The 72,089-nt window shown below is 31.4% G+C and overlaps 1 protein-coding gene and 1 pseudogene across 1 annotated transcript; one reads left to right on the top strand and one right to left on the bottom strand.

Annotated features, from left to right (window-relative positions):
• The first annotated feature begins 27,222 nt into the window (after positions 1 to 27,222).
• LOC124918918 (E3 ubiquitin-protein ligase At1g12760-like) lies at positions 27,223 to 32,528 on the top strand. The gene is made up of 5 exons (XM_047458992.1): positions 27,223 to 28,011; positions 30,451 to 30,570; positions 30,655 to 30,787; positions 30,944 to 31,108; positions 32,076 to 32,528. The coding sequence occupies exons 1-5, from the start codon at positions 27,449 to 27,451 to the stop codon at positions 32,250 to 32,252; spliced, it is 1,158 nt and encodes a 385-aa protein (XP_047314948.1). The 5' UTR covers positions 27,223 to 27,448; the 3' UTR covers positions 32,253 to 32,528.
• Positions 32,529 to 38,222: 5,694 nt separating this feature from the next.
• LOC124932620 lies at positions 38,223 to 45,178 on the bottom strand (annotated as a pseudogene).
• Positions 45,179 to 72,089: the final 26,911 nt, after the last annotated feature.

Here is a 72,089-nt window from a genome sequence, read left to right as displayed (position 1 = left end):
CTAATAAATATTAAATCGAGTCGAGCTCGAGCTCAAACAAGTTCGAGCTCGATTCAGCTCATTTGTAGCCCTAGATTACATCCATTATGTTGAACATATCAATGTATATGATTTTGAGTAAATGATTTCCATTCTCATTCTTGCATTTCTCAAGATCGTTGTGTGGATTGAGAAATGTCTTTGTCTAGATGACATTATCGTCCTTATCTTGAAGCAAAGAAAAATCAAAATGTCATGGATGTATCTTTTGGAGTAATGACAGTTTAATGCACACATGCAATGCAAATGTTGTGTATGTAAAGCTTAATCATCTATGTGGCTTTTGCAATGATTTCAATTAGTGGACCTCATATTAGTTTCTTGTGAAGAACCTATGAATCTTAGAAAGATGGTTAAGAAGCACATCAATCGTATGACGACCTATTTCATAATTTATGCATATATGTGTTCCTAAAGGGAAACATGAGCACATTTTCTAACGTGTTGTTTTTATTTAAAATATAAGTATTGTGGGGATTAGTCAAAATCGTATGATTCGTTAGAAACTCACACCCCTCGTCCTCTCCTTATAAATGCGCATGAAGTTTTAGAAAAAAAATAACACAGTTTTATGTTCAATAGATAGAAAGGAACAATTAATAGGGAAATGAAATCTTATTTAAGCTCCTTCCTTCCTCTCTTTTGGTCTTTCACCGTTTTAGTTTTCCTTGGTGTTCCTATTGTAGCGCTTTTCTTGTCGAGACCACCATCGTCTTTGTGTCACCACATTAAGACATATAACTTGTGGTCGGTCATGACCTTTATGCCTAAAATATTTCCTTAAAATGTGTTATCCCGCGTTAGCTTGGACATGCCGTGGTTCAGCTCACAATTCTTGCGTTGGGAGGTCCGAATGATTATCGTCGTGGCCTCGAGCCTATACTTACCTACAAAATGAACACAATAGACAAACAATGTTTTTTTAAAGTCTAGAATGTACTCATGAGCGCCTATTTTAGTTATAATGCATACACGTGTTTACCTGAGTATAGTAGACACGTAAAGGCTTTCAACGTGGCTTTACCATTCGATAACAATGAAAGGTTAGGTCATCGTAATCGTAAATAGGATCTCGTTAATACAAGAAGTCATAAGAGATAGTCCATTCACTCCGTTAGAGAGCATAAAAAATCACTAACAAAGATAAAGTGTCATCTCGAAAGGGACCTCATCGTTGGGGAGAAGGATCATTCCCGTGTACCTAGGTTCATCCTCTCACATTATTGCTCAAATTTGGAACATATCGTCATTCCTCATTGGCTAATCTTTACACATAATACTATAGGTGTACATATGAGATCACACAACGCACATCGTATACTACCTCAACACAATAGGATGATGAGACCAAATTAGAACCAATGTACATATAAAGGTGAAGTTGGGTGATGTAACTTTTTTCGCCTTTATTTATATTATTTATATTTTTTTCTTAATTTTTATATTTGTTTGGTTGAATGTGTAAAATATTATTTTTAAGAATGATCAAAAGTGTAGTTCAAGCTAAGCATCCATTGTCCCAAGAAGAGTTGCCAGAAAAGTTGTAACGCCAAAAATCGACCCTTTTCGAGAAGGGTTTTCGTTACTCGATAGTCATGCAATATAACTCACCTTCCTCTCGAGTCTCGAGTGAGATGAGGAACCAAAATGATAGGCTTGACTAGAGTGCATTTAAAAATGTCGATTTAGACTAGCATTGACTTTTTAGAGTCGTCACCTAATTTTCTACAAGAGAAATTATGAAAGAAAAATATTTTACGTGTTCAAATGCATTTTAGAGATTTTATTCTTGGTTCGGTGTTTCGTTAAACGTGAGAAAGAGCTCCATTGCTATGTCTCACGTGTCAGTCACATGACAGTCTCTACTTTAAATTTTTGGTCATTTAAAAGAATATTATTCTACAACTTATTTATTCATCCAATTCTTGGAAATCCGTCTAAAGGTAAATCCAAACCAAAAAATGTGTCTAGTTTTGTATAATTATGTTTCTAGAACATGCGTCTATGTCATGCGTCTTAAATCTAAAATAAAAAATTTTAGTACTTGTAGACAAGTAGTCAATATCGAAAAATGAAGATACAAGATTCTATTTTTGAAAAAGCCCTTTGAAATCGAAGTCTCCCTTATCTTAGTCTAAGTAGAAAGTTTTTAAAAAATCTAGCCTAATCCCAAAAGTTGATCTCTAAAAACCAAGCCTCCCCTTCTGTTTATCTCCTCTCTCCCCTTTTGTTTCCATGTCGGGTTAAAAGATTGTACTCACTAGGAGGTTATGCCCTTTAAGGCCTCGTGATCCTCGGCTTAAGGGCCATCTGGCTTCGTCTGAGGCAATTTGATCATGAAAAACAAAGCTTGTTTTCATTCTAAAAGAGGATTTATGTAAGTCATGATAGGAGGCTAAAGGGAGAGAGATACACAAATGCCTATGAAGAAGAAGAAAATGGGGTATGTTTGATTTGCTCCTTTTAGGGTCATGCGTATGAACCCTATTTGACCAAGATAATTCTTTTTCTTCAACCTACGAATAAGAACAAAAACAAATTAATAAAAATAGATATATTGATATTTAGTCCATTTAATTTGTTCAATTTATTTGTAAGATTTTTATTTTATCTAAATAAGTCAACAAATTAATTATAATCTTAAAGTGAAAATATAGGTTTCTACACTCACTAGAAAAACTTGAAGGTTTACCGACGGATTTTCTCGACATACCCCACATAAAAATCTCCCCCCAACACAGCTTACAACTTTCATCGTGCTGTGCTCTCCAAAGAGCAACTCTTCTCAAAATCTCACTCAAAGGAGTTGGAATCCCATTCTAACTAAGGATCCTTGTGGTTCCGGAGGATCCAGCTATAGGAGAACCATGAACGGAGAGCTTTCTTCCCTTTTCCGCCCGACTCTTTGGTCTTAAGAATGCTGGTTTTAAGAATGAGTGATTGCCCTTCTCCGACCCTTACTGCCCAACCCGAGAGCGAACAGCTAATGCGTTCCACTTATTGAACAGGGTTCTATGGTCGGTCCGCGACCCTTGGATGTCGAAGGCAATAAATCCGTCGGTATGAATCCCAACAAGAAGAAATCTATCGCAAATAAGAACATTTACCGACATGTGCATAAAATATGTCAGTATTGGCTTGACATGCCGACTATTTAGGCTAAATCTGTCGGTTTTGGCCCCTTCCAAGAAATACATAAAATTTTCTAAGTATTTAGGCTTTTTATAGAGGGGATATGTCGATATATTTTGACTAAATCTGTCGGTTTTGACCCCTTCCAAAAAACACATAAAATTTTCTGAGTGTGGACTTTTTTGGAGGGAAAATGCTGAAAGATTTGGACTAAATCGGTTGGTTTTGGCACCTTTACAAAAATACATAAAAAAATTTAAGTGTTAGGCTTTTTCTGGAGGGGATATGTCGATATATTTTGACTAAATCCGTCGGTTTTGGCCCCTTCCAAAAAACACATAAAACATTTGAATTATTGGGCTTTTTTTAGGGAAATTGTCGAAAGATTTGGACTATTATTTTAGTATTGATTAATATATTTTTGGTAACTCTTAAAATAAGCAATTTTTTATTATTTAAAATTTAATATAATAAGATTTTACAAATTATAAATAATTTGAATTTTATAAATTTATATGAAAAATTGAATTAATATAGATAAAAAAATATTCAAATAAATGAATTAATTTTAATAATTATGTAAATATAATTTTTTTAGAGTGTTATTTATTTATTTATTTATTTATTATTAATTAATTTTATAATTTTAAAAAATAATGCCAATAGATTTGAATTAATTATTTTGGTATTTCACCTCATTGACGAAAGAATTTCCGGCATTGACTACTTCCCATCACTTATAAATTCCGACATAATTGGCCAATTGTTTCAGTATTTAAGGGTATTGTCGAAAGATTTGGACTATTTTTTTGGTATTGGCTACTTCCCTCGATTGATTGGTCTAAGGCTGTCGGTTTGGGAAGCAAGTGGATCGGAATAAGTCTAATAACCATTGATGGCATTTTGGCTATTCTTCGGCCAATGACCGATATAGGCAGTAATGATGCGCATAAGTATAGGGAAATGATCACCAGAGTAGGATGATCATTCAAATTTTGAACAAAATCAAAAGGTGGAGTAACGACGAAGTTCGATCTTTGAAAAATCAAAGATGGCTGATGTTCTTATCTTTTCGTCATCGTGAGGAAGACGATGTCACATGATAAAACAATGTCATTTTAGGCGTAAATTCGAACGCGAAACGTTTAGTTGGCGTTGTGTCTGAGTTTTGTCCACGTTCGGGCGTTCCATCACGTTTCGGCTAACGCCGTTGAGGGCCTGTCTTCTGATCTGCTGCTTCGCGAATGCGCGTCTCCCCTGTTGCAATGGGCGACGTAGATGGTTCTTATGCGTTGGATGAGTTTCCAATGCTTATCTAAAGGCTGTCGTTCCTAATGCAACGATTCTTCCAAATTTTGTCCACACATGATCACAAGCGAGTTTCAATCTAAGAGTTTGTTTGAAATTAATTTTTTTACCCTTTTAGCTTTGTTTTCAATCTTAAAAATATACAAATATTTTTAATAAATATGACACATATTTTGCCAATTATTTGTTTATTTATTTTTGTATATTTTTTAGTTTAATAAATAATTATTTGGGATAAAATGGATACAACATTTATCCTAAATTATTTATTTTATTTCCTTTTAATTTTTCAAAATTTAATTTGAGATAAAATGAGTACAACATTTATCCCTAAATTATTTTATTTTTTCTTGGCCATTATCCTTAATTAATTAGGATTTAATTATTATACTAATTAATTCAATTAATTACTTAATCATGTTTTGGCATTGGTTTTAATTATTTTAATTTAATATATTCAAAATAATTATTTTTAAAATTTTAAATTGGGTATGTAAAATTTTAGTTCTTATAGAATGCCCCTCTCGAATCGAGTTTGATGACAACAAACTAGTTTTGGAAAATATGGATTCGAGTATGCAATTTAATACTAAGTTGTTCTCATCCAATTTATTGAAGGTGATGAAAACATGGTACCTGGAGTGAGCAGATGTTCGAGTGACCTTGCTGCTGTTGTGTGTAGTATTCGTCGAGGCTTTATAAGCATTGATCAGGGATAATGTATCTTTCCTTTGTGATTATCATAATAAGGATGCTTTCTTGGATCCTGTTTACAGAACTTAACAAAGTATCCATAAAGTTGATAGGATAATGATATAGAGATAACTATGCATATTTGTTGAAACGTTCATGTCAAATGCAATTTTAACTATCAGTAGATAGTACTTGATTAATGCATGTCAGAATGATGATAAATGATTAGAGTTAGTGTCTAGGTGTGATATAAAGGGGACATGAAAGTTTAATAAAATTTTCATATGGGTTACTAATGAGTAACATCTTCAAGCAATCAAATGCGTATGATCGTAGAATTATCCTTAATGGATAGGTCTAGGTGAGAGTTTTATAAACTTGCTCATAAGGGTTACTAACAAGCAAAACTTAATCCGATCATGTGCAAATGATCGTTGGATTATCAACATATAGATTTTTGTGATAGTTTATAAACTTGCTTATAGGGGTTACTAATAAGTAATGTCTTGAGTGATCATATATGAATGATTATGAGTACCTATTAGTCAATAGGGTTTACTATGTGATTATTGATAAAAGTCTTTTCGTGGTAGTTGATAAACTTGTTACGGAAGTTACTATAACATGTTAGAATGGTCATATATAAATGACCATGATACTATCAAAAAATGGTTTGTCTTTATTGTGGATTGAGTGAAATACCTATTGAGAGATAGTTTTTTTGGTACCTATCGAGGGATAGGGTTTGATACTTATAGAGGGATAAGGTTTGGATACCTCTCAAGGGATAGGGTTTGGATACCTATCGATGGATAGATTTTGAATACCTATAGAGACATAGAGTTTAGATACCTATCGAGAGATAGGGTTTAAATACTATCGAGAGATAATGTTTGGATACCTATTGGGGATAGGGGTTTCATACATATCGAGGGATAGGGTTTTCGTACCTATTGAGAGATAGGGTTTTTATGGATCATGTACGTATGATATCTAATACCTATCAAGAGATATGGTTTGGGTACTATCGAGAGATAGGGTTGGGATATCTATCGAGGGATAAAGTTGTGATACCTATCGATGAATAGAGTTTTGATACTTATCGAGGGATAGGGTTTTCGTACATATCAAGAGATAGGGTTTTGGAGGATCATGTACGAATGATCGCGGTACTTATCGATAGATAATGTTTTTGGACATATCGACAAATAGGGTTTTGGCAGACCATGTACAAATAATCACGGTAATTATTGATATATAAGGATTTTAGACCTATCGATAAAATGAGTTTTGGCAGATCATATACGAATGATTGCATTACTTATCGACAGATAAGGTTTTGGACATATTGATAAATAGGTTTTTGATGGATCATGTACGAATGATTGCGGTACTTATAAACAAATAAAGTTTTTGAACCTATCGATAGATAGAGTTTGGGAGGATCATGTACAAATGATCTTTAAACTTATCAATAAATAAGGTTTTTGAACCTATCGACATATGGGGTTTTGGGGGATCATGTACGAATGATCTCGGTATCAACATATAAGGTTTTTGGACATATCAACATATAGGGTTTGGTCGGATCATGTACGAATGATCGCGGTACTTATCGACGTATAAGGTTTTGAGACCTATTTATAAATAGGGTTTTGATGGATCATATACGAATGATCGCGGTACTTATCGATAGATAATGATTTAGACCTATCAACATATAGTGTTTTGACGGATCATGTACGAATAATTGTGGTACTTATCGACATATAAGGTTTTAGACCTATCGATAGATAGGGTTTTGGCGGATCATGTATGAATGTTCGATACTTATTGGCATATAAGGTTTTAGACCTATTGACAAATTGGGTTATAAAGGATCATGTACGAATGATCGTTGGAATTATCAACATATAAGCTTTTAGACCTATCAACATATAAGATTTTGGCGGATGATGTACGAATGATCGCGATACTTATTGACAGATAATGTTTTAGACCTATCAATAAATAGGGTTTTGGCGGATCATGTACGAATAATCGCGGTACTTATCGACATATAAGGTTTAATACCTATCGATAAATAGGATTTTGATGGATCATGAACAAATGATCACTAAACTTATTAAGAAATAAGATTTTGAAACATATCGGTATATAGGGTTTGGGAGGATCATGTACGAATGATTTCTGAACTTATCAACAAATAAGGTTTTGGACCTATCGACACTAGGGTTTTGAGAGGATCATTAATGAATGATCTTGGTACTTATCGACATATAAGATTTTTGAACATATCACCATATAGGATTTGGGAGGATCATGTACAAGTGATCTCTGGACTTAATCAACAAATAAGGTTTGTGGACCTAGCAACAAATAGGGTTTGGTCGACTCGATTGCTTATTTAGCTTTTGCAATATCGGTCTTGGCCTCTTTTATTTTAAGGGAATATTTCAAAAGAATCATTTTCCCTTTCTTTTTCCCAAAATAACCTATACAACTTGTTGAAATCTGTTAGTCAGTAGTTTCAAACTTTATTTATAAACATGTAACTCACGTTTTTTGGATAAAGAGATATTTTTTATTTCCCAGATCCTATCCTTATCTTTTTTCGAGATTGGAATAAACATCGATCTTTTTAACGAATCATGATGTTTTGGATTTAAAACGTGTTCGGGGATGGACTTTGAACATCTTTTCCTGTCCTTTGTGATTCTTGTAAAAGAATTAGATTCTATTTTCCCTGATTTTCGAAATATCGACAATAAATTTGATCTTGTGTATAAACAATTATCAAAAAGATGGTCAAAACTCTAGTATTTTGATATAGGTGTAACTGTTTTTGTTTGCTTGACCATGAACCATATTTCTTTGAATGTTTCCTCATCTTAAAACTATTTTGTTGACTCTGGATATATCTGGTAGAAACTATACATCCTTGACCTTCCCGTAACAATCAAGACTAGAGTTTGAGTGAGCAACGAATGGTGATTTCAATACCTCAACCTCTTTGAACCGATTTTTGGTTTCATGGATATATATGGTAGAATCGATACATCTACTTTTGTTGTAGCAATCAAGATTAGAGTCTGAGTGATCACTAATAGCGATTTCAATACCTCAATTTGTAGACACTCAATTTTGTTCCCCAAATTTATATTTTAAATAAATCCGGAGCCTATTAAATAGTTTTTGTTTGAAAATATAAAATTACTTTTTCAGTAATTATATGTATCTTGCAAATAAAATAAATAATAGTTTTATAAATAGATTGAATTTTAAATGATTTAATTTATTATTACAAATATTATTTTATTTTATATGCTAAAATAAATAAGCAAATAAATAGGCTAATATATATATATATATATATATATATATATATATATATTAATATTAGTTTATTTGTGCAAATAAATAGGATAAATAAAATAAGTAAATATTAATCTTGATTTATTTGTATTTTTGTAGGGATTAAGGAAAATGATGAGTGAAAAGGGAGATTATATACCGCCACAAAAATCCTAAATGACCGGGCGTGGTGTGGTGCAAAATTCTTTCCGCAAATTACATTGTGAAGGGGGAAAGAGATCACTATAAATATCAAACACCGGAGCAGCGCAGAAGAAGAAAAAAAGAAGAAGGCTGAAATAATATTCTTAATTTTTAATTTTTGAGCTTTTGTCTAATTTTTTCATTTTTATGTGTGTGAGGTTGTTTGAGTGTTAATTAACTATTTAAGAAGTTTCTAACATTTAGGAAGCATTTAAAACTCATTGTAAAGCTCTCATTTTGTCTTAATTCAATTTATTAATTTCAATTTGATACATTTGAGTTTGATATATTTGATTTATAATTTATTTTTTAAAATTTAAATTATTGATTGAGAATCACTACTAACCTAATTTAAAAACTTTATTTTTTTTTGTTGAATTAAATTTATTTTATTAACTTTATATGGTAAATATCGAACTTTAAATTATGAAATTGAAAAAAGGGGTTTGTTGTTTTTGAACTCTTTGCTCAAGAAAGACAACCCCAAAGATTTCACAGGAAACTACATGATTTTCCAACAACTTACCAACACTAGGAAGGTAGAAAATGAAGTTCACTGACCAACCCACAACTTACAGTTTATTTCTTTTTAATTTTATTTTTCTTATTTATTTCATTTAAATGACTTTGGACCATTTTATAAAAACTCAAAAAAATAAACATAATACTTTTTATGAAAATAAATTGGATTTATTTGTTTTAATTTTTGTGTCCCAATTGTAAATATAAAACTCCAAAAATCGTGGGGCTAATTTATTTATAATCATAAAATTAATTTTTGAATATAATAAATTTTAATTTCCTTTATTTTCTCAGTTTATTTATTTATTTGTGAATAATAATTATTATTATTTATTATTATATTTAATAAGTATTACCTTTAAATTTAATATTAATATTGTAGGCCATATAGGAAATGACAAATAAACAGATAAAATAAGTGTAAAATATATTTTAAAAATGGCAAAAATAATAAAAGTAGAGACATTTTTTAAGCATGTGAGACATAACTCCAAATCTCTTTTACGTGTAACCAAACATCTAACCCTTAAAGAATATATTTTCAAAGGCGTTGTTGTTTTACATGCCAATAATTTATTTTTCCTAATTTTATAAGAAAATTTAGGTGGCGACTCCCCGATTTAAACAAACTGGCTTTTAAACAATTCCTCGTTTGAAGTAATTTTATTTCAAAATTTTCAAAGAGATATTTATATTTAATATTTATTTCTTAAAATTCGAAAAAATCATTTTTTCTGGGCGGACGTTTTTAAACGCTTACATAACCAACACAAAACATTTTTCTCTCTTTTTTTAGAGATTTTTGGCATTTATTTCGTTTTCTCTTTTTGGAATTTTTTTGGGTTTTTCTTTCCAAAGTGTCGAGTTTTAAACCTCTCTTTTCTCTAACAAAGAAGTGATGAATGTTCTTCCTCATTTGTGGCTCTCAGCCTTTCTTTTGTATGGGTTTATTCTGGTTTTTTTTCTTTTTTTTTCTTTCTCAAAACCTTCTTTGGAGGGTTACTCTTTAAAAAATTGTTTATGACGAAAAACTGCTTATAACCGATATCCTTTAAATTGGGGTCAATATGAAATCCTCGGTTTTATTTTTGAGAATATCACTTGGTCGGAACTGATGCTCTTTTCTTTGTCCCTACTTGTATTCCTCAAATCCACTACATCTACTTTTTTTAGACTTAGATCAATGTTTTCTTTCTTAAATATTTTCTCTTTTTCTTTTGAGGAAGGGATCCGAGTTTTTTTTATTAATTTATTTAAGACAGGGCCTACAAAAATGTAGGTTGCCTATGTATCTTGTCTCTCACTTTTATTTTTCTATTGAGAAGAATCGGGTCTATCATAGTTCGAACATGATTACTTAGTCCATGGTGCATATTTTACAAAACTTGGGATTGGATTCTGTTGAAATAAGCTTCTTTCAAGGTTGAGCTCAAAATCATTTTGTGCGTAGTTTGATATTATACAAAATATATTTAAGCACGTCGAGATTTCTTGGGGAAATGGATTCTCCGTCTTCTTCAGTAGATAGGAGGACAACTCCTCCAGAGAGTATTTCCTTAATTAAGAAGGGTCCTTTCCATTGGGGACGAAATTTGCCCTTAGGGTCTAGGAGTTTCTGAGTCCGTTGAGAACCAAATCACCTTCTATGAGGTTTATGAGTTTCACCTTTCTATTGAAGGTGTCTGAAATTCATTTTTTGTAGACTTGAGTTTTAAATAAAGATTTTAACCTCTTGTCCTCCATTAATGTCAGTTGATCATATCAAGATTTTTAAGCCAGTCTTCTTCAATAACATGGCTTTCTAAGAGTATTCTTATAGTTGGAATTTCGATTGGTTACACAACGTCCATACCGTAAACTAGTTAGTAGGGAGTTTCATTCGTCGAGACTTCAGTGGTTATATGATTTTCCCATAAGGCGCAAGACAATTTCTCGTGTCATTCCTTATACGTGTTGGTCATTTTCTTAATGATCCTAATCACATTTTTGTTCACTTCTTCGACTGCACCATTGGTTTGGGGTTTGTAAGGCGATGACTTATGGTGCTCGATTTTGAACCCGTCAAGCAATTGTAACACTTTTCCTTGAAAGTGTCGGCCATTTTCTAAAATCAGGGCATGAAGGACTCCATTTCTATAAATGATGCTAGTGTGGATGAATTTTGCCACTTGAGATGATTTCAGACCTTTGTAGATGGCTGCTTCAACCAATTTGGTGAAGTAGTCTATGGCTACGAGTATGAACTCATGTCCATTTGAAGTGTGGGGATATATTTTTCCAATCATATAGATGTCCCATATAAAAAAGGGCCAAGAGGATGTCATATTATAAAGGAGCGAGACCGGAGTATGCTTTGTGTGAGCATAGATTTGGCGTTGGTAACAACTCCTTACATAACTCACACATTCTTTCTCTAGGTTTTGTCAATAATATCCTAAGTGAAGTATTTTCTTGGCCAAAGTCATTCCATTCACGTGTGGGCACATGTACTTATTCCATGATCTTTTTGGATTCCATATTATCTATGCAGAGCATGTTTTGTCTGTCGAAATATCATCGGTAAAGTTTGTTAGAAATCCAATCGTAATTGGTGGAATACTAGAGCAATTCCCGTCGTTCCTTTGCTCGGAAGTGAAATGGATATTCTCCATACTCTATGTAATTTTAGAGAGTATTGTACTAAGGTTTAACAGAACTCTCACAGGATGTTACAGTCCTTTTTCAAAAGAAGATCTTCGCTTTTGTCAAACTTTAAGGGGTTTGACTATAATTCCATCAGGAATTTGAGTCATGGATGCTAAAGCAACTAGGGAATCCATAGAGCAGTTTTGTCTCCTTGGAGCATGAAAAATTGATACTTGATCAAATTTGTTCATAAGCTTGGTCAAATGAACATGATATGGTTTCAAATTTTCCCCTTTACTTGCTACGTGCCATTGGCTTAGAATATTACCAAATTAGAGTCACTAATTACTTCTAATTTGATTGTACCTTTTTCATAAGCCAATTTGAGACTCGATAGACATGCCTCATATTCGACCTCATTATTGGTAACGAGACATTCAAGTTTTATGGATATCGGGTTGTATATCCCTTTCGAGTCAATTAATATAATCTCAATTCCGTAACCCTACTTTCCAACAGCTCCATCAAGCATCAATTACTATGAGTCTGATGTGATACTCATAATTCTGTCATTGAGTAATTCGAGTTCATCTTCTAACTCAACAATGATGGGTTGGTCAGCTAGGAAGTCTACAACAACTCTTCATTTGATAGATTTTTATATCGTATAAGCTATGTCGTATTTGGATATCATCATCATCTACTTGGATAACCTAGGAGATAGAAGAGTTCGTTGAAAAAGGAAATAGATTGGATCCAACCTTGATATCAACTTGATTGGATAAATATACAGGTAATCAACCTTTTAGTGACCCATGATAATTCTTAACATATTTTCTTAATTGTAGTATAATTGAGTTCACATCCAGTTATCTTTTTACTGAAGTAATAAACAGTTGTTTTGAGTTTATCCTCATTTTTTTAAGCCAACAGGAAATATGCTTGAGATGTTCATTTAGACTATATATGCATACACATAATACATATATAGTAGTCAGATAAGGGTTATAATGACAATGTTTAGTTATTTGAGCACGTCAATCAATTGGTTTGGAGAGAGTATCTAGGTTTTTTGTGCTAAGAGGAATCATAATAAAATATCATTCACCGATAGTGGAGGGGGTAAACCATTTCTATAAATCAGGGAATATCAACTCAATCAAGAGTTTTCCCCCACCTCCACAATGCCTATGTCCTAATACACGTTTCATCGCCAAGGGGGGGAGGGGAGGGGATGATCCAATGCATTCTAGTTTTTCCTTTCGCAACATCGTTTAATTTGTAACAAGTTCTCGTTCCTCATCCATAATCTTTGCACATAATTTGTAGAAGTACCAACTCCAATCATGTACTTCTGGAAGTAATGTTAGAGCTATGTGCCCTTTTATAGGCTCAATCATTTATTAGAATAAAGACTATGCATCTATTAAGTATTGTACCTTCAAGATGTACCTATTAAGTTGAAAACATAATACAAACGTTTTTCAAAAATCTAAGTTTATGTTTTGAAGTTAAAAATTTAATCCCTAATAGATTCTCCATAAAGTTTTAACCCCTAGAAAACCTTTGTTCTGGAAAAGCTCGAAGTTCGAGAAATTTTAACATCGGTTGACGTGTTAAAAATCTTTTTAAATAAAAGAGTATTTAAAAGATTTTATGAGAATATCCTGACCTTTTGAAATTAATTATGAGCATAATTAACTTATGATCAAATTTCAAATAATCATTTATATTTGAAATAATAAAATTAAAATTTGATTTTTTTAAATCTTGTATTTAAATTAATTTAAAATAATTAAGTTAAAAGATTATTAATTTGATAAAGAGTCGCTGATTGATTTTCAATTTAAAATCAATAAAAAGTATACGTATACAAACGTATTTTTGCATTCTAATTTTTCTTCTCGCAATATCACTTAATTTTTAACAAGTTGTCGTTCCTCATTGATAATCTTTGCACATAATTTGTAGAAGTACCAACTCCAATCATGTACTTCTGAAAGTAATGTTAGAGTTATATGCCCTTTTATAGACCCGTGCATTTTTTAGAATAAAGCTTGTGCATCTGTTAGGTGTTGTACCTTTGAGATGTACCTATTAAGTTGAAAACGTAATACAAACATTTTTCAAAAATAATGTTTATGTTTTCAAGTTAAAAATGTAATCCCAATAGAGTTGTGAGAAAGCTATAACTCCTAGAAAACCATTGTCCCGAAAAAGTTCGATATTCGAGAAATTTCAACATCGGTTTGCGTGTTAAGAATCTTTTTAAATAAAAATTTATTTAAAAATTTTTATGAGAATATCATGTCCATTTGAAATTAATTATGAAGATAATTAACTTATGATCAAATTTCAAATAATCTTTTATCTTTGAAATAATCAAATTAAAATTTGATTTTTTGAAATCTTACATTTAAATGAATTAAAAACAATTAATTTAAAAGATTATTCATTTGATAAAGAGTCTTTAATTAATTTTCAGTTTAAAATCAATAACAAGTATACGTATATAAACGTATTTTTAACCAGAGTTTCTTTTGGTTCATAGTTTGGTGATAAAAGGGCTTTCACGCTATAACCTCTGTATCGATTAAAAACGGTCTATACTTTATAAAATCTTGACTTTTGGAAAATTAGTCGTATAAACCAGTCTTAGACATGCACATGTTTTTATGTATTTAAAAATTCTAACAAAAATATTTAAATGCTGGTACCTATAGCCGATGACGATTGGGTCGGAATATACTAAGAGTTGGAAAACACTCCTTAACTCTTAAGGAAATTTTCTGAATGTTTGGATTAGAGCTTTAAGGCATTTTACAAAAATTCCAAAATTCCAGAAAAAATTTGAAGCTTTAATGGTGTATTTTTTAAAGCTTTGATTTAGGGATTGAGAGTGGATCTCTTGCCTTCGGTTTGCTCAAGGGAGACTATTTATAGCCTCATGAAGTTGGTTGTGAAGCAAGTGATCGGGATAAGTCAAATAGTCATTGATAGCATTTTGGCTGTTCTTTAGCCAGTTGTCAGTATAGGTAGTAATGATGCGCCTGAGTATACAAGAAATAATCACTGGAGTAGGGTGATCATTTCACCTTTTGAACGAAGTCAAAAGGTGGAGAAACGACAAAATTCCATATTTGAAAAATAAAAGATGGTTGTTGTTCTTATATGTTCTTCATCGCGAGGAAGACAAAGATGCAGGGTGAAACAACATCATTTCGGGCATAAATCAAACGTGGGATGCTCTATTGACATTATATCTGAGTTTCATATGCGTTCAAGCATTTCGTCATGTTTTGGCTAACGGAACTGAGGCATCAATCTACTGATCCGCTGCTTCGCGAATGTGCATCTCCTCCGTTGCAGCGGCGATACGAATGGTTCTTATGCATTGGATGAATTTCTAATGCTTATCTAAAAATTGTGGTTCCTACAAAAGCGATTCTTCCGAATTTTAGCCACACAGGATCACAAGCGATTTTCATCCTATAAGTTTGTTTGAAATTATTTTTTCTTTTACCCTTTTAGCTTTATTTTTAATCTTAAAATATACAAAATATTTTTAATAAATATGACACATATTTTCCAATTTATTTTTGTATATTTTTGGGTTTAATAAATAATTTATTTGGGATAAAATGGATACAACATTTATCCTAAATTATATATTTTAATTCCCTTTGATTTTTTAAAAATTAATTTAAGGTAAAATGAGTACAACATTTATCCATAAATTATTTCAATTTTTCTTGGCCATTATTCTTAATTAATTAGAAGTTAATTATTAAAATAATTTATCTAATTAATTACTTAATCATGTTTTGATCTTGTTTTTAATTATTTTAATTTTATTTATTCAAAATAATTGTTTTCAATTTATAAAATGGGTATGTAAAATTATAATGCTTACAACCACGGTCTTGGAACCTATAGTCATAGCTTATGATCAATATATTATGTCATAATTGTGTTCTTAGGTTTTTTTTAGACGCTTTATCGTCTTCCATGATTTACCTTGAATTTTTGGCTCACTAACCCAAGTAGACGTTGAGATTCTTCTTCTACAAGAATCGTTCTGGTGTCTGAGTCTTAGTTAAGGTCTTGGGGCATGGAGTCATTGTTTATGATCAAGAGATCATGTCCTAATTTGAAGACCAAATAATGAGAACAAGTATTTTTGACTTCACATCCTTATTTAGCCTTGTCACATGCTCAAGTCTCTCTAAGATGTCGTATAAATAGTTCGTTAGGGCATCTTCAAACAATAATATGCCTCACATTGATGGAGTGCATCATCTCTCGATTTTTATATAGAGTTAGCATTTCTCGCATGTTTGTTATCTACAATGCATTGCTCCATTTACATGGCTGTTTTAGCTACCCTTTTATTTCAATTAAATAAAAAATTCTTCAAAAGGATATACCTAAGCCACTTCAAGTTTGTTGATTGTACTAGTGTTTAAGACATTGAGGAGTGATGTCCATTCTCGTCTTTGTACTTAATCTTCAGTCAAGCTGTAGGGATCCAAATGCATTTTAGAGATTTTACGTGTTCAAATGCATTTTAGAGATTTTATTCTTGGTTCGGTGTTTCGTTAAACGTGAGAAAGAGCTCCATTGCTATGTCTCACGTGTCAGTCACATGACAGTCTCTACTTTAAATTTTTGGTCATTTAAAAGAATATTATTCTACAACTTATTTATTCATCCAATTCTTGGAAATCCGTCTAAAGGTAAATCCAAACCAAAAAATGTGTCTAGTTTTGTATAATTATGTTTCTAGAACATGCGTCTATGTCATGCGTCTTAAATCTAAAATAAAAAATTTTAGTACTTGTAGACAAGTAGTCAATATCGAAAAATGAAGATACAAGATTCTATTTTTGAAAAAGCCCTTTGAAATCGAAGTCTCCCTTATCTTAGTCTAAGTAGAAAGTTTTTAAAAAATCTAGCCTAATCCCAAAAGTTGATCTCTAAAAACCAAGCCTCCCCTTCTGTTTATCTCCTCTCTCCCCTTTTGTTTCCATGTCGGGTTAAAAGATTGTACTCACTAGGAGGTTATGCCCTTTAAGGCCTCGTGATCCTCGGCTTAAGGGCCATCTGGCTTCGTCTGAGGCAATTTGATCATGCAAAACAAAGCTTGTTTTCATTCTAAAAGAGGATTTATGTAAGTCATGATAGGAGGCTAAAGGGAGAGAGATAAACAAATGCCTATGAAGAAGAAGAAAATGGGGTATGTTTGATTTGCTCCTTTTAGGGTCATGCGTATGAACCCTATTTGACCAAGATAATTCTTTTTCTTCAACCTACGAATAAGAACAAAAACAAATTAATAAAAATAGATATATTGATATTTAGTCCATTTAATTTGTTCAATTTATTTGGAAGATTTTTATTTTATCTAAATAAGTCAACAAATTAATTATAATCTTAAAGTGAAAATATAGGTTTCTACACTCACTAGAAAAACTTGAAGGTTTACCGACGGATTTTCTCGACATACCCCACATAAAAATCTCCCCCCAACACAGCTTACAACTTTCATCGTACTGTGCTCTCCAAAGAGCAACTCTTCTCAAAATCTCACTCAAAGGAGTTGGAATCCCATTCTAACTAAGGATCCTTGTGGTTCCGGAGGATCCAGCTATAGGAGAACCATGAACGGAGAGCTTTCTTCCCTTTTCCGCCCGACTCTTTGGTCTTAAGAATGCTGGTTTTAAGAATGAGTGATTGCCCTTCTCCGACCCTTACTGCCCAACCCGAGAGCGAACAGCTAATGCGTTCCACTTATTGAACAGGGTTCTATGGTCGGTCCGCGACCCTTGGATGTCGAAGGCAATAAATCCGTCGGTATGAATCCCAACAAGAAGAAATCTATCGCAAATAAGAACATTTATCGACATGTGCATAAAATATGTCAGTATTGGCTTGACATGCCGACTATTTAGGCTAAATCTGTCGGTTTTGGCCCCTTCCAAGAAATACATAAAATTTTCTAAGTATTTAGGCTTTTTATAGAGGGGATATGTCGATATATTTTGACTAAATCTGTCGGTTTTGACCCCTTCCAAAAAACACATAAAATTTTCTGAGTGTGGACTTTTTTGGAGGGAAAATGCTGAAAGATTTGGACTAAATCGGTTGGTTTTGGCACCTTTACAAAAATACATAAAAAAATTTAAGTGTTAGGCTTTTTCTGGAGGGGATATGTCGATATATTTTGACTAAATCCGTCGGTTTTGGCCCCTTCCAAAAAACACATAAAACATTTGAATTATTGGGCTTTTTTAGGGAAATTGTCGAAAGATTTGGACTATTATTTTAGTATTGATTAATATATTTTTGGTAACTCTTAAAATAAGCAATTTTTTATTATTTAAAATTTAATATAATAAGATTTTACAAATTATAAATAATTTGAATTTTATAAATTTATATGAAAAATTGAATTAATATAGATAAAAAAATATTCAAATAAATGAATTAATTTTAATAATTATGTAAATATAATTTTTTTAGAGTGTTATTTATTTATTTATTTATTTATTATTAATTAATTATATAATTTTAAAAAATAATGCCAATAGATTTGAATTAATTATTTTGGTATTTCACCTCATTGACGAAAGAATTTCCGGCATTGACTACTTCCCATCACTTATAAATTCCGACATAATTGGCCAATTGTTTCAGTATTTAAGGGTATTGTCGAAAGATTTGGACTATTTTTTTGGTATTGGCTACTTCCCTCGATTGATTGGTCTAAGGTTGTCGACAAAAAAGATTTGTCTAAGTCACTTCGTTTCGGTTTGTCCAAGTCACTTCTTTTTTTGTCCAAGTTGCTTTTCTTTTTGTCTAACTCACTTCCTTTTTCTTTGTGAGTTTCGGGAATATCCCCATTTATAGGTCCGAGATCTACATCTATGAATTGAAAGGTCCGAATGATCAGCTCTGCAATCAGTTGTTAGAATCAATAGGTCTTCAAATCCTTCATTTGAAAAAATGGAAACCCTTTTTATTGGATGATCATGATACCTCCCAAAAATCGAAATTCTTGATCAATGGAGGAACAATATCACCAGTTTTGTTCAATAAGATAACAAAGTGGATGATTGACTCATTTCATACTAGAAATAATCGCAGGAAGTCCTTTGATAACACGCATTCCTATTTCTCAATGATATTCCATGATCAAGACAATTGGCTGAATCCCGTGAAACCATTTCATAGAAGTTCACTGATATCTTCTTTTTACAAAGCAAATCGACTTCGATTCTTGAATAATCCACATCACTTCTCCTTCTATTGTAATAAAAGATTCCCTTTTTATGTGGAAAGGGCCCGTACTTAGAAAATTTTCCATGTATTTAAGGAAAACGACCACATAAATAGGTAAATCTGTCGTTTTAGCATCAAATACTGACAGTTTTTCTCCAATTCTGTCGGTGTTCGCCTTCTTCACTATTTTTTTTTCTTTTCTAAGTAGTGTTTTATTTTCTAAGTATAGGGATCTTGTTTATTTTCTAAGCATATGAATTGTGTATCAATTTTCAAGTATATATGAATTGTGATTGAATTTATAAGTATAAGTTTGTGTTTGATTATATAAGAATATATAAAGGTTTTTGTTTGATTATAATTATAATGTGTGTATGAATTGTGTTTGGATGTGATGATGTGTAGGTATTGTGTTTAATTTATAAGTATATGATTGTGTTTAATTCCTTAAGGATAGGGATTGTGCTTAATGTTGGGTTTTAATCTAAATTAATTATGAAAGGATCAATACCTACAGATTTGGCTAGAATCTTTCGGTATTATACCTCATTTCCAAAAGAATTGGCCTCTTTCCCAAATGTTAAGGGATTAAAGCTGACAAAATTGGCCAATTCTTTTGGTATTTAAGAGTAATGCCGAAAGATTTGGACTATTCTTTTTGGGTAAGCTTTTAAAATAAGAAAATTTTTATTATTTAAAATTTAATATAATAAGATTTTACAAATTGTAAAAAATTTGAATTTTACAATTTTATATGATTTTATAGGAAAAAATTGAATTAATATTTATAGATTAAAAAGATATATTCAAATAAATGAATTAATGTTACTAATTATGCAAATATAATTTTTTACAATGTTATTTATTTATTATTAAATAATTACATAATTAAAATAAAAAACAATTAATGCCGATAGATTTAAATCTGATAGGATTAGGCAAATCTGTCGGCCATTAATTAAACATTAATACCGATTGTTTAGTCAAATCTTTCGGTATTAACCCTTTAAATCGGATTTTTGGTTGAAACCCTCCCCTGCTCTTGCCTCTCTCCTTCTTCTCTCTGACGAAACACATCTTCTTCTCCGTGAAGCCGCTAGATCTCGTCGTCCGTTCGCCATCCGTTCGTTCTCCACCTTATTCAGTGCTCGCCTTCCGTTCGCCGCCTCCTCCAACATTCGCCGCCTACTTTTGAACTGGTAAGTTATCCTTATGGTTTAGGGCTAGATTTGTGATTTAGGGATATATTTGTGAATCTCTAATCTCTTTGCATTGCTCTTTTAAAAGTCTTATTGCTTTCATATCTACATATATCCTACAACAATTATCCAATACGGTCTCAATATTTATTTGTGACCAGTCCACTCCTACGATAAGATTTTTACAAATTTTTATTGCTTATATTAATTTTGATCTAATAATGAAAAATGATTGGGAGGGAATAACGTGGCGCAATCTAATTGGGCCGAAAAAATAATAAAATTTCTCTCTCTTCTCTCCTCACTCTTCATTCTTTTTCAATAGAGACACATCATTCCCTCCCCATCCCCTCTCCCAAATTCTCTCCCCTATCACTCCTCCCTAATAATATTACATTTGCTATTTTTGTAGGTTCTTCTTCCATGAGGAGACGATGTCCCACCAAGAATATCAAGCTGGCGAGAAGGCCCCATGGATCGAGGGTGCCATTAAGTTTCGGAGATGTGGATGGGAGGCCATATGGTGATGTTAGGCGTATGTGGTCTAGGTATGTGGGGTCGATGGTGCGGGACCCCACACTCATCTCGCATCACCAGCTAAAGTGGAGAGCTTTGATTACCAAACAATTGGATTCACTATGGCGTGCTATGATAGTGAGAAATTGAACCTGCATTTAATTAACATTCCAATGGAGTTTTATAACATTTGCTGGTTTTATTTTTCAGGATCCATTCGAGAGTACAAATATCTCTATGGATACATACAAAGAGACCAGGATGACACACGCTAAGCATATATGGGATAGGTGGCGCTCCGATGTATATTTTAGATTAGTTTATCGTGTTTATAGACAATTGTAATACATTTTAATTAGATTTTTTGAAATATAATGAAATATTTGTATTGCATTTCTTTTGGTTTTGTTGATAACAGGGTAATGTTATGTAAAAATGAATAGGCTATTAATTTTTTTATTTAGGGGAAATATCGACAGATTCCATAAAATTTGTCGGCAAAGGTCCTAGGGGAAATGCTAACCGATGTTATCAAATTTGTAGGCAAAGGTCCTAGAGCCTATACCGGCATATTTCAATAAATCTTTCAGCATTCCCCTAGCTGCACTATGCCAACACATATCAATAAATTTGTTGGTATTTCTCCTAAATAAAGATTAAATAGCCTATTCGAATTTTATATATCCAACATGTTATTAGTCAAATTAGAAGAAATACGATCTATGCCAAATTATCATTAAATAGTTTATGCCGACAAATCTGATCAAATCTGTCGGAATATGTTATGTCGACAGATACCCTTAAAACTGTCGATAAAACCTTTACCAAAAAATTTATGTATTTGTCGCCTTAAACTTGAATACATTTATTGACAAGATATATACCGACAAAGTGAAATTGTTGATAAAATGGTTTTCTTGATATATTTAGGGGTATTACCAACATAAGTTATAAAACTTCCATTTTTACTAGTGACGTATATATTAATTTTTCTTCTCTTTAAAGAAATTAAAATAATTAGTAGAATTTTTCTTTTATTTCTTAATTTGGTCTCTTTCTCTTTTTCATTATTATCTTTATTTAACTTTTTTGAGACAATGATGAATTAATAAATCCTTCTTCTTATTATTATTATATTATGATAAATATAAATAACTAAAAATAGTAATAATGGGTCATATCATGAGAAAGAAAGTTGTAGGGAGTTTAATTCTTATAGGGATTGGGCCAGAACAAACTATGGCACCTATACTTAAATACTTGTTACAAAATATTAATTTTATATTTTGTTGAGGATATCCATTAGAATTTGAGTCGACCCATATTTTTAATTTCTCTCTTTACATGAAGTCTCAAGTAATACAATTGATGATTCACAAGAAAAGACAACAAACATCTCTTGAAATGAATGCCAAGAGGAGAGCATTTGAGAATTTTTTTTATCCATGGATGAAGAATACAGTGAAAACATAATCATCAAGACAAAAACGTGACTGTGACTGCACAAACTTAGGTCAACATCGGAAAAAAAAAAAAAAATAACATATGCAATCATGAAACCTCAAATACATAAACAATTCATCAAAGATTTCCGAACCATTCATTCACAAAATCCACACAAAACAAACTCACACTATCCTCCAACCACAAACAAAAAAAAATATGAAAATCAATTTCACTCAATCTTGGACATTCCATAAGCACATTCATGACGAACTTCTTATACAAATTCAATGTATAAGACATCTTTTTTCAAAGCATTAGCTAACTTAAATTTAGATTTATTTCAATCCATTGTTTTATGAGTCATTAGATGTTTTGCAAAGTTTGAGGAGAATTTTGGACTCATATTACCTACCCATCATTTACCATTTGATTAAGACTTGGATGTACACTCATTATACTATAAGTTGGAGTATCAATCACACTGACTCAATAAATAGTTTCAAAAACACATAAAAAAATGTTTGAATCATAGAAATTAGAATTTGGGAAGCCAAAAAAAATCTTGGTTAAACATCTGCCAACAAAATCTTTCGAACAATTAAAATGTAATACGTGTTGTCGTCCATATAGAAATGTTATATTCCATATGCAATATGTGTTGTCCATTCGACTGTCATGTTCAATACGAAAACAACTCAATTAGACGTTTTTTTTTTATCAATATGTAAATGTATCATATTTTATTTCTTAAAAATATTATTTATGTTTAGCTAAAGTTAGGTGAAAATAATACATTTTCGACCTAGGGATCTGAGTTTTTTTGGGGTATTGTAGATGAAGTCTTATAGTGATTCTATTAGGTGGACCTCATCCTTCTCCTTCATTTGCAAGCTCCCCCTTTTCTTGATTAGATCAAAATGGAAGTCAATTTTCTTTTTTTTTCATAGTACACTGTTTGGAAACTAGTAATAATTTCATATGGCTGCAACATTTAAACAATGTGGGTGCTCTTAAATGGTTTATCATTATGCTTCATTTGACCCAAAAAAATTGATGGTCAATTTTATTGTTTTTATTATTGAATGTCTCACCAATTGCCTTTTTTTATAACCAAACTAATGTATTACTTAGCTTTGATAAATACACCTCTAGTGCCTTTTTAGAAGCAATAGTTTACATAAAGAAACAAACACAGATGTTAATCATATCATGATAATTTTTATTTTATATTTTTGTTATATGGCTTTGTTGGATAATTATCATTTTAAAGATCTGTTAATTGTTTTAGCTGTGATGAATGATTCATTATGAGATATTAATTAGTTTATTTTACATCAACCAAACACTCAATAATTAATATTTTTTTTTGTCATAATGGTAAGTTAATATTTTATTTGTATTGGGTTAGCTCAAGTTGAAAAAATATCATATATATCAAATGTTTTACGTTTGATCCAGTTAAGATCGACTTAAGTTGAAACAGTGGATTATTGTCCGTAAATATGATAAATCGTGCTAGCTTTCTCTCGATAATAAACTTTAAATTTTTTTTTTATTTTGGGTAAAAGGTCAAATCATGTTTAAGGGTAAATACAATCTATTTTATTGTGAAAATTGTAGTTGAAGTATTATTGTACTAATTACATTAAATTTGTCTTCTTCCTTTTACTTCATTTGCAAGCTCCTTTTCCTGATTAGATGAAAATGAAAGTCCACTTTTACTTTTTCTTATGCCTTGTTTGGTATTCACTTATATCCACATCCTAATAAATTATCTCCCTTGTATTTATTTTCTATATTAATATTTGGTCATCCATAATCCATGATTTAACACGTGATAAGTTATTTCATTGTCTAAATCAAGCCTTTGAAAAAGTGATACAATCATTGCATTTTATTTTCTTTCCAACCTTCTACAAGTATAATAGTTACTATTACTTTAATTAAATCCTAATGATTTACAATATCTAATTTAAATTGAAATTTATTATAGATGACAATAAGATGTTATACCTCATTCCTATCTAAATTATATTAAACTTAATTTGAGGTTGAGTATTCCACAAATCCGATGACAATAAGAACTCCAAGATTTGTATAAAGTTTTCTCTTCATTTATCATTTATAAAATAATTATTAAACATCAAAGTAATATAAATTTAATTTTCATTTAGATGATCTTACACATTAAATTATAAACCAATTTGTAAACGTGACAGTATTATGTTACATGTTTCCATCCTTATAATATAGGGCCAACATGGGTAAGTGTATTTGGTCGAGAAACCCGATACTTACTTTTAAAAAAAAAACTATATACTGTTTAATTATCTTATACGAATATTGATCAAAATGAAATTACATTTAAAAATAAAAATTAGTTAGACATATAATAAAAAATGAATGGTTTAAATGGATTAATGTGAACACATCCAAAATGTTTAGTAACAAAAATAATATCATATAAAAAAAATTTAGGAATGACACTGAGTCAAATGTTTAAGACCGAACTTAAGTTCCCTTGTGCATTTTCTCGTATCACAATATCCCCTTAAACCGTGCCATGAATTGACCCCTTTATCATATGATATGACCCGGATATACAATCCAACCCATTTTAAAACACGAGTATGTGACATGAATCAAGTTCCACCTGGGTTGACCCGACCCATTTAAACATTACCCAATTCAATTAGAACATACATAATTCTCCATATTACAAACAATTCAAACCATTAAACCACATTGAATTGATACACATCATTTGCTAAATTACTCTACTCATTCACTTAAAAAAAAGGTAAATATTCATAAAATAAAAATTCAATTAGATGATTTTTAATGGTCAATTTAATAGTTGTAAGGAGGAATATATACAAGTAAAAACCACCCTATAATAATACTAACAACAACAATAATAATAATAATAATAATAATAATAATAATAATAAAGAAACATGATGTAAGAAATTATATATGTATGTTAATAAAGATTTTGATTGTTTGGCAATAATGAAAATGGTGACAACTAACAAGATGGAGAAATACCCCCAATATAGGATCCAAAGAGGAAAGAGCTGGATTTATATTGTTTTCATGATGTCACCTTTAGTCACTTAGTTATTTCACATCTTAAATAGTTAACTTTATTATTATTGTGGTTTCTTTTGGATGGATTCATAAAATTAACATATTTTAACATTAGTATGTTTTTAATGATAGCACCTCACTTAAGCTTCTATTAATGGTTTCATTTAATTTTTCTTTTTTATATTTAAGTGTAAACCTATATAAAAAATTAAATTTTTCTTAATTTAGTGTGAGTAAGATAAATATATACATTTTTATCTCGTATAAAATATAAATTGTTAATTCACTATAATAGTTTAAGTGAAAAAATATTATCTAAAAATATAAAATATGTCACACTCAATTCTCTTTTAAGAATTTTTTAAATTGAAATGAGATATAAACTAGACTTTATCTTTCTTTAAAAAAAAAAAAATTAATCTAATAAAAGAAAAAGAAAAAGAGAAAGTGTAAGTTGTTATGAATGATACAATAAACTAATTATAAAAAAACTTAGATTCTTTTAGGATGGTGAAAGGACATGGGGAAATTTATAATTATTTGTTATGTGGAATTGTGGATATAGATCAAGACTATAATATATAATATAATTGTAATATATTTCATATATTTTATTTTTAGAGGTGCTTCAATATTAAAAACAATTTGAGAAATAATAGTGTTCTAAAATGAGTCTAATTAATATCTTGAAATTTTATACTATAACCTAGAAATGTAAAAAAAAACTTAAGAAATTAAGAATTGATTCCTAATAGAAGGGAATTTTGTCTAGATTTTAAACAAATATCATAATAAACAATTTAAATTCCATTTGAAAATTGCTATTTTCTTACTATAGAATCAAATTCTATTGAAAAACAGTTAAAGTAAAATTTAAAATAATTATTTAATATTTTTTAATAAGATTGTTAAAATTTATTAATTATAATGTTTTTTTTACTTATTAATTTAGTATAATATTATTTGTGTAGATAAAATCATAGATAATAATGTGGTTTATTTATTTATTTCTTAACAAAAACATTTTTTAAAATTAGAATGTTGGATATATATAATTATATGATTATTAAAAGCATAAGAAATGTTGGTTGAATTATTGAATCTAATTGAGAATTCTTATTGGGACAATTTTTTTTTAGAATTTTTTTTTTTTGTGACAGACATCACAATTGACAAACTCCTTAACGTTAAAATATTAATGTCACTAATTTAACTATCGAATTTCTGGGAAGTGAGGGTTTTGACTATTAATTCTTTAAAAACCTTCAATTCAGTAGTGAAAATTAGTTACGATATTTTATTTATTTATTAATACCACGTAGACAATAATTTAACGATTTTTCAAATCGTTAAAACAAAATCTCATTTTATATAACTATGTAAAAGATGAAATGTCTAGTATTGAAAAGTCATTGAAACTTCTTTATTTAATTTATTTAAGACACTATAAATCCTCTTAACAAGGATTAATTGTTAAAACTTTTTGATATTCATTTGTTTTGAATTGTTATTTTTTTTTATTTGGTTGTCTTTGATTCTTTTTAAGTTAGGTCAAATTGTTTTTCCTTAATTCCAAAAACTCGTGTTTTATTTTTTTCCATTTTTTTAATGAATAAATAGTCCTAAACTTTATGAAAAAAGTATCAATTTTTACAATATTTGTTTTTTTAATAATTTATTGTTAGAAAATGTTAATTATTATTTGTCAAATTTTATTTTGTGTTTTTTTTATAGTTGGCGTGGATAATCAACCATTAAAAATTAAATAATTTACCAATACTATGCTAACATATTGGGAGAGTCTCTTGGCCATTGTCACCAGGACCTTCTCTCTCTCTCCTTTGTCCAACGGATTCACATTGAAAAGAGTTGTCCAGTTCACCGTGTAGAGCACAAACAATCCTCACCGTCCGACAAGTCGTTCTCCATCTCCGGCCGTTCGATCTAAACTAGGGCTCTGAACCAACCTCAATCAATTTCAACTCAGACTACTTGATCTGCTCGCACAAGGAAAACAAATCCGTGTATATTCTCAGGTGATGTCATCTCCTTCTCCGGTCGATGAGACCACTGCCGCCGGCGGTCTGGAAGCGCCGCTTCTCGCCGATCAGTTGTACCGGAGTCGTCGGTTCGTCCGACGACCACCGAGTCTTCGAGGTGCTGCGAGGTTTCTCCGTCGTGCGAGTAGCCGACGGATTATGCGTGAGCCCTCAATGAGGGTAAGGGAGGCAGCAGCTGAGCAAATCGAGGATAGACAGAGCGATTGGGCTTATTCTCGCCCTATCGTGGTACTCGACCTCTTATGGAACTTCATATTCGTTGTTGTCGCGGCTGCTGTGATGATTTTGAGCCGAAATGAGCTTCCGGAGTTGCCTCTTCGGCTTTGGATTATAGGTTACGCCTTGCAGTGCGTGCTTCATATGGTGTGCGTTGCTGTAGAGTATAGGCGGCGGCTGCAGCTGACAACGTCTTCTGAGAATTTGTTGCAGCGAGAGAATGGTGGTGGTTGGAATAGTATGAACTCCAATTCTAGCTCGGGAAGTGATGAAGGGGACTATGGAGAGTATGCTCAGGAACGTCATCAGAATGAAGATGAGACGAGGTAGATCTGTTGTTTCTCCTCCATTTGCGTTTCTGATTCTTGCTGATATCGTTTGATTAGCTTTATAGATTGTGCTTTATCAATTGGATATGGTGTGCTTTATGATTATCTTCTAATTGTACATGTCTAGTGATCCTTGTGTTAGTTTTGCTCAAGTTGACCTCGTTTTCTGATGGTAGATAAGTCGAGTTGTGTTGTCTCATGTTGAATTTGTAGGGCTAACTATAGTTAACACTATTAGGTAACATAAGAAAGAATGAGATAGAATTCATGGAAGAAGAAATATAGTCAGATAGTGGTGAGAAGGATCAAGTGAGTAAGACCCCTTTTTGTATATAGAGATAGAATGATTACAATCAATTGCCTATGGGATTCTTATATACTGACCCTTCTATTCTACTTAATAGATTTGTAACTTCTCCTGAAATATCTTCCTTTGTCACAGGATTTTGTCAAAATCTTAGGTTAACTGCTACCTCCCTTCTGATGTCTGGGTCCAGTATAGTGATCCACTTTTAAAATCGATCAAACTATTGTTACCCAGAGATCATGCAATTGATTGTTTAGTGTTTGATAGATGTTAACATTAATTGTGGTTGATGCTTCATAGTGGCCTATCTATTTATAGTTTGAACCACTGGGACAGTAAACATTTAATGGAGGATATTCTCTCATTTCTACATCAGACTCGTACATGGTTAAAAGCTTAAGTGATTACAACGAGATTAGGATGTAAGTTCCATTGGGAATGCCTCACAACAGAGAGCTTTTCAGCTTGCACTGGATTGATTCAACACTATGTTGATGAATTCATATGGAGGACATGATAAAACTTAATTATTCACTTGGAGTTATAAAAAGTGTGGTTGAAATAAAGTTTGTTCTGGGTCTATGTTCTCATGTCAGGGACAGTGGTCATGAAGGTCGTCAACTTATTGAAACCTGGATATAAAGTAAGTCAGATGCAGAAAGAGGTGACTAGCAAAAATTGCTACTGTAACTGTATATGAAGATATTGAATAATGTTCAAGCTTTAATCATATGTTGGATGAAATACATCCCAGCTTAAGCTTTTAATTATCTCTATTGGCTTTTTGAAATTTTCTCAGTCCCCCTTTTTCCCATGGGCCTCCTCACGGCCTCTGCTTACGTGCTGTATGTTTGGTGATCAATTAGATTAATTTACAGAAAATATCTTTCAGTGCCTATATAGATAAGATATGGACAAGCAACAAGGGCTTATTTTTGATGAAAAAGTGGATTATTTAGAGTTATTTAGCCTTTAGGTTAGTCTAGAAAATATAGTAAGACTATTTTAGTTGATGATTCAAATGATTTGATTGATGATGGGGTAAGGGGTTTATTTGGATTAAATCCAAATAACCCTTCATCAAACAAGGCCTAGAACATTAATTTTACCAGTTTGGATGTGATCTATCTCAGTAATGCACAAACGAAGATGTTCTCTTCCGCATGCTCATTGTGAAAATCTGTTTTAGTTTTACTCCTGATTACCATTTCTACTATGTAATTGGCTTTTAGTATTTGATTATTGTAACTCTTTTCTCTTCCTATTAACTGCTTGCTTGAGTTGCCTCTTCAACTGGGTCTAGGTTGATGTGGCTTACTTCCTATTCATTGCACTTGTACACTTTGTTAAATCAATGATGAAACAAGGCCTAGAACTTTAATTTTACCAGTTTGGATGAAATCTATCTCAGGAATGCACAAAGAAAGATGTTCTTTTCTGCTGCAGACTCATTGTGAAAATCTGTTTTAATTTCACTCTTGATTACAAGTTTTACTCTGTAATTGACTTGTAGTATTTAATTATGGTGACTTATTAACTGATTGCTTGAGTTGCCTCTTCAGTTGGGTCTAGGTTGATCTGGCTTACTTTCCTATTCATTGCACTTTAACACTTTGTTAAATTATCGATTCTATTTGGAAACTCGTATTTTGTCATAATCTCTATCACAATCCTACTGGAAAATCGGGAAACCTAAAATTGGAAGTGGTTTTTATTAGTTTGGTGTAAGAATTTTTCTTGATCATGATCCAAAATATTTTTTGGTGTTCTTTTTGCTTCATTTGGTTTGTAAATATTTTTCTAGATCATGATCTTATCATACTGTAATTTTTCTTCATTTGGTATAGAGATTTATTTTTGAATCATGGTCGAGATTATTTTATAGAACATTGTGATTATTGGCAAGCATAACAAATGTAATTTTTTCCGGATCATGAATCACATGAAAAATATATGCCTAAAGATCTCATTCAACACTGTCTTGGAATATGATTGTACCTTGAATATCAATTGCGAAATAGATAAAAATGGATTTACAACCTTTGCTGCAAACAAAGTTCAAAAAGTAATTACTCAATACAGATGATTTTATCTGAATTGTAAATGTTCCCAATATTTTTTTATGATAGTGTTGCTAAGCATCTGGAGTCTGCCAATACAATGTTCTCTTTCATTTGGTGGATTGTCGGATTCTACTGGGTTTCAGCCGGCGGTGATTCTTTAACAACTGACGCCCCTCTACTTTACTGGTATATCTGAGAACCCTTTGCATCTTTTTTCTTTTATATAATGTCATTTTGAGAATAATTATAGATTGCAAATGACTTACGCAGGCTTTGTATCACGTTCTTGGCATTTGATGTCTTCTTTGTTGTTATCTGTGTTGCTGTCGCATGTGTAATTGGTATTGCTGTCTGTTGCTGTCTGCCATGTATTATTGCAATTTTGTATGCTGTAGCAGACCAGGTAATTCTTTTTTTGTCTCTATAAATGTTTTGTTGATTGACGGCTAAGATTGAAATGGTTGAGGACTTGTGTAAGTTTCCTTTTTTTCCTCATATTTTCGAAGTAAGCAAATTTGATTATTGTATCATTCACTGTTTACTATGCTAAATATACTAGGAAGGAGCGACCAAGGAAGATATTGAACGACTGCCTAAGTACAAATTCAAGAGGATTGGCGAATTTGAGAAACAAAATGGAGAAATTCAAGAGTCTTTTGGAGGAATAATGACGGAATGTGGTACTGATACACCTATAGAACATATGCTTTCTCTGGAGGACGCCGTATGTTTTCTTTTTTCCCTCTTTTTGTTTTGATTGCCATACTATGCTGTTCTTTAGAAATTTAACAAAATTCTTCAATCAAAATGGCTGTTTTATTGATCATTTCAAAAATCATAATGTTTATAAATAATATGGATCATGGTCCAAAAGTTAATTGGGTTATGATCTAGAAAAAAATCTTTATGCCTAATGCATACAAAAATTACACATGAGCCTTTTCAGAAAGTGGTATTTTGTCACAATCACCATCGCAATCACTTTTGAGAGTAATTTTGTTTGCATTTGGTATGAAGAGTGATTAAATTGGATGAAATATATTTAGGTGAATAATTGATGAAAAAACTAGTTTTTTGACAATTTTTTAGATTAGGCTACATAATTTTGTTTTGACTGACACTTTTTTTGCCAAATGAATTCTTTTTTATTTTGATAAATAATTCAACATGTATAATAATGATGTAGAAAATAATTTGTATACCAATTGATTCAACAAAAATACACTATAATTTGGATCATGATCTAGGAAAAGCCTTGTACTAAACGAAAAAAATATCGCTTTCAATTTGAACTTTGTGGTGATATTGAAGTAATCTTGATTGTGACGAACAATACCAGTTTCTAAATAGGTTCAATGTATTTTTTACTTTAATCCAAGCATTATTATACAAAAAGAATAAAGTATTAACAAATTTATACAAACCCGCTAGACTAGCTCAAGGGAATAGAGTCTTTGTTTAAGGTTCGATTCTCACTAAGAACTTCTTAAGTTGAAGTGGGGTCATGACTTTGGGTCATGCTATAATTTCGGATTTCGAAAGTAAAAAGTTACACAAGTTTATAAGAAAACAAGAAGACCTAAGAGAGTTAATGCAAACAGAAAAATTAATGAAATAAAAGCAGATGATGTGACAAATCTCTACTTTGATTTGTAATATTTGAATTAAAAATGTATATGTTATGGAAACAGGAGTGTTGCATTTGTCTGTGTCCATACGACGATGGAACAGAACTGCGCGAACTGCCATGCCGCCATCATTTTCACTGTACATGCATAGACAAATGGTTGCACATAAACGCGACTTGCCCTCTCTGCAAACTCAATATACTGAAAAACGGAAACCAAAGTGGCAGCGACGAAGTGTAGTAAGTAAAAAAAGAGATGGAAATCCAAAAACACATATATAACTTTCAATCCACCACCAGCATGCAACCGTAAGTAAATTCCTCGTTTTCTGAGGTTCTCTACATTCGAATTGATGTTGTGTGAGTTGCTACTGTTGATGTTATTCCTGTCTTTGTTCTGTTCCGTCTGTCTTTCTTTGTATGTAGAGTGTTCATCAATTCATATAGATGTGGTTCCAACAGCTATATATACCTACCTTATTTTCAGTTATAAATGTCTGATTTGTGCTGATTTCTTGACATAAGAACAAGCTAAATATGCTTACTTAGCTTTTTTAGGTGGAGTTGTTTGATTGTGGTGTGGGGTGGTGTAATTTTCGGCATCTATATATATATATATATTTAACAAACTTATTTGAATCTTTATTTAATAACTTATAGGTGTTGTCTCATCAAAATACATACAAAAGTGGTATGTGGTATGTCACGAAGAAATAATTAAATTAACTAATATATATATTTTTAATTTGTATATTAAATTATTAATTTATAATTTGTTATATATATATAAATGATAGAACATATATTCTTATTCAAATATATATATATATATATAATTTTGAATTTAATAATTGATCACATTTTTTTACAATTTGAAGAATAAAAGATTCAAAATAGATGATGAAATAAGAAATTTCTTCAACAGTAGAATAGTGCAGCGATGAAATTTGCCTATAATGGCTACAATATCTGCTATGATCATCTTCAATGTGACATTAAGGCTTCTGAGTTCTTTGGAATTTTTAGAATACTATATGCTAGGGAATTTTTCTAACTTTTATTGTTTTGTTGGTCTATTTATTTGATAATAATATCAACCAGTCTAACTATTTAAATTGAATAAGATGACAATTAGGTTTTTAGAGTTCTTCCAAAATTTTAAACTTCTTTTATTTCATTGTTACTTATGACCATAATATTAGGTCCAACCATTAGGATTTTAGCTAAAAGAAAACTATCAAAATCAAATTGGAGATGGTCAAAATCTGGTTATATCATACAAAATTTGACCTACAAAGCTTTGAATTGTCTTGTACAAGATTGACCAAATTTCATAGATCACCTTCTTTGTGATTGGAAGTGAAGCAACCCAAAAACGGGTACATGGGAAAGAAGATGGACATTATATTCTTGTTAAAATTCCCCCCCCCCCCCTTTTTTTTATGTGTAAAACATATAACAGATACTTTGAAATATGTATAGTTTTTGATTGACTTTGGTCATCAAGTACCGGTGGTCTAGTGGTAGAATAGTACCCTGCCACGGTACAAGGTCTTCCATGTTCCTCTAATGTTTCTCTAATTTAGATGACAATTTAAAGACTTCTGAGTTCTTATCATTTTTTTTATCCTTCTTTTTTGTGGTTAATAGTATCATTTTGAACAAGGTAAGAGTTAAATGTATAGTTTATTGATGGGATAAGATAAGTAAAAAATAATATTGATAATAAGTGTCAAATGGAAGATTAAAAAAAAAACTAAAGGAAAAGATGAGATCTATTCAAGTTAAAAAAAGTGTGTATTCATTGTTAAATTTCTCTTATTATTCACCACATAAAACATAGGGAATGAAGACTCTCATTCTTCCTTACTTTTGTGTGTATTTAATAGTGATAGGAGCAGTCCTAATAACCAAACACAATTAGAGGATATCTAATTAAAGTAAGTTATTAATGTTGAAAGTAAGAGTTCTGGTTGTTTTAGATTGCAAAAAGGTATCAAGACATGATATTGAGTAGTTTGAAACTCATGCACGAATTATATGAATTAGAGTTCTTGACATTTTATGACTGGATTTGTTCAACCTGGTATTGAAAAAGGTAAGATAAGAGTTAAATGTATATTTTATTATTGTGTTGGGGTAACTACTAGTAGAAGGATTGATTGGTAATTAAAGATAAGTAAAAAAACTGGTGAGTCAAATGAAAGATTGGTTAGAAGATTTTTCTTTTTGGAGGGAAGAGATCTATGCAAGTTAAAACAAAGAGAATGAGTAATTAAATGTTAGCAATACAATGAGAATATGTATGTGTTGGACATTTTGGTACAAGGATTTTAGATCCATCAAATTTTTATAGGCTCAAGTAGCAATATTTTTTCTTTTTTGAAGATGATTGGATACATGTTTATTTGGGTAACTTTGTACATACTTTATTTTTTTTTTGCCTATGCAGTTAGGCATAATAAACGTAATTAATAACGCGTAACGATGTTATTGTAGACGTAAATTCTAAATCAATCTACCGCTTTTGATCTGGATTTGGTGTTGAAGTTTGCAATCGTCAATGGTATTCTTTTGATTTCATTTCCTTTTGATTAGTTAATTTGTTTGGATATATGTATCCGAATCATGCTATTTCGTGTTGCGTCGTGCTGTATTCGTGCTTCTGTATTTGTGGAGTCGTTATATTTTGGGATTCGTATTTGTTGTTGCTGTTTTCACCATGTCTTACCGTAGAGATGATTCTCTTTAGTCTATTAGTGTTCAGTTAGACTACAAAAATTATACATATTGGAGCTATGTTATGAAGAATTTTCTGCGAGGAAATCTATGTGGAATTATGTAAAAAGGGTGCGGATCAAACCTACAAATGCTAATTTGAGTGATTACAAGGCTTTGGTTGATACTTGGGAGACAAATAACTCGAAAATTATTACGTGGATTAACAATTCTGTTATCCACTCTATTGGCATTCAGTTGGCCAAATATGATACATCTAAGGAAGTTTGGGATCATCTGGCCAGGCTATATACGCAGTACAATTTTGCTAAACAATATAAGCTCGAGACATACATTCGTTCACTTCAGCAGAATGATAAGAGTATACAAGAATTTTATTTTGCCATGTCTGATCTTCAGGATCAATTAGCCCTCACTAAGTCTACATAATTACGAAAATTTGAACCCTACATAACTCGTTGAGAAGAGCAATGTTTATTACAATTTTTAATGACCCTTCGAAATGAATTTAAGGGACTATGTGGAACAATTTTACATCGCTCCCCTCTTCTTACTATTGACTCTATTGTCAATGAATTTCTAGCGGAGGAAATTCGACTTAGGTCTAAAACAGACAAGGATCTGTTATGCCTACAAATCCATCTATTTTTGTTGCTAGTAATCAAAATCGGCCTGCTTCTAAAGTCTCTATAAATGAATGTGCATTCTATAAACAGAAGGGTCATTGGTAGACTCAATGTCCGAAGTTGGTGAATAAGAATAAACAACAATTACAACCACCTTAACAACAACATTAGCCACCAACTGCACAATGGACTTATCGCCTACCACATATCGGTAATACAAATGCTGCTCTGACCTTAGAGCCATATATGTTTGAGCAGTTTCAACAGTTCCTCACCTCACAACCTCATGCCATGTCCTCCTAATCTCATAAAGGTTTGTCATCGTCTGATAATTCTGTTATATTGTCTGCCTTATGGATATTAGATTCAAGCGCATATCATCATATGTCTCCTAATATTAACTCATCTGTGTTAGTTAATTATGTTCCATCATTTTTCGTCATGACTGCTAATGATACTCCAATGTCATTGACATGAATTGGCTCTGTACATAAATCTTTTGTCTCTCCCACAATTTACTATATTCCCAATCTTTCTTTAAATTTTGTATTTGTTAGTCAATTGTGTGATTCTGGTCTCACAATTTTGTTTACTTCTTCTAATTGTTGTGTTAAGGATCCGCGGTCCTAGAAGGTGATTGGGACATGCCGTAGGAAAGGAGGACTTTATGTTTTGGATAACCTCAAAGTATCAGATGTTACTACCTCCAGTATAGACTTGTCATCATTTCGTTTGAATCATTCATCTTTCCGTTTGGGTCATGTTGCTACCTCCAACATAGACTTGTCAGCATAGACCTCCAGCACAGAATTTTCCCTTTGATATTCCCATTTGGGTCATGTTTTTGGATCTCATTTAAAATTTTTAGTATCTACTAAAGTTTGGGTTGTTTAGAAAGTCATGACATTTTTAATTGTAGTGATTTCAAATTGGCTAAATTTTTAGCATTGCTTTTATTTATAAAAGTATTTTATTTTTTCACTGCTCCATTTGATCTCGTGCATTCTGATGTGTGAGGACTTTCTCTTGTTTCATCAAAAGAGGTTCTCGATATTATGTTTTTTTTATTAATGACTTCACTAGTTATACTTGGGTTTATCTTATGAAATGTCGGTTTAAATTTCTCACTATAGTCACCAATTTTCAAGCTCTTGTGAGAACTCAACATTTCTTCAGTCATTAAATGTTTTAGGTGTGATTTGGGGGGTGAATACACCTCTAATGATTTCTCTCAGTTACTTGCATCTGATTGTACCATTCACCAAACCTCATGTACCGACACTTCTCAACAAAATAGCGTGGTTGAAAGAAAACATCGTCATCTTGTTGAAACAACTCGTTTCTTTCATGCTATCATCCAAAGTTCCTAGTGTGTTTTGGGGAGAAACGATTCTTACTACTGCTCATGTGTGATCAATAAAATCCCAATATTTCATAATTCTGATTTGTCCCCCTTGAAAAATTATATAGTCATTCACCTGATTATTTTTCGTTATGTGTTTTCGGTTGTATTTGTTGTGTCCTTCGACCACGTGATGAGCATAATAAGTTGTCTTTCTGATCTTCCTTATGTGTTCTTTTGGGTTATGGCATTGGTCAAAAAAGATATCGTTATTTTGATCTAGTTAGTCAAACATTGTATGTCTCGCGTGATGTTGTGTTTTAGAGCACATTCAATTTTTCTCTGTTCCTACTAGTTCACATTATATGACCTAAACAGATTTAGTTTGCATTGATCCATTTGACATTGAGCCCGATGAAGATCTATTTGATACTTTGGTTCACGATACACCCACCTCCCATATTCCTACTTCTACAACCACCCAATTGCCGGATGAGACTATGAATCCTCCTCTTTATCACTTCACTCGCATTCGTAAGTATACTAAACTTCCAGATTTTGAGTACTCCTCTTATTATACTTCATTTGATTCCTTTGTCATTTATGTTCATCATTTTTCTGAGTCTTCATCCTATAGAGAGATTGTTCGTGATCCTATTTGGCAGACTGTTATGATTGAGGAACTTACTACTTTATATCAAACTTATACATGAGATTTGGTTTCACTACCTTATTGAAAATATGTTATTGACTCTCATTGGGTCTACAAGATTCAAACAAAATCAGATGGTTCCGTTGATCGATACAAGGCTCGACTTGTTGCTAAAGGCTATTCTCAAGAGTATGGAATTAATTATGAGAAAACATTTGTTCATATTGCGAAAATGACGATTGTTCTCACTTTGATTGTTGTTGCTTTGATTTGCCAATGGAAAATCTCTCAACTGGATGTGAACAATCACTAGTAAAAAAAGTCTCTATAGCGATTGGTAAACCAATCGCTATTAACATCAAAACCAATCGCTATAGGCCGATAGCGATTGGTCATAAACCAATTTCCATCAATCGGTAGAGGTGTTCTCGCTATTGCCTTAATTGGCAACGTCGATTGGTAGATGACCAATCGCTATAGACCTATAACAATTGGTGTAATAACCAATCGCTATTATATAAATCATATAGTGATTGATATTTTAACCAATAACTATTATAGAATTGTGGGCAACGACGATTGGAATTTTAACCCCAATCGCTGTAGACATTAAAAAAAAAGTTTTCTTAGAGTATGTTGGTCATTTAACCCAAATAACCCGACATTAAACAAACACTTGAAACTATCCAAGCTCATACCTGAAAAAAGAACACTAATAAAATAAACAAGGTCAAAGGTATGTTATATATAAAGAGTAACTCTCATGATACATATGCTTCAATACCACAAAACAATAAAGAACATTACATGTAAAAAAAGTTATGTACATCTTGATCATGTCGAGTAAAGCCTTCAATGCTTCTTATACATCAAACCCATGTCCTCATTAGCATAAACAAATGGATCCCATTCACCAAGAATATAAACATTCTTTGCCTAGAGAAGAGATAAAGAAGAGCCCACCAATTCCAAATCTGAATCATTCTCCTCTCGAGCAAGCTTAATCATGTCAATCTGTTCTAACAACTCTTGTTTAAAGGATTTCACCTCTTTCATTTGCCCATAAGTGAACCATGCTCTCTGCTTAATAAAACATACACCTGAAATTTAATAAAACATCTTAGAAAACTGAAATCAAAGATAAACACATGAAGATTGAATTACACATATGGTTATATTCCCTTGCAAAAAAAATATATGAAAAAGAAGATCTAGTCGGGCCATGTAGGAAGAATTATATTTGAAATTAGTAATAATTATTAAAGTATACTTATTGGCAAGAGAAGCCTGTTGGCTTGTGGGGAGGAAATTAAGAAGATATTATGATGAGTTAACGATTATGTTTATGGAAATAGAAAAACAAAATAGTGACTGTAGTAAAATTTGATGGGTATGTAATAGGCTTGAACTCTGCTGATAGCTTGATAGGACTACAAAAGACATGGATGGAGGAAATAAAAATGTGCTAATTTCTAGAGTTGCTAAACTTGGATGCAATAAGGATCACGAACTAAATGCATACTAAAAGGAAAATACAAGCACATATTATTAGGCATCTTTTACTTTCAAGTAATAACATAGATACCAACTTTCAGAAATATCTACATCTTTCTCCAACAAATGAGATGTCATGGGTTTAGAGATTTATACTGAAGTCGTATTTGGACCTATAAATACTCCAAAATCAACTTTAATGAAAGCCATAAATAGTTTCAAATGTTAAAGGTTCTTTTAATTTGGGTAATTTTAGTAAGAACCCAGCACAATCAAAGAGATGTAACAAATATGATCAAATCTAAAAATATTTTCCATCTGACATAATACATATCACCAGCTCCTTACATGAATTATAACCTCAAAATGCATGTGTAAAACAAGTTTGGTACCTTCGTGGAGCATTTTGCCTCTGCAAATGTTTTTGCTCAGCATCGGTATTTGATGTTACTCCTTAGATATGAAAAAATTGCATTATTATTATTAAAAAAAAATCTAATTATATAGTTTATTTCCCTGGACAGTACAATGCTTACAAAATACATAATGCATAAAGTTCTCAATAAGCCACTAATATACCTCTAACGATAACAAGGCCATCCAATTCCAAAGTTGTACATGCCTTCAGCGCAACATTAACTTGCTCAGTAGTTCTTATCGGATCTTTTGTCCGCCTCAACAAATCATATCCACCTATAAGGAATCCATAATAGTTAGTTAGGACCTTGGGATGAACAGAACTGTTATAGTCAAATTCACTAGGTTGTCTGTGATCTCAAGGGTTCTCCGTGCAAACAACCTTCAGAACCATATGATAACATACAAGATTGAAAAGGCCAAAAGACGAGGTCCTCGTTAAAAATATGTTGTGGGGGGCTGGCTGCTTTGGTTTCTTGGTCCGCATTCTTTTTACGTTTAATTTCTCTACAAAAGAAGCAAATGAACAAAAAAAAAAAATAAATGAACCATGAAGCAAATAAACATTTAAAAACCATGAAGTAGATAAGAAAATAAATGAACAATTAAGAAGATAAACAAATAAATGAACCATTTCTTGTCTCGAAATCACGACTTTGGGACAAGAAACCATCATATCGTGTCCTGAAACTATCATTTCGGGTCTCGAAACCACCCTTTCGTGTCCCAAAACCACCATTTCAAGTCCCGAAACCACCCTTTTTGGTCATGAAAACACCCATTTTGGGTCATGAAACCACCTATTTCGGGACGATAAACAACCATTTTGGGACCCAAAACCACCCTTTCAGGACCCGAAATTCCCATTTTGGGACGATAAACTATCATTTCTTCTTTTAGGACACACAATATGATGATTTCTCGTCCCAAAATCGTGGTTTCAGGACAAAAAATTGTAGTTTCGGGACATGAAATGGTGGTTTCAGGACATGAAATGGTGGTTTTGAGACAATAAATGGTGGTTTCGGGATAATAGCTAATAAACCTTTCGGAACAGAATATATGGATATCAAAAATGTTTCTACACTAAACTCTAATCGCTATATACTTTTCTGCCGTTAAACCCTAAATGGAGCTAAACCCTATCAAATACTAAAGAGAATATTGATATCAAAATCATTTACGTTAAATAGATTTGTTTCTAAAAAGATAAGATTTCTTATTTACCTTGTAGTCTTTGGAGATCTTGGAGTCTTGCCGGGTAATGTACCTGGACCAACACTAGCCTAAAAAGAAGAGTAGTATGAACCTCACTAGTAAAAAAGTCATATTTAAAGCTAGTTTTAACCGCCGTTAAAAGATAATTTCCCGTAGTTAAAGCCTATTAACTTCGGTTTAAATACCGTAGTCAACCGCCGTTAAAAGTTTCGCCGTTAATAATCAATAAGTACGGGAAAATACCGTAGTTAATAGTCTACAACGGTGGTTTAATAAATCGCAGTTAATAGCCTCTAATTGTGGTTTTAAAAACTTTAGTTAAATATATGTTTGTCAATAAGAGCAGTAAATTTACCGTAGTTTATAGTCTCCAACTGTGGTAACTTTACCGCTCTTATTAAGTAACATTTTTTTAACGATGGAACTTTTAACTATGGTTGACTACGATAAAATTACTGTAGTAAATAGGTTTTAAATACAGTTTTATAAATCGTAGTTATAGACTATTAACTGCGGTAACTTTATCGCCCTTAGTTAATAGTCTTTAACTGCGGTTTATAAAACCGTCATTATATACTATTAACTACAATATTTTTACCGTCTTTATTGATCAATAATTTTAATAGAAAAAACTTTTAACTACGGTAAATTTACCGTAGCTAATGCAATAATCTAGAAAATAAACATTAAAACTTATATTTTGAAGAAAAAAAAACTTCAACAAAATATTTGTACTACATAAATAACACAAAATAATTTATATTACTATAAAAGTATAATTATATCAAAATATTATTACAATAGAATTTAATTATATTTAAATATAAAATAATAAAAGAGGTTTATTAACGTAACCAATCAAAATAAAATATCATTCCCAAAAATTATAACAATTTCTCTTCCTTCTTATTTTTGGGTTGGTTTGAACAACTGCTTCAAAAACCTATAAAACATTTTTCTCATTTATGTAAAACCTATAAAACATTCAGATAAAAATTTATAAATTAACAACGAATTATAATTTAACAATTATAACTAGTTTAAATAAGTTTTATAAAAAAAAAAATAATCATTCAATCCTTATATAAACATAATTTTCTAATAAATTTAACAATTTAATAAAAATAATCGATATAAATAATTTCACAACGAAATAATATTAAAATTTTATAATAATGAGCATAAATTTTTAAGTTCATACATATTATAAATATTAAAAAAAACATTACATCATAAAATAAACATCATTTTAAACTTGAAATAAATTATCATTTTATGTATAAAATCTTAATATATTTTCTCATTATGTGATCCATATAAAAAAACATTCATTTATTTTAATTAAATTATTATATTAGTAAAAAAATAAAATAAAAGAATTATAAAAGAAATCATACCTTATTGATGTGGAGTTCTTGGGCTTTGACAACTTGAATCAACATCTTTATCATCTCATATATTTCAAATTAAGTATATATAATCTTTTAATTTAATCTTTAAAAATATACAAGTATGAGAGGTTTGAGAATACGCTAAGATGAGGATGTGAATGGAGGAGAGGTGAAGAAGTACGATGAATAGGTAATGGAGATATGATGAAAATGTAATAGAAGTGAGGAAGGTAAGATGAATATGTAAGGGAGAATGTGGAATTAGAGAGAGAAAACCTCCTTATCATGCTTTAATAGTAAAAATATATAATTATAAATTTTATATTATTTGTTTTAATTAAATTAATAAATAAAATTTTATTTATTTTTTGACTAAATATTAAAAATTAGTGGATATAATTTTATTTTATCATGTATAAGTATACATTTTAAAATTAATATATAATTAAAAATTTGATAATATATATATATAATTTTAAGACATCTCATCATTTTAATTTTAAGTTACAAATTTATTAATAATTATCTAATAATTCAATTTTTATAACATATATATCTAATAATATATATATATATATATATATATATTATATTTATAAATATTATTGATACGTTAGTCAAATTTATTAATAATTATTCATTAGCTTTTTTTAATATATTTTTTCTTTTTAATCACAATTCATTATATATAATTTATATATTCATTATATATACAAATATATTTTATTTTATTATACATATTTAAAATAATCTTTAGGAATATACAACGATAATTATTAGTATAAAAATCTTATTCATATTTTTTTCTCATAATTAAATACAAATGATTTAACTTTAAATAAATTAGTTATATAGTACTTATGAGTAGACTAATTCGTATAATAATTAATTTTAAAAATTAGTTTATATTAAAAGATTAATGAGTGTACTAATTCATTATTAATTAATTAAAAAAATTAGTTCATATTAAAATATTACATTTACTAGGGCATATTTATATATAACACATTTTAAAAAAAAAACCTTTCGAATGATTTAGTGCTCTCTGAAACCGACGAGTTTAGCCTTGTGCTCTCAAAACCCATAGAAATTAGGTCTAGATCGGCTCACTGAACACTTTACCAATCTAAATTCATTAGTAAGGCGAGACACGAGACTCGAATCAACCCCCATGGGTTACAGAGGGCGTTAGCTCAATTCATAGCCTTCCTTTCTCCTTCCCTATCAAAATGAACAATGCGGCTAAGCGTGCTGATTGTTGGTTTGGCGCGAAGCTCAATTGTCTGAGTAGAAGTGCTCTCCTGCAGCCTAGTTCAAGCTCAGCTTTCTAGTTTCGTACTGACGAATCGTAATAACATAAACTTTGAGGCGATTTTTTATCTAGTGCTGATTCTTCCTTACTTTATCTGGTCGACAAACTTCATTGAATTGTACTCGGATATGAGCAGTTGCATATCGCCTCAATTTTCCAGATGGAAGTCAAATTCACCCCGTCTTTCACGTCTCCTTGTTAAGGGCCAAATTAGGTCCCCTTCATGCTGCTCAAGCGACTCTGCCCCATCTTTCTACTGAGGGGGCTTTCCTTGTGGAACCAGAGACTATTCTACATCGCCGTTTAATTCACAGGGAGGCACATAAGATACCACAACTTTTAGTGTTCTATGATTCACCTTCGAATAATGAGTAGGTAGTTCAATCCTTTTTATTTCTCTTCATATTAAACTGATGGGGGATGCAGAGTAATAGGTCGAATTACTATATAAAGAAGAGTTGTAAACTATAGGAATTTTTCTTCAAGTAGGGACATTTCAGTTTTTCTTGTTCCTTCTCTTTGATAAGAATAGGGATTTGAAATGATACAAATTCCTCTTCATTATGTTGTGCTCAGCGAAGAAATTGCCTAAACAGACTTTTTTGGATCCAATTCCTAAGTTTGATTCTTGTATAGAAGAACGCAACTTTTGCAAAAACCGATCAAATAGTAGTAGGTGGCATCCCCTCTTAGTTTTGACTAGGCGGAACCATTCTGTTTTGGTTCTTTTCCACATTCTGACTGGAATTTTCCTATAATTTTTTCAACTGATATTTAGATTTAGAAAGATCTTCTTATTTCTTCACCGCGGGTTCTCGCATCATTTGATTGAAAAAATATTATATCACCGTGAGACACTTTAAAATGAGTAATGCTAACTATTCCATTATTCACACAAACCCTTCAATGACTTATTGGCTGCCTTGCTTGAGGAATAGTTTCACAAAAATGGAGACGAACCGGAATAACGTCCGATCTTGTTTCTGGATTGAGTAGAAAAGAAATATATTCAGTTCGTTTTGTTCCTCTATTCCCGTCTCGAAAGCGGAGGTAATTCAATTAGTCCCACCGTTTGCAGGCTGGTTAAACACTATAGGAGATCATGCTTCCGGGAAGATTATTTGCTCTTATATAGGCGTCTAACAGATCTTGAGTTCTTTCTAGTAGCTCTCACTCCTATCTTAGCTTTAAGTAAGGCTTTCAATTTCTAAGTCTGATTCTTGTATAGAAGAACACAACTTTTGCAAAAACCGATCAAATAGTAGTAGGTGGCATCCCCTCTTAGTTTTGACTAGGCGGAACCATTATGTTGTGGTTCTTTTCCACATTCTGACCGGGTGATCCAGAAATTTTCCTATAATTTTTTCAACTGATATTTCGATATAGAAAGATCTTCTTATTTCTTCACCGCGGGTTCTCGCATCATTTGATTGAAAAGATATTATATCACCGTGAGACACTTTAAAATGAGTAATGCTAACTATTCCATTATTCACACAAACCTTTTGATGACTTATCGGCTGCCTTGCTTGAGGAATAGTTTCACAAAAATGGAGACGAACCGGAATAACACCCGATCTTGTTTCTGGATTGAGTAGAAAAGAAATATATTTTGTTCGTTTTGTTCCTCTGTTCCTGTCCCGAAAGCGGAGGTAATTCAATTAGTCCCACCGTTTGCAGACTGATTAAACACAATAGGAGATCATGCTTCCAGGAAGATTAATTGCTCTTATATAGGCGTCCAACAGATCTTGAGTTCTTTCTAGTAGCTCTCACTCCTTTCTTAGCTTTAAGTAAGGCTTTCACTGGTGATAGGGAAGAATGTGGAAAGCTAGTCTTCAATAGTTCAATAGTAAGAATCAAGTGAACCGGATTGAAAGTTAAGAGTCCCATCAAGCGCTTTCTCCAACTTTCTTGCTCGCAGGTTGACCCAATTTATTCTTATCTATATTCCTCAACTTGTACTTGATCGTCATTATGTGATAATCCCTTTTCTTTTAAAACGGAGTCTAACTCTCCCTCGAGTTCACTTCTATTAAAGATACCGAACCAAGTCTCTACTAAAGTGAAATCCGCCCCTTTTCATTCTAAAGGATGAGCAGAGCGAAGTCGTGTTGTCAATGGCGCGATCATCATTAATTTTCAAACTCTTTATTAGTTATCTAAGTCTTTATCATTTTGTTTAAATGTTTATAATTTTTTGTATAAGTTTTAACTTATATCCTGCAAATTAAAAAAGTCATGATTTATATATTATTTATATTCTTAAAATCATGTATATTATGAAGTTTAAATTGATATCTAACCTTTTATAAAATTATATATATATATATATATTAATTTTTCTGAATTTATATATTATATTAGATCAATATATTTATTACAATAATAATTAGTTTTTTTTTTATTACAAATAAATTAATAAATTAATTTTTTTAATTTAATATGAAAATTTAGAGATCTAATTTTTATTTTATCTATGTATAACTATAAATTTTATAAAGTAATATACAATAATATTAAAATTGATATATAATTACAAATTTTATATACATTTACAAATCTAACAATAAATTTCTAACTTCAATCATTAGACATTATACATGATATGAAGAGTTATAAATACATTATCGTTATAATTTAAAATTTTATAAATATAGTTAACTTTAAATTATTAAATTCATAATCTTATTTTTATAAAATATAAAATATTAATATTTTTTCATTATAGGAATGATCATGTATTATATTTAAGTATGAACATATTATATTTTTTAGATTTAGATAGACTCTTTATATGGATATATCAAATATTAAGTTGAGTTAGTTTGATATATTTTTATAAATAAAGTTTATAAATAATACTAAAAACATAAAATTTGTTTGAAATAAAATTTCATACTAAATAAATATGTCAATAATAAAATAGTATTAACACATAACTAATTAATTTATAAAATAAGTTCATACTAAAATCTACATTTACTTAGTTTGTTGATTGAGAATAAAATCTGGTTTTAACTTACTTTTATACAAATTATTTATATTTTATACTTCAAAATGGATTTATTTCCAAAAAAAACAAAATAAATTACCAATTTAATATATAAGTTTTATTATATTAAAATTTTATATTCATTTATTAGATATATAATTATCAATAATATATATAGAGAATTATTTTTTATCACCATTTTCTCTCATAATTAAATACAAAAAATAGTTTTTTAACTCTTAATAATAAAAGTCTTAACCAATCTTATGTATAATTAACCATTCTTATGTATAAGTTAATATTTATATATAACACCTATCCTAAAAACTAGGTAATTTGTTACATTAATAACAACTATACAAATATTTTTATTTTTTTATTATTAAAAATTATATTAATATAATTGTAAATAATTTATTCACTTAATATATATATATATATATATATATATATTTATAATATTATTAATAATAATATTCATATATTTTGATTGAAAATAATTTTATCATTTTTATGTAAACATTTATAATACATAATTTTGTAAACACTATTATATTATTAACTTATATTCCAATTAAATTATATAATAGTTAAAATTAGGAATTTAAAAGCGGATAACATTCAATGAAACATTCTAAAATCATGTATATTATAAGTTAAAATTTATTTTCAACTTACTTTTATATATAACTTATTATTATATAATATATAAAATATATTTATTTAGTTTTACTATTATTGTTATTATATATAATCATTTTAAATATATTTTTTAAAAGTAATTTAATATTTTAATTAGAAAATGTTTATTTATTTTATAACGATAATTTTATTAATTTTGATTTTCTATATTTATTTATATTATAAATAATATTTTTTTATTTTATATATAAATTTTATTTTAAGTTTATTTTATTACAATTATTGATAATATTAAAATTAAATAAATATAATTTATAGTTTATAAATTTAAATAAATTTGATAGGATCGGCTTTATCGATAGAGACGGGGGTCTGGCTATTGATGAAGGCTTATAAAAAACGGTTTGAAAGAAATCCTGTTAGGGATTTAATTCGCTTTCTATTCAACGCAAACACTTGAAACAGATTCAATGCGGAATTGTTTACTTGGGTTTGAAACACGAGATGAAATATGAGAAGATGACAGAAATGAAAGAACACAATAGTTTGTTTATGGATGTTCGGAGAAACTCTCCTACGTCACCTTTCTTCCAACCACCGGAAAGATTCACTATCAAATGACTCGAATAAAATATAGTTTACACACACTTAACTAACTATTGAACATAACACTTTCTATGCAATTACAAGATGAAGAATATCACTCAGCTAAAGGTGTTTTGATTCTAGCTCTCTCTTGATTCACACACAGTACAATCAGAAAGTAGTTTCACAATATGAATATTCAAAGGCTTGAATTCAGTAAGCAAGATGATCAAATAGTTTTTTCTCTGTAAAATCCGATTGTTTGTTCGTTATCTGAGGCAGATTGTCTGTTGTCCTTTAGATTTGTTAAATACTGAGCAGGAGCTAACGGTCGAATCTTTTAGAATGATACATGACACTCTTCCATTGGAAAGCCTCCATTGTACACAACAGGTTCTGAGCACAAGGATCGTGGCCGTACACCACTGGTAGTGCGCCGAATATTCCATCAGGGATGTACCTGCAAAATAAGTAGTGTGAGGAAAATTCTTTTACGTGGCATTCGTTGGTTGGATGCATATAGCTGCTGTACCGAGCAGGAGTAGGGTACATCTATAGCACGTGGGTAGGTGAATGCTAGCTTCAAGCAAACTACTTAAGCTGAGCATTAGACGTATTTCAGTTAGAAGGATTGTGAAAATCAGTCTAATGAAATTAAACATCCCCTTCTAATAGCAAAGTCTATTAGACCGCCTGGTCTAATAGAATTAAACTCACGTCTAATTACGATAACCATTAGACTGTACGTCTAACTCCACTGAGTTAGACTACACGTCTAATTCCGGTTCTACCTTAGACTAATCTGAAGGAGTTAGACTTACGTCTAACTTTCACTAATTAGACTACACGTCTAATTATTCAATAACCATTAGACTGTACGTCTAACTCCACTGAGTTAGACTACACGTCTAATTCCGGTTCTACCTTAGACTAATCTGAAGGAGTTAGACTTACGTCTAACTTTCACTAATTAGACTACACGTCTAATTATCCAATAACCATTAAACTGTACGTCTAACTCCACTGAGTTAGACTACACGTCTAATTCCGGTTCTACCTCAGACTTGTCTGAAGGAGTTAGACTCACGTCTAACTTTCACTAATTAGACTACACGTCTAATTATCCAATAACCATTAGACTGTACGTCTAATTCCACTAAGTTAGACTACACGTCTAATTCCGGTTCTACCTCAGACTAATCTGAAGGAGTTAGACTTACGTCTAACTTTCACATTCTATTAGACTGCATGTTTAACTCCACTGAGTTAGACTGCACGTCTAATTCCGCATATATTAGACTGTCCGTCTAATTGCAAATATATTAGACTACACGTCTAACTTCGATGAGTTAGACTGTACGTCTAATTCAGAATATCTATTAGACCATTCGTCTAATTACAAGTCTATTAGACTACACGTCTAACTCCGATGAGTTAGACTATACGTCTAATTCTATGCATTCATTAGACTACACGTCTAACTCCGAATAGTTAGACTGTACGTCTAATTCTATGCATTCATTGGACTACACGTCTAACTCCGTTGAGTTAAACTGTACGTCTAATTCTATGCATCTAATGCCAAAATCGGTCTAATGACCCTCATTAGAGCCAAGTCTTATGAAATATGATTTCAATATACCTGCATCAATACTCATAAGTAATTTCATCATCAAAATCTCAATGGTTAAATTATTTCAACACTTAGTCAAAATAATTTGACCCAACAAAATTACATAAATTATTAAATAATAACCGCTTATACTAAATTTTTATATATTATATATCAAACACTAAATTATAAACAATATACAACTTATACATTTCTTATAATTCATATATATCAAACATCACTAACCTATATAACTTATACTACCCTATATTATTTATACATAATTATAATTTATAATTTTATACAACTTATACTTTATATAATTTGTACCACGTATCGAACAAACATCGAACAAACAAAACAATACTTTTAATTGCGGTTCTATATATAATAATTAAAATAATGTGTTTTATATAAATATTGAACAGTAATTTATATATATTATTAAGCACAAATAATATGTAATTATATATATATATATATATATATATATATTTTATATTATAAATATATTTTATTTGGAAGGTCAATGTTATACAAGCTTCATTTTAGAATAATTAGTAGTAAATAAATTATATATATATACCTAAGATTATTCATACATATTATTTAGTTCATGTAAATTATCTCTAAATTTTAAGATTTTAGTATATTTAATTAATTCATATTTATATATAATACATATTCTAAAAATTATAACTTACCATTATAATTATATAAAAAAAATTTAACTTCTATAACAAATTCTTTGTTAAAGATTTAACTCAATTATATTAGTTTTATATTTATATAATCAATAAAATAATTTAATAATATTAACAAATCATTTAAATACATTTTTAATAATATAACACATTTATAAATAATATTAGTAATATATATTTCTAATAATTTAATAAAAATATTCATATATATATATATATATATAATATCAATAATAATAATATTTATTATATATTATTTGATGATAAATACTTTATTATTTAGATTTATAATTTTATTTACACAAACTTTTACAAACTTATATCATAATTAATTTTTAAAATAATAAAAATTAAGAAATTTAACTTGTATCCAATTAATTTCTAAAATAATACCAACTAAGATTTATTAATAAGATTTTTTTATGTTTTATAATCTTAATAAGAGGTTAATTGTGATTTTATATACTATACCACTTTTAATTGTGATATATAATATCGCAGTTAAATGTAAGACTTTTAACTGCGGTTTTATATACCGTAGTTAAATGTAAGACTTTTAACTACGATTATATATACCGCAGTTTAATGTAAGACTTTTAACTGCGATTTTGTATACGACAGTTAAATATAAGACTTTTAATTGCGGTTTTATATACCGCAATTAAATGTAAGACTTTTAACTACGGTTTTTATATACCGTAGTTAAAAATAAGACTATTAACTAAAATTTTATATATCGCAGTTAAAAGTAAGATATTAACTACAGTTTTATGTACCGCAATTATATATAAGGTATGAACTACCGTTTTATATACCACTGTTAAATTTCGCCACTAATAACACATTTTTTTTTTACTAGTGCCTGGAGCTACCCTAAATAAAGTGAAGATACAAGAAAGAGAGCTTAAAAACTTACCATTTTCGATTGGACGACAATGAAGAAAAAAGAAGAAGTCGCGGATGTAGGAGAGCGAAATCGCCAGAGAATAAAGAGAGAGAATAAAGAGACCGATCGCCGAAAATGAGAAATGAAAAATGAAAAGAAGAAACAGAGGGAAGTGAAACGTTTTTTAATATTATTGATATTTTTTAAATTTTTTTCTCTCTTCTACCTTGTAGGATTCGTGACCTTGATTTCGCTAATGTTTTTATTTCTTTAATATTTTGTACAATTATTTGCATAATAAGATATTGCCCTAATCTATTAATTATAGTTTTGCTACTTTCCGCTATCATTTTTGAATTGGTGCAAACGGTTAATCCATTTTTTAATTTATTATTAATAAATTATTTTAAAAATATTAGTGTTGCTATTGTTAAAAATATATAAAACGGTTTTAAAATTTAGAATTTATTATTTAAGTGACATTTAAAATAATAAAAAATTCATATCAATAATTTAAATATAGAATTAAAGATTTTGACTAATAATGTTTAGAAATTCGTTAATCAAAATCTTTGATTCGTTGAAATTCGGTAATTAAATATGAGTGAGATTAATTTTTTATTTATTTATATATAAATGTCACGTAAATAATAAATTAACGATGTTTGATACAATTAAGACAAAACCTTATTTTGTATAATTTTAATAATAAAAAGTCAAAATTTTGTGAAGTTTAAGAAAGAATACCTGAAATTTCAATTAACTTCTAATAAGGAGTCTAATTTAACAATTTTGCCCAAAAGTTAAAATTATTATTTATAATGTCTACTTCTTAAATATAAGGGTACAGTAAATAAAAATTATGACACGATTATGGTATAAAATTTCGTGTAATTAAAAATATATTGTTTGGTAAAAAATATATAAGCTGATTTACATAAGTAATTTAAATTATTTTTTGATTTGTTATGAAATGTAATTATGTCTGAATTATATATCAAATTAAATGAATTTGTAACCAAAATCTGTTAAAAAATTGATAAGAAAATACTAAAATACTAAAATACTAAAATGCATGAACATAAGTTCACATCAAATTGTTGTGCTTGGCTAAAATGTAATATCTTAATCAATTGATTGATATATAACATCTAATAGCAAGTTTTGTGTTATAATTGAGATGCCGTGTTTAAAAATATAATATTTAGTTCTGGGTTTGACTAAAGCGAAAAATATTTATAAATTTATTCTAAATATTTTTTAAATATTTTGGTCTTAGTCGTAGTCTCGTAGATAAGATAATATTATAATATATATTTTATTTAGTAATGCATATATTCAAACAATTAACTTTAGTTCAATTCTCACCAAGGAACTAAAATGTTTAAATAACAAGTAGGGATCATAAAAATAAATTTTATGAATAGAAGTTCTAACAATCCATCAAATAATTTGTCAAACTTTTAGATAAAATTAATCATAAGATGTCAATTGTTGTTCCTAAACATTTCTCTATGTTGGTATTTTTCAAATAATCTAAAACAAATAAATAATCATTTTCTTATTAATCATACAACTCAACTAATTAAATCAGAATATTAAAAATACTATTTATTTATTATTACATAATAGTACATCTTAAGTCCTTTCATTTATAATAAATAAATAATCTCATGAAATTATTTAATAACTATATACCGTTCTAATATTATTTGGATATCAATCTTGTTAGGCAAATATGAGTATATATAAATAATGAGTTCATTAATTAACAATTCAATTTCTTCCCCTCTAATTACCAATTTTGAAGGAACCTGGATAAATGGATATTGCAATAACATAATTTGTACTTGTTTGAACCATGACATTGATGACATTCGGTTAGACTTTTAAATTATGACCGAGCCTTTCAAGTTCTTTGATTCAAGAAACGGGTTCTTGATGATTCTTGATGATCGGGACCGATGGTGGAATTCAACATTCTAGCGCAGCGGATATAGAATTAGAGGAGAATTCGAGGTTAGGGAGAGAAGAGCCGAAGGGGAGGAGAGAAATACCACTAGATTACACCTAGCGGTCCAAGAAGGGGGAGGAGGGCCGAGAGATAACTTAAACACCAAGTTCCAAAATATTCAATTCATAGCCCCAAAAAGTAGGGTGGGCATCACCATTTAAAGAGGTTGGTTTACCCAAAAGTATTCGGTTACAACTACTTCCAACATAACAGAATTCGGTTTTAAAGAAATAAAAGAGAAGATAAAAGATGAATTAATAAACGGAAACATAAATCTGGCCCAATTATTCCATAGGACCGAGGAGGGTGCGCTTTCTTATTCGAGGATCGTAACATCATCTCCCCCATCAGAAGTTCGTCGACCCCGACGAAGAGAGTGTTGTCTTGTTGGCCTCCTTGCAGCTAGCATCTCTGGGCATTGAATACTTATAACTTCTGCATCCTCCCAAGTTTGGTCTTCTGTTTGGGCCCCATCCCAATTGATTAGCATCTGTTTTTTCATTTTTCCTTGCACCATTATGTCTTGTTCACCAACAATTTTTCCGGTCCTGTTTGGTTGTGTGCTAAGTTGGGGAATATTTGCTACAGCAGCAGGCGTACCTTTGAATGATTTTAATTGTGAGACATGGAAGACATTATGTATTCTGTTGTCGGCCCCGAGTTCCAGCTTGTAAGCAACTTCCCCAATCCTTTCCAACACTTCAAATGGCCCAAAATACTTTGGTGAGAGCTTGTGGAATAACTTCTGGACAGAATGTTGTCTATATGGCTGTAGTTTCACCAATGCCCAGCTACCCACTTGCAACGTGATATCTTTCCTCTTCTTGTCCTGCTGCTGCTTCATACGATTCTGGGCTCTTTTCAAATGGAATTTTATGAGTTTGAGTGAGGCTTCCCTGGCCGTTAGCGATACATCCACCTCTTCCACTCTCGAGTCACCTGCTACATACGGTGTGTGGACCGGGGGGATATCCATATATGGCTTCAAAAGGAGTTGTTTGTATTTCTGTATGAAAATTAGTGTTGTACCACCATTCAGCCAAAGGCATCCAGCGTACCCAGTCTTTCGGTGTCTGGCCAGCCATGCAGCGTAGATAAGTGACCAAGCATTTGTTGACTATCTCGGTCTGGCCATCCGTCTGGGGGTGATAAGCTGAGGATAAAGCTTATTTTACTCCTTGTATACTTCAAAATTCCTGCCAAAAGGTGCTTAAGAACACTTTGCCCCGATCACTAATGATAGTTGTTGGCATTCCGTGGAGCTTGGAAACGTTGTCCACAAATAACTCAGCTACTGTCCGAGCAGAAAAGGGGTGTTGCAGACTCATAAAGTGGGCCATCTTCGATAGTCTGTCAACTACCACAAATATAACACTTTTACTTTTTGACTTAGGCAAGCTTTCAATGAAATCCATGGAGATCGATTCCCAAAATCGATTGGGAATTGCTAAGGGCTGAAGCAGGCCCCTATATGCTGAGTTATCAGATTTACTTTTTTGGCACACTTCACAGGTCCGAACAAATTCCCTAATGTCTTTAAGCATTCCTGGCCAATAGTAAACAAGTTGTATTTTCTTCTGGGTGACCAGAGTCCCCGAATGCCCCCCTTCTGCTCCCAAGTGCATGGTTACAATTAAGGTATTTCTGAGGTCGTTATTCTTCCCCACCACCAGCCGGTCCCTTTTCCTCAATAACCCGTGGTCGTATGAGCATTCTGGGTGAGAATCAACATTAGCCAGAATTTCACAAATGACTTTGGTCAAGTTGGGATCTTCTTCATAGCTTTCTTGAATCTGTTTTTGAACAGCAGTGCGATAGACCGAAATTCCTGCACATTGAACACCTGCTACCCGCCTAGACAAAGCATCTGCCACCAAATTTTCCTTTCCCTTTTTATATTGAACAACAAAGTCATATCCCACCAATTTATAGAGCCATTTCTCTTGAGCCGGGGTTTAAGGGCTTCATGATCGGTTTTTACAATAAATTGCTTGTACCTAAGGTATGATCGCCACTTCTCCACCGCAAAAGTTAAGGCCATGAGTTCTTTTTCATACGTGGATGATGGTAACTTTTCTGGTTCAATACCCTTGCTTATGAATGAAATTGGTCGACCTTCTTGCATAAGAACTGCCCCTATACCAATTCCGCTTGCATCGGTCTCTACTACAAAGGGAATATCGAAATTTGGAAGCGCCAGGACCGGAGGGGAAAGCATACGCTGCTTCAACAATAGAAATGCATCTTCAGCTTCTTTATTCCATTCAAACTGCCCCTTTTTCAACAGGGTCGTGAGTGGTCGTGCTTTAGAGCCGTAGCCTTTTATAAATCTTCTATAGTATCCGGTCAGGCCAAGGAACCCTTTCAATTGCTTAGGAGATTCTAGAACTGGCCATGTGCTCATTGCTTCTAACTTTGCTGGATCTATGGCTACACCATTCTCGTCAAGGATATGGCCAAGATAGGCAATTTGCTTGCACCCAAAATTACATTTCCCATTGTTAAGGAATAATTCGTTATGTTGCAATATTGAAAGTACCTTATGTAGGTGTTGGATATGTTCCTTCCAGCTCGGGCTGTATACTAGGATATCATCAAAAAATACTAGCACAAACTTCCTTAAAAATGGTTTCAGGGTCGCGTTCATTAAGCTTTGGAAGGAGGACGGTGCATTGGTTAGGCCGAAGGGCATCACCAAAAATTCATACCGGCCTTCGTGAGTACGGAATGCTGTTTTGTGGCAGTCACCTGGGTGCATCCTTATCTGGTGGAATCCTGAGCGCAAATCGAGCTTGGAAAAAAACCTGGACCCATGCAATTCTTCCATTAACTCTTCAATGACCGGGATAGGAAACTTATCCTTAATGGTTGCTGAGTTGAGCCGCCTATAATAAATACACATTCTCCATGATAAGTCTTTCTTTCGGACCAACACCACAGGGGTGGCAAAAGAGCTGTGGCTTCTTCTTATGACTCCCCTGTCTAGCATATCGTTGACCAAATGTTCAATTTCTGTCTTCTGCAGGGCAGGATATCAGTAGGGACGCATGCATACAGCTTCCGTGCCTTCCTTTAATGGGATACGGTGATCTTGTTCCCTGGCGGGTGGTAAGTTCTCAGGTTGCTGGAATATTGGGCTGAAATCATCTAGCATTTGCTGAAGGTCTTCAGGAATATCATCTGGTGGCCTTGTATGGAGCGAGAAAAATTGTGCTTCGTTTTCACTTCTTATTTGGATCATGGCAGCAACATTGCCTTTCTTTAATAGCTTCTCTAGGTGATCACCCTTCATTAAATTGATTTGTGTATGGGGTATGCCTTGCAAGACCGTGGTTATCCCTTCCCTTTTAAAAGAGAGTGTTAATTTTTCAAAGTCCCATTTTGAAGGGCCTAGAGTAATCAGCCATTCGATTCCCAGCACAATATCATACCCTGTCATTGTCAATACCTTCATATTTGCTTGATAAAACTTGCCTTCCATAGACCATTTCAGATCTTGGCAGAAACTAGAGCATAAAATGTTAGAGCCGTCTGCCACTCGGACCGAGAGCACTTGGGTGGGAAGTATGTCATGGCTAATATTCTTCATTATCCTGCTATTAATGAAATTATGAGTGCTGCCTGTATCAATTAAGATCACGACCGGTAGGTTCCCAATTTTACCAAGAATCTGGAGCGTTTGAAAGGTTTTAGAACCCGTCAATGCATGTAAGGATATGGCTAATTCTTCCACTGCGTCAGGCTGCAAAAGAGAATCATCAAGATCTACCTCCGGAGCAGGTTCTTGGTCGGGTTCTTGATTTTCTTGATTGGCCGAAACCATGAATAACTTTGATTTACTCTTGTGATTTGGTTGCCATTTTTCGTCGCAAGAGTAGCATAGGCCTTTCCTTCTCTTTTCATCCATTAAGGCTGGGTCCAATTGCTTAACATGGCCCTGATTTGCACTCGAAGAAGACCCATATGACGAGCTCGGCTTGATGTAAGGGGCTTTGTTCGTGCTTTGCCAACTTGGTTTGACGATGCTCGGATTGGGCAGTAGTGGCTCGGCGCTGTACAAATTTCCATTGCTCATTAAAGACCGGTACGTTGCTTCTTGGACTTTAGCCATGGCCATGGCTTCGTTTAGAGAATCCGGGAATCGCAACCTGATACAGTTTGCAATTTCCTCCCTTAGACCGGACAAATAACAATCTATGACGTACTCCCTTGGCATGTTGTAGAGTTTTTGAGAGATCGACATATATTGCAGATTATAATCTTGAACCTACCCAACCTGTTTTAGATTCATCAACTGTCTCATTGGAGTGTCGTGTATAGAGGGTCCGAATTGCGTCATAAGATCTCTCTTGAACACGTCCCAAGATAGGACCTCCATATGATCTCGATTCTGTAGATAAGATCCATACCACATTCTTGCTTCGCCAGAAAAGTGAATGGGTGCAATTTCTAGTTTCGTGGCATCACTAGTTTTATCCACCCTGAAAAATTGCTCGGCAGATATTAGCCAGCCCTCGACATCCGACCCATCAAACCGAGGAAAATCGACCTTGGTTAGCCGAGTAGGAGGAGCATAGTGTTGATCGCGGTTCTGGCCAGGGTGCGGGGGCCTAAATGGTGAAGGACCGTGGTAAGAATTATCATCATAGGGTCTGTGGCGGGGTTCTTGCACGTTTCCAGATGCTCCGCTCTCAAGGGCCGCCATTCTTTCTTCGGCCACATCAAATCTACGGTCTATGGCAGCTTGCATTGCTGCTGTTTGTTGAGACAAGTTTTCAATCAGGGACTTGAGCGCATCCATTTCCGATTGCTGGCGAGTTTCTACCATGTTGAGAATCGGCCAGCTCTGATACCAAGATGTTAGACTTTTAAATTATGACCGAGCCTTTCAAGTTCTTTGATTCAAGAAACGGGTTCTTGATGATTCTTGATGATCGGGACCGATGGTGGAATTCAACACTCTAGCGCAGCGGATATAGAATTAGAGGAGAATTCGAGGTTAGGGAGAGAAGAGCCGAAGGGGAGGAGAGAAATACCACTAGATTACACCTAGCGGTCCAAGAAGGGGGAGGAGGGCCGAGAGATAACTTAAACACCAAGTTCCAAAATATTCAATTCATAGCCCCAAAAAGTGGGGTGGGCATCACCATTTAAAGAGATTGGTTTACCCAAAAGTATTCGGTTACAACTACTTCCAACATAACAGAATTCGGTTTTAAAGAAATAAAAGAGAAGATAAAAGATGAATTAATAAACGGAAACATAAATCTGGCCCAATTATTCCATAGGACCGAGGAGGGTGCGCTTTCTTATTCGAGGATCGTAACACAATCCTTGAGAATTAGGGAACCATTCAAAATAAAAAATTGTAACCCACAAAGTTAGAAAAAAAAAATTATACTAATCATATTTTAACAAAATTAAAGTATATACATAAATTAAATATATAATTATAGTTTCTACTATATAAAAAGAATATTAATATATAACTAATATTAATACTCTATTTTTAAGAAATTTTTATAATTTAGAACTCTTATTCTATACAATTGCATATTGCTTCGCCCTCGCTAGGGCCGGCCTACAATGTCTTTATTGTAGTTAAAAATAATTGACCTAATATATTTTACAAATTGAATTGTCTTTCAATAAGCACCCGTGGTATAGTGGTAGAATAGTACCCTGCCACGGCACAGACCCGGGTTCAATTCCCGGCTGGTGCACATTTGAAGAACTGTGATGAAATTTGCCTCTAATGGCTACATGGTCTGCCATGATCATCTTCTAGGTGACAATTAAGGCTTCTGAGTTCTTCTATTTCTTTTACACTTTTTTTTCAAGGTTACTTGTTTGAGACCAAAACAGTATCATTTTGAACATGGTAAGAGTTAAATGTATATTTTATTATTGTGTTGGGGGTAACTACTAGTAGAATGTTAAATGTATATTTTATTATTGTGTTGGGGGTAACTACTAGTAGAATGTGATTGGATTGTTTGGTAAAGATGAGTAAACAAATATGGTGTGTCAAATGGAAGATTGGTTAGAAGGTTTTTCTTTGTGGAGGGAAGAGACCTATGCAAGTTGAAAAAAGAGAATGAGTAATTAAATGCTAGCAAAACAAATAGAAGGAATAATGAAAGAAAGAAATTTAAATGTATGTGTTTAGGACATTTTGGTACAAGGATTTTTGATCCATCAAATTTCTATAGGCTCGAGTAGGATTGCTTTTTTGAGTTTCTGAAGATGATTGGATTGTAATGTTTATTTGGGTAACTTTGTACATATTTTTTTCCCTTAGGCACAATAAACGTAATTAATAACGTGTAACTATGTTATTGTAGACTAATAATTCTGAAATATTCTTACCTTTAAAATAGAAGAACATTAAAAAAATTTCATCTAGTAAACAAATAAACATAATGAGAGAATATTTATTTTGGCATTCAACTATTTGTAAAATATGGATTTATTCAAATAAGAAATGAGGCTTAGGGTTTTAAAATATTTTTTATTGGTTTTCTTTCAACAAACAAGCACTAGTGGTTGAATATTACAATGTCAGGGAAGATTTTTTAATTTTTTTAACCTTTCTTTTCTTCATTGTTACTTAATTTGATTTTAATGGAATACAATGACAATTAGGTTTGTAAAGTCCTTCCAATTTTTTAATGGAACACAATGACAATTAGGTTTGTAAACATATTTGAACTTTAAAGTGGTTGAGTTGTCTTGAATTGATAGTGCAAGAAAATAAAATATTGAACAAAAGAAAGTATATCATTTTGGTGTATAATCTTGATTTAAGGAAATAAGATTAACACAAAATGAAATATAATATTTTGTTATGATAATACAACTAGGAAAATATTGTGACAATATTTTGGAGACTCTTCACCAAGATTTTGGTGTTGATCTAGTTGATGCTTATTTAAAAGTGCATCCAAGCACCTTAGAAAGCTAAAATATTTGTCTTGAGAGCATCGTTTCCAGTCTGTATCCGTTAATATTTCGGAGGACCGAGTGTTATATAAACTAATGTCATAACCCTATACTATCTTGATGTAATATATATTATATTTTCTTCAATAAGATTCTCTCTTTTGGTGGACGTAGTCAAGTTTTATCTTGATGAACCACGTTAAAATAATGTTATTCTTTATTGCTTACGCCATCTCCCATATTTCCGTTACCACAAACTAGTATTTGAGCCGAGGTCAAAATTCGATTCTTTTTTTTTAATTGAGACGACATCAGTAAAAATTAAGATCGATAAATTATGGAGGAGAAGATGATGTGGAAGATCAAGATTCGGGCTCTACTAAAACGAAAGAGCATACGGGGTTACTGAAGTTGTCAATAAAAGTAGAACCATTGAGATGGTCATTCTGCAAAAAAAAAAAAAAATGACAGATCAAGATACAAGATCAAGCGCCCAAAAGTTACCTTCTAGTGAGATGAATGGTTCGAGGACTTCAAATTTACATATTTCCTTAATTCAATCTCCTACCCAATTGAACCAGATCAACATAGGATCAACATAGGACACACTGATGACGACAAATTGAGTTCCCTCTCTTATCTAAGATCTAAGATGGACTCTCTCATACACAATCTCCTTAAATATCTCCAAACCCTTCAACTTTGGTTTCTCTACATATCCCTCTACTCAACATTCGGAATTCGTGACAGTTCGAGGTAATCATTCTTTGAAATAGTTTCAACAAAAAATGCAATAACTTGGATAATGGAATTCATGATAAAATCATTTTAGTGGAAGTAACCATTAATAAGATCTACAATAAAATTTTGTTTAATTATTCATGCCATTTTTGTCGTAAAAAAGTTTATCCAAATAGAAAGGAGTTTTATTGTGATGTGTGTACTAAGTTTTCAAATGAACCAACTCCGAGGTATGTGACAAAAAAATCGGGTTTAAATAGAAATTAAAGTTGAAAATATGATAAATCCAAAACATTAAATCACCATTACTAATAAAAATTCTAAAACATAAAATTTAAAAATTAAAGTACAAATCTATAAAAATTGTTTAAACATTCAATATATTAATCTTTTTAACTCATGTTATTCAATCATAACACACGTACAACTACCTGTATTCAATAATATGAAATGTTTAATCTTAAAAATAATTAATATAAAAAATAAATGTTAAAACAAATAACTAAAATTGAACTTACTTTAAGAGATAGATACCGACAACAAAATTTCTTGATATGTCTTCTCTTTCTGAAAAAGTGAAAAATTAATTAAATAGGTGATAAAATTCAGTATGTAACATAAGAATTTAATAATGAAAACTTACTTTAGTCTTATTTTTCATTTCATTTATATGTCTAAGCCAATCGCCCCCACAAAGTAGAGTTTGCACTGTATTCGTATATAGTGATGAACGGTAAGAATTAATGACTCTTGCCCAGCACTAAATGTTGGTTCTGAAGTCACTGAGATTGCTAAAATGTCAGTTGCTATCTTAGATAATATTAGATATTGCATTCTATTCATCCTCCACCATTCTAAACATGAAAAATCTTTAGAAATCTCATTCTTCTTTAGACGACATTTTTCAAGATAATCTACCAATTCAGATTTCTTACTCTCCGAAGTTTCTACTTTTGCACAATAGTCATCAAAATCATCCCAATTATACATAGAACTTTGATCTCTCTTAATATTTGAAGAATCAAAACTCTTAGACTCGGTGGAATAAGACATTTCTTTACCTAATTTCTTCATCAACATACTCTTCATAAAGAGAATAAATTACTTCTTTAACTTTTAAGATATGCATCTAATTCAAAATAAAGATTAGGAAAACAAAATTCAACTGCAAGAATTTTCTTGGTTGGATCGAACACGATAACTATTTCCATCAATAGATTACAGTCACACCAATACTTATCAAATTTGTTTTTCATTTTACTAGCAGCTCCTTCAGAAATAAATCATAATGTTGTGCATATGTATCCAATGCTGACTTTAATTTTTAACTTCTTGTAGAAATAATAATGAAGAAGGATACTCACTACCTGAAATAATGTGAGTGGCCGTCCAAAAAGCCTCTAACAATGAGAAAATCTTTTGAGCTTTATTCCATTCTTCATCATGAGGGCAACAACTATAAAATGGATCACATCCTTTAAACATCTTAAACACTTATTTGAACTTTAGTGCACAACTTAACATCTCAAAAGTCGAGTTCTACCTAGTTTTGCAATCACAAATCATTTTTTGGTCCTTCAACTATAATTGTTGTACACAATTTGCAAATTGCACACGTCTTGCCTCAAAACGATTTACATATTCTATACTTTCCCATATATTACTTATAACATCTTCAATCTCCCTAAATCCATCTTGAACACACAAATTTAAGATATGTGCACAATAACGAAAATGGAATAAATTTCCTCCGCATGCTAATTTTCTAGACCTTTGAATAGTATCTTTCATATATCGAATAGCCGAATCATTGCTAGAAGCATTATCATGCCATTTTTGTCGTAAAAAAGTTTATCCAAATAGAAAGGAGTTTTATTGTGATGTGTGTACTAAGTTTTTAAATGAAGCAACTCCGAGGTATGTGACAAAAAAATCGTTTTTAAATAGAAATTAAAGTCGAAAACATGATAAATCCAAAACATTAAATCACAATTACTAATCAAAATTCTAAAACATAAAATTCAAAAATTAAAGTACAAAACTATAAAAATTGTTTAAACATTCAATATATTAATATTTTTAACCGTTCAATATATTCAACCGTTGTGTGTGTAAGCGTTCTCCTTTATCCGGACCCTTGTCCACTATCGGCGATCCCGATCCTATTATCGGGCGATGAGCACGGAAGATGAACGGGCGCTACTTCAGTCTTATGCTGAAGCCTAGACGTCTGCTGGCGCTTTTTTAATCAAGAGCGTCTGTTGAAGCCTAGACGTCTGTTAGTGCTTCTTCAGACCAGAGCGTCTATTGAAGCTTAGACGTCTGCTAACGTTTCTTCAGACTAGAGCGTCTGTTGAAGCATAGGCATCTGTTAGTGCTTCTTCAGACTAGAGTGTTTGTTGAAGCCTTGACGTCTATTAATGCTTCTTTAAACTAGAGCATTTGTTGAAGCCTAAACGTTTGTTAATGCTTCTTTAGACCAGAGCGTCTGTTGAAGCCTAGACGTCTACTAGCGCTTTTGTCTGCTGTTGACGAAGATCGACGCCTACTTTTCAAAAAGTCGTTTCATGAGATGTTCCTGTGCAAAGACAGGTATACCACTTAGTTTTATTCACAAATGCATCATTAAAATCATGTTAAACTAGTTCTTATTCACCTAAGTTCATTTTAATAAATTTACATGTTTTTCCTTAATTAATTATTTCTTTAATTAATTAATTTATTCTTCTTTTATTAGTTAAATTATTCTAACAGTATCATTTTGACAAAAGATAGATAAAAGATAATGGTGATAAAATATTGATAATAAGTGTCAAATGGAACATTATTTATGAGGTTTTTCTTGTATGTAGGTTTTTTGTGTTTATAGAATTTACAAGTAGAATGAGATATGTGATAGGATTGATTGGTGGTAATATTATTATCGTAATTGTCAAATGAAACAGTGTTTACGAGGTTTTCCATGGCTAAAAGAAGGAGGTATATGCGATATGCTTGTTTGTTCAGAGATTTTTCTTGTTGAAGAACCACGATAAATTTAGTTCATCAAGCACCAGTGGTCTAGTGGTAGAATAGTACCTTTCACGGTATAGACCCGAGTTCAATTCCCGATTTGATAAATTATAGTAGTTATAAAATGTTGATTGTTAGTGTCAAATAGAATATTATTTATGAGGTATTTCTTTTAATGCGGGTGTTTTTATGTATTGGGACAGTCACAAATAGAATGAGATATGTGATAGGATTGATTGGTGGTAAAATGTCTATAGTAATTGTCAAATGGAACTATTTTTAGGAGGTTTTCCTTATCTGAAACAAGGATATATGTGATAGGATTGATTGTTTAGGAGGTTTTTCTTGTTGAAGATCCACGTAAGGTTTTGTTCAACCAACACTATTGGTCTAGTGGTAGAATAATACCCTACCAAGGTACAACCCATGTTCAATTCCCTGCCGGTGCACTTGTTCAAGAACCATTGTGAAATTTACCTCTAATGGCTTTAAAGGGTATGCCATGTTCATATGATTTGTAGGATGATAATTAGACTTCTGAGTTCTTTTTATTTTCTCTGCTTTTTTTATCATGGTAACATATTTTAGACTAAGAGGGTATCATTTTGACAAAGGATAGAAAAAAGATAATGGTGATAAAATGTTGATAGTAAGTGTGAAATGGAACATTATTTAGAATGTTTTTCTTGTATGTGTTTTTTTTTGTGGTTAGGGAAATTACCAGTAAAATGAGATATGCGATAGGATTGATTGGAGGTCCATTTATAGGAGGGTTTTTTCTTGTCCAAAAGAAGGAAATATGTAATAGTATTGATTGTTTATGAGTTTTTCTTGTTGAAAAACCACGTTAAATTTTATTCATCGAGCACCAGTAATTTAGTGGTAGAATAGTACCCTTGCACGGTAAAGACCCGTCTTCAATTTCTTGTTGGTGCACTTGTTAAGAACCATGATAAAATTTGCCTCTAATGGCTTACAAGGGTCTGCCATGTTCATCTCATTTGTATGATGAAAATAAGGCTTCTAAGTTCTTCGTTTTTGTTTTTCCTTCTTTTTTTTATTATTGTTACTTGTTTTTGACCAAGAGAGTATCATTTTGACAAAAGATAGGTAAAAGATAATGGTGATAAAATATTGATATTAAGTGTCAAATGGAACATTATTTAGGAGGATTTTCTTTCAAGTAGGTTTTTTTTTGTGTTGAGAGTAATTACCAATAGAATGAGATATGTCATAGGATTGATTGGTGGTAAAATATTTATATTAATTTTGAAATGGAACATTGTTCAGGAGGTTTTCCTCGGCTAAAAGAATGACATATGTGATAGAATTTATTGTTTAAGAGCAACGTGAAATTTGGTTCATCAAGTTTAGTGGTAGATAGTACCCTGCAATGGGTTTAAAGACCTCCTAGCTTGTGCACTTGTTCAAGAACAATGATTAAATTTGCCTTTAATGGCTTAAAAGGGTATTCCATCTTCATTTGACTTGTATGATGATAATCAGTCTTCTGAGTTCTTCCATTTTGTATCCCTTATTTTTTATTATGGTTACTTGTTTTAGACTAAGAGAGTATCATTTTGACAAATGATAGATAAAAGATAATTGTGATTAAATATTGATAGTATGTGTCAAATGGAACATTATTTATGAGGTTTTTCTTCTATGTGGGTTTTTTTGTTTAGGGAAATTACAAGTATAATGAGATATGTGATATAATTAATTTGTGGTAATATAATTATCGTAATTTTCAAATGAAACATAGATTACTAGGTTTTCCATGGTTAAAAGAAGGAGGTATATGTGATATGCTGGGTTGTTTAGGATGTTTTTTTTGTTGAAGAACCACGATAAATTTAGTTCATCAAGCACCAGTGGTTTAATGGTAGATAATACTTGTCACGATATAGATTCGGGTTCAATTCTCATCTAGTGCACTTGTTCAAGAACCATGATGAAATTTGTTACTATTGGCTTACAATGGTCTACCATGTTCATCTAATTTGTATGATGACAATTAGCTTCTGAGTTCTTTCTTTTTGTATTTCCTTCTTTTTTTCATTATTGTTACTTGTTTTTGACCAAGAGAGTATCATTTTGACAAAAGATAGATTAAAGATAATGGTGATAAAATGTTGATATTAAGTGTCAAATGTAAAATTATTTAGGAGGTTTTTCTTTCAAGTGTTTTTTTTTTGTGTTGGGGGCAATTACCAATAGAATGAGATAAGTCATAGAATTGATTGGTGGTAAAATATTTATATTAATTTTCAAATAAAAAATTGTTTAAGAGGTTTTCCTTGGCTTAAAGAATGAGATATGTGATAGGATAGATTATTTAAGAACAACGTGAAATTTGGTTCTTTGAGTCTAGTGGTAGATGTTAGATTATCTGAATTAAATCCTAATAATATATATGAGAAAAGAATACTACGATTAACATTAGCGGAAGCGTACCTGTACTCGTCATCTCTTTCCTTATATTTGAAAGATTCTTTAGTTTTCTCTTCCTTTAAAGTGGAATGGATCTTCCAATTGATGAGTACGTCAAATTTGTTTTCTCTCTCTGTTGATGGGGACGCAAAGAGGAAATTGAATCGTACATCAATTGGGGACCATACCGTTACAAAATAACCATAATGTTAGTTATTTTGGTTTAAACATTTCTAATTTAGCCCCTTCATAAAATTAGAAAGTTCACTTAGGTATCCTCACTTTATATTCATGACAAATACACCCATAAGCCTATAAACTTGATTTCTAATTAGATCACATTATTTTGGCTTAATTAAAAGATGACATTTGCACAATTATTTATTATAATAGTGACCCATAAATTCCAACAATCTCCCACTGGATCACGTATTACAAAAAATAAATGTAACAATCATAATGCGCCCGAAGTTTTGTGTCATCTCATTCATATGTTGTATAAACAATTTTATCAATTAACTATATCAATATAGGACCAAAGAGCTCGTCGTTGTATTTATTCACAACTAGACCCAACAATGATCACATAAATAAATACAATTAACTAACAAATTATATCATGAATGTGAGGAATGAAAATTCCATGCACGGTGATCTTTTCTTGTCAATTTTCAATTGGTCCTACTTAAGTGAGATCAAACTTTTAACATTATTGTACAAAATATCTTTAAACATTATCATAACTGAAAAATAAAACATAAGTGTATACACAAATACTTTAAAGTCATAGAACAACAATGTAATATAAACTCCCACTTAAACTAAAGATCCTCAAATACTAAAATACCCATGTGAGCAGTGTGCTCATGAAAGACCTTGGGTACCAAGCCTTTTGTAAGAGGATCTGCTAACATGGAGTTTGTTCCTATATGTTCTATGCTTAATTGTCTATTTTGTACCCTTTCTTTAACAACAAGGAATTTAATGTCAATAAATTTTGACTTTGTTGTACTCCTGTTGTTATTGGAATATAATACGGCCGATCTGTTGTCACAGTACAGTTTTAGTGGTCTTTCAATTCCTTCCATAATACGCAGCCCTGTGACAAAATTTCTTATCCATAAACCATGATTTGATGCCTCATAACATGCTATGAATTCAGCTGCCATGGTAGAAGAAGCTACAAGAGTTTGTTTAGCACTCTTCCAGGATATAGCTCCTCCAACTAACAGATAAACATAGCCTGAAGTCGATCTTCTACTATCTTGGTATCCCGCAAAATCAGAATCAGAATACCCAATGATCTCAAACTTATTTGACCTCTGATATATGAGCATGCAATCTCTTGTTTTCTTTAAGTATCTCATAACCCTTTTGGCTGCTTTCCAATGATCTAATCCCGCGTTACTAAGATATCTGCCTAAAACTCCAACAATATATGCAATATCAGGACGCGTACATACTTGAGCATACATCAAACTCCCAATAACCGAAGCATAGGGAATTGATTTCATTTCTTCAATTTGAAGATTTCCTTTTGGGCATTGATTGAGACTAAATTTGTCTCCTTTAGCGACAGGGGTATCTAAAGATTTACTATCAAACATTCCATACCTTTTAAGCACTGTATCAATATAGTTTCTTTGAGATAACCTAAGGATACCTCGAGAACGGTCTCGATGTATTTGGATTCCTAATACAAAAGAAGCTTCGCCAAGATCTTTCATCTCAAAATTCTTTGTTAAAAAATTCTTGGTTTCATACAATATGCTTAAATCATTTGTGGCAAGTAGTATGTTATCAACATACAAAATCATCCCAACAAATTTCTGATACACACATTCATCAACGACATTTACCTCGAAACCAAATGAGATAATAATTTGATGAAATTTTTTATACCATTGACGAGAAGCTTGTTTGAGCCCATAAATGGATTTTCTCAATTTACATACCATATGCTTTGAGTCTTCTGACACAAAGTTTTCTGGTTGCACCATATATATTGTTTCTTCAATGTCTCCATTGAGAAACGCTGTCTTGACATCCATTTGGTGAAGCTCCATATCAAACTGTGCAACAAATGCCATGATTGTCCTAAAAGAGTCCTTCGATGAAACTGGAGAAAAGGTCTCTTTAAAGTCAATCCTTTCCTTCTGAGAATAACCTTTTGCTACAAGACGAGCCTTATATTTGTCAACATTACCCTTTGAATCCCGTTTAGTTTTAAAAATCCATTTACAACCAATAGGTTTCTTTCCTTCTGGTAACGTGACAAGTTCCCAAACTTTATTGTCTTGCATAGATTTATACTCTTCGTTCATTGCACAAATCCACTTTTCAGAATTAGTATCCTTCATAGCATGTTGGAAGCTGATAGGGCCATCTTCCATTATACTATCACTATCCTCATTTTCTTGAAGAAAAACTATATAATCATTTGATATAGCAGTTCTCCTTTCTCTAGTGGATCGTCTTAAAAGCACTTGATCTTGAGGTTGTTGAGTTTGTTCTTCATGAGTTTGTTCAACAATTTCTTGTTGCTCTTGATTTTGAACTTGATCATTAATATGAATAATATCCATATCAATGTCAAAATCATTTGGGATATGAATCAAGTCTTCCTCAATAGGAATTGTTGAATCCAAATTATTTTCAAAGACAAAGTTATTTCTCCCATCAAACTCAATATCCTCAAAAAAATATTGCAGTTCCCGTCTCAAAAATTGTTTTTAACTTGGGATCATAAAATTTATATCCCCTTGATCGTTCAGAGTACCCAATAAAATAACTGCTAACTGTTTTGGGATCAAATTTTCTTTCATTCGGCCTATAAGGCCTTGCCTCAGCAGGACATCCCCAAACATGAAAATGCTTTAAACTAGGTTTACGACTAGTCCAAAGTTCATAAGGTGTTTTAGCAGTTGCTTTACTTGGTACTCTATTTAAAATGTAGGCTGCAGTCTTTAGTGCCTCTCCCCATAGGGATTCTGGTAAAGTCGAACGACTAATCATACTCCTTACCATGTCCTTAAGAGTGCGATTACGTCTTTCAGCCACACCATTCATTCTCGGTGAACCAGGCATGGTGTATTGTGGGACAATCCCACACTCCTCTAAGTATCTGGCAAAAGGTCTTGGACGTTGTTCACCTGAACCGTCATATCTACCGTAATATTCACCACCACGGTCAGATTTGACTTTCTTTATTCTTTTGTTGAGTTGGTTTTCAACTTCAATTTTAAATGATTTGAACACATCCAATACTTGTGATTTTTCATGAATTAGAAATATGTATGCATATCTTGAGTAGTCATCTATAAATGATACAAAGTATTGTTGACCATTCCAAGGAGATGTAGGAAATGGCCCACAAATGTCCGTATGTATCAAATCTAAGACGTCATTTGCCCTTATTGCACATAATTTCTTCCTTTTAGTTTGTTTTCCTTTAATGCATTCAATACATACATTAAAGTCTGAAAAATCAATTTTATCCAAAATTCCTTCGGAAACAAGTCTTTCAACTCTATTTCTATTGATATGTCCTAATCGCTTGTGCCATAAGGAACTTGAATTTTCATTATTTATTTTTCGCTTAGTACCATGTGATTCCACATTCAAGGTTTCATTATAAGAAGCAACTGTTTCAAGCAAATAAAGATTATCATAAGCTATAAGTGAACCAGTTCCAACAACTTTAGAATTAATAGATAAAGTTAAATTTCCATTTCCAAATGAACAATGATATCCCAATTTGTCCATACAAACAACAGAAATTAAATTACGTCTAAATGACGGTACAACAAAAGTATCCATTAAATCCAAATAGTAACCAGTACTTAATAACAATCTAAAATGCCCTATTGCTTCCACTTCTACCGATTTCCCATCTCCCACATAAATGCGTTTTTCAGCATCAATTGGTCTTCGGTAATTCAGGCAACCCTGCAATAAAACACTTATATTAGCAGTAGTACCAGAGTCTAACCACCAAGTGTTTCTTGGTACTGAAGCTAAATTAACTTCAGAACAAACTAAATTATGAAATGTACCTTTCTTAGCACGCCAAATACGGTACTTAGGACAATCTTTCTTTTGATGTCCTTCCTTCTTACAAAAGAAAAAACTCTTATCAATTTTAACTTGAGATTGAGATTGAGTTCGTTTCTTTTGTGCTGGAAATTTATCATTAGCAGCCTCATTTTCCTCTTTATACCCCTTTCTTTAGAGGTGCTTGCCAAATGAGCACTTTCAGTCTTGTTTTGCTTCAATCTCTCTTCCTCTTGTACACAAAATGAAATGAGCTCATTAAGAGACCATTTCTCCCTTTGACAGTTATAACTGACCTGAAATTGACTGAATTGAACAGAAAGAGATATAAGCACCAAGTGCACGAGTAAGTCTTCAGACATCTCGAGTTTGAGTGCTTTCAACTTAGAAGCAACATTAGACATCTCCATGATGTACTCCCTTATGTTTTCCTTACCTTTAAACTTCATAGAAATTAGTCTCTTTAAAAGAGTGCTAGTTTCTGCTTTATCACTTTTCTCAAAGTACTTTTCGATTTTGGCAAGGAAATCTTTGGCATTGGTTATCTCATCAGATACCGCACCCCTAAAAGCCTCAGGTATGCCACGCTTTATGATCATAAGACTCAAACGATTAGAACATTCCCACTTCTCATATATTCTCTTATCATGAGAGTTACTATCATCCGTAGTAGGAGTGGGCTCATTCATTCTAAACGAAAAGTCGATATCCATGCATCCGAGAACAATAAGAATGCTCTCTTTCCAATCCTTAAAATTACTTCCATTAAGGATCGAAATTGAATTAACATTAGCAGATACAGATACAGTAGCAACAGCTGTACTCATAAAAAAAATAATAATAATAAATTACATTAATAACATGCTCATGACTATAATATTAAGTAACAATTAAATTCAAATTATGATTTATCCCATCTCAAAATACTTAACACAACATTAATATCAAGTCTTTGGACAGTAATATTAATTGCTAATAGTATTTTGTTGTAATGATCAAACATTAATAATAAGACATGTCAAATAATAAAATCTATCTTTGGATAGATTAATTATTCACATAAATATGACTTTATAATTATTACATGTTTATCATCACAAGTATTTATGTAATTCAGTCAATTAATTATCAATCTTTGGATCAAATAATATAATCACATGAATTACACAATACTTACATTCAAAATTTTATTGAATCAATTTCAACAAACATTGTCACTTTGGTGATTATTTGTATCAATGAATACAATTCAATTAATGAACTATAATATCATTAATTTTGAATTTAAATGTCATATATATTATTGTATATACCCAAAATCAATAATATATTATTTTCTGAATAAACATATTATTTTGTTATGATAAATGACATATAGTTTAATTTAATTTTATTGTGAAATAAAATAAATTATACCTAATAAATTATATATTCCTCAATTCTCTCTTAAGATTTATAATATATTATATATTATATCAATCAATAATCTAAATAGTTGACTTAGGAGAGAATCTTAATATCCCTAAATTTTAACAAAAAACAATTCCTCTGTTTAACCCTAAATCTTTATATTTTCACCAAATTTATTTGAAATTATCACAAATTAATATATATATATATATATTCCTAATAACATGCTTTTATTATCAGCATGCATATAACATATAAATTCATGCATATTAATTTCATGCATATAAATTGAATGCATATAATTTCATATTAATCAACATGCATATAAATCTGCATATATCTACACCCGATATAATTTTCTCCTCACATAATTAAATCTTAATATGTTATCTACACCGATATAATTTATCATATAATTAAATCTGTATATTATATCTACATCAATATAATTTCTCACATAATTAAATATGCATATATATATCTATCCCCATATAATTTCTCACATAATTAAATTAGGATGACTCTGATACCAATTGTTAGATTATCTGAATTAAATCCTAATAATATATATGAGAAAAGAAGCGTACCTGTACTCGTCATCTCTTTCCTTATATTTGAAAGATTCTTTAGTTTTCTCTTCCTTTAGAAGTGGAATGGATCTTCCAATTGATGAGTACGTCAAATTTGTTTTCTCTCTCTCTGTTGATGGGGACGCAAAGAGGAAATTGAATAGTACATCAATTGGGGACCATACCGTTACAAAATAACCATAATGTTAGTTATTTTGGTTTAAACATTTCTAATTTAGCCCCTTCATAAAATTAGAAAGTTCACTTAGGTATCCTCACTTTATATTTA

Source organism: Impatiens glandulifera, chromosome 1, assembly GCF_907164915.1.
Source record: "Impatiens glandulifera chromosome 1, dImpGla2.1, whole genome shotgun sequence".
NCBI classification, from domain to species: Eukaryota; Viridiplantae; Streptophyta; class Magnoliopsida; order Ericales; family Balsaminaceae; genus Impatiens; species Impatiens glandulifera.
This window is presented reverse-complemented; position numbering and strand designations above follow the sequence as displayed.

Coding starts and splice junctions, on each gene's coding strand:
- LOC124918918 (XM_047458992.1), top strand. CDS start 27,449: ATGTCATCTCCTTCTCCGGTCGATGAGACCACTGCCGCCGGCGGTCTG. Junction 30,571..30,654: donor GACGCCCCTCTACTTTACTG/GTATATCTGAGA, acceptor TGACTTACGCAG/GCTTTGTATCACGTTCTTGG. Junction 30,788..30,943: donor TGTATGCTGTAGCAGACCAG/GTAATTCTTTTT, acceptor TAAATATACTAG/GAAGGAGCGACCAAGGAAGA.